General features: G+C 44.9%; 1 protein-coding gene and 1 long non-coding RNA gene across 2 annotated transcripts; one reads left to right on the forward strand and one right to left on the reverse strand.

The window, feature by feature from the left end:
* Positions 1–9,305: 9,305 nt before the first annotated feature.
* LOC125757061 (glutamate receptor-like) lies at positions 9,306–27,377 on the forward strand. The gene is made up of 7 exons (XM_049412147.1): positions 9,306–9,368; positions 9,460–9,621; positions 9,817–9,964; positions 12,559–12,782; positions 15,792–15,926; positions 18,160–18,317; positions 27,119–27,377. The coding sequence occupies exons 1-7, from the start codon at positions 9,306–9,308 to the stop codon at positions 27,375–27,377; spliced, it is 1,149 nt and encodes a 382-aa protein (XP_049268104.1).
* A 25,972-nt stretch (positions 27,378–53,349) lies between these two features.
* LOC119382465 (uncharacterized) lies at positions 53,350–66,228 on the reverse strand. Its single transcript, XR_005181541.2, has 4 exons — positions 65,190–66,228; positions 63,206–63,275; positions 59,329–59,387; positions 53,350–53,965 (listed from the first exon to the last, which is right to left on the reverse strand). It is a non-coding gene; the product is annotated as an uncharacterized LOC119382465 (long non-coding RNA).
* Positions 66,229–72,089: the final 5,861 nt, after the last annotated feature.

A 72,089-nucleotide genomic window follows, 5' to 3' on the forward strand; every position in this document is an offset into this window, starting at 1 on the left:
TGCGTAGATTTCGAAGATGAGCGGATCCACGAAGCCGGCCAGTATTCCTGTGGTCATCGTGGCGTCCACCAGCATGGACACGAAGAACACGAGTAGCATGACGCTGAGAAGCACGCGGCTCACGCGCACTCCCGTTACGTACAGAAACCACAAGCACAGGCGGCGGCTCAGCGGTGACTTCAGCGCAATTAGGCCGACTAGCACGGAGGAGATGGAGCGCAGGATCTCGTCCTGCACAGACCGAGTCAGTTAAGCGCCACGATAACCGCAACAAAGCAGTCGAGCAGCACATCTTTCCCCCCGCGGGCATTTCGGAGACGCCACCGATTGGGAAGAAAATTATAAAGCAACCGATTTAATCAAGCGAAGCGACCATGTACGAACCCTGTCTCGATTTCTCTAGCAACCACAGACTATATCAGATGACTACCATGGCGACAGGAACCCCCAATCTAGTGTGGTCATGTCAGCGGTGCGGTTGAACCAGAGCAGCTTTCTTCCGGTGGCGCGACACAATGATGGTTAACGAAAAATTGGTTTCAATGGAAAAAAAGTTGGGCTTAATAGACTAAGGGTAGGACCTGAACAATTACAGGCCCATAAGCTTACTGTCCGTTGTCTACAAGCTATTTACAAAAGTAATTGCTAACAGAATTAATACGACATTAGAGTTCAATCAACCAAGGGACCAGGCAGGATTTCGTACAGGCTTCTCAACAATAGACCATATCCATACTATCAATCAGGTGATAGAGAAATGCGCGGAATACAACCAATCCCTATACATAGCCTTCATAGATTACGAGAAGGCATTTGACTCGGTGGAGACATCAGCAGTCATGCAGGCACTGCGGAATCAGGGCATCGACGAAGCCTACATAAACATAATGGAAGAAATCTACAGCGGCTCCACGGCCACTATAGTCCTCCATAAAGAAAGCGAGAGAATCCCAATAAAGAAGGGCGTACGGCAGGGAGACACAATCTCTCCAATGTTATTCACCGCGTGTTTACAGGAGCTTTTCAGGGCCCTAGATTGGGAAGAATTAGGGATAAGAGTTAATGGAGAGCATCTCAGTAACCTGCGATTCGCTGATGACATTGCATTGATGAGTAACGCGGGAGACGAATTACAGCTCATGTTTACTGAACTGGATACGGAAAGTAGAAGAGTAGGTCTGAAAATTAATATGCATAAAACTAAAGTAGTGTGGAACAATCTTGGCAGAGAACAGCGCTTTGCGATAGGTGGAGAGACACTGGAAGTTGTAAAGGAGTACGTCTACTTAGGACAGGTAGTAACCGCGGAGCCGAACCATGAGAGTGAAATAACTAGAAGAATAAGGATGGGATGGGGCTCACTCGGCAAGCATTCTCAAATCATGAATGGTAATCTACCACTATCCCTCAAGAGAAAGGTATATAACAGCTGCATCTTACCGGTACTTACCTACGGAGCAGAAACCTGGAGACTTACAAAGAGGGTTCAACTTAAATTGAGGACGACGAAGCGAGCGATGGAAAGGAAAATGATAGGTGTAACCTTAAGAGACAGGAAGAGAGCAGAGTGGGTCAGGGAACAAACGGGGGTTAAGGACATCATAGTTGAAATCAAGAAGAAGAAATGGATATAGGCCGGGCACGTAGCACGTCGGCAGGATAACCGGTGGTCGTTAACGGTAACTGACTGGATTCCAAGAGATGGTAAACGCGTGAGGGGGAGACAGAAGATTAGGTGGGTAGATGAGATTAAGAAGTTTGTAGGTATAACGTGGCAGCAGAAAGCACAGGACCGGGTTGATTGGCGGAACATGGGAGAGGCCTTTGCCCTGCAGTGGGCGTAGACAGGCTGATGATGATGATGATGCCGAGTGATTAGAAGTCGTAATTAGTGCATATGGTGAATGAAATGCTACGATAAGTTAAAGTGAATCAAATGTGAATTAAAGCAATTAGACAACTTAATCAAACGTCAATTAACAGTGAATCATATGTCTAAGTGAATAAAGTGAATGAAATATTTCAATGTTGAAAATAACCACGCGGACGGTATACCTCACGCACATACCCAGGCTTTTGCCTGTTCTCTCCTTAGCCTTAGCTAAGGAGCCTGTGAATTATTCAGTACGAATTCGCCTAACATTAAATTGAATTAACAACCGTACTGTCATACGCGCACACACAAACACTAAGAGACTTCCCTCGAATACCACGAGCGCCCTCCGCGGCTACACTGGCGTGATGAACGCATGAAGCCATCAGCCGTATTAGCTCACCCAGCATTTTCGCGAGCCGCATATTGCCATAGGCCATGCATAACAGTGCACGATTTTTATTGCGCGAGGCTTCCCTCGTGTGAAGAACGTATCCCCCCTCCTCCCCCCCCCCCTCCAAAAAAAAAAAAAATACGATCCTACACGCGCTCTCTTGAACGCGCCCTCCTTTTCTCGCGGTTTCACGCTCTATAACCAGTAATGGCTACGCCGAAAAATTCAGTTAGTTGCGCTGACGCCCACCGAACAAGAAACGCCGCCACAGTTCAGCTGGGCTAGTTCAAGAACGTTTCAAAAAAAGAAAGCCTCATTTATTGTACGCCGGCTGCGCCCTACATTTCTTGCAAATCGTGGCCACACCAATGCACGCATATAGGCAGTGTGTGACATGAAGGCAGGTCATTGACGTTTTTTTTTTTTTTTTTTTCGCCCTGGGCTTCGTGTGCTGCAATTTGCTCAGAAGGCAGGTAGGCCTGCCGATGCATACAAATAACCGCCAGTTGCAATAACTAGTGCTCTCTTTGTGTCAATTTCACTTAAATTGCTTTGTTGAGAGCATGGCCGCGAGACGTGAGCATAACGCTGTCGTTCTGTGTTGGGCGGCTAGTCAATCCAACGTGAATCCATTAAGTCGGTTATTCTCTAATAAGTATTGCGCATAATTTAGGTAGTCAGTACACGCATAAACTACAAGTTCCTTACTGTTCTGAAAAAAAGAGCTGTATGACATAATTACCACTTCGATTAGTTTCTGCATTACCTCAACTGAAGCCTCGGGCAAGAGGCACCATTCGCGACTTACGTTCATGTACACGCCGAAGAGCTTGTGGGCCACGAGCAGGCGAGATATTGGGAAGAGGAAGAGTGGCAGCATGCATGAGCACTGGTACTGGATTGGCTCCAGCACGAACAGCGTTACCATGGTGGCCACCACGAACAGGCACTGCACATGCTGCGCGAACAGCCATCCCACTTCAAGATGGTTTCAACGCAGAACGATAATCCCGTCCCACTTGTCATGAAAGTGGGTGCTTCCCTGCTAACAAATTTAAGCGAAATCTTGATAAAGTTATATACTACAAAGAATACACGAAGGTACTTAACAGTACTTTTACATTTACGGAGTCTTAAACATTACGTGTATGCAAAAATTGTACAAATATCGTTTGCACAGATTTTTTTAATATCAAAAGATCAAGACCGCTCATTCTGCAACTAATAGTCGATCTCCTGTTGCCTGCTTTATAACCGCATGGTATCTATAGAGCAGTAAGGTAGAGAGGTGGGCGAGTTGGAACTGATGCATAGTGTAAAAAAGTCAGCTCAAACAAGACGGAATACAAGAAAGGAAGGACACAGCGCTCGTACTGTGTCCTTCCTTTCTTGCGTTCCGTCTTGTTTGCGCTGACTTTTTTACAATATACAATAGGTATCCATAGAAAAATGAACTGTGACTCTTTCCCGGCAATTGTCTTTAGCGCCATGGGCTCTAATTGACATGGTTGCACACGACCGAGCCATGACTCGTCAAGATAACGCTCATACAGGGGCTTCGTTTTTTTTTTTTGTAAATGTATCGACAAGTACCTACTATCGCTTCTTTTATAAGCAAGTTCATAAGAGAACAGCGATTATGGGAAGGATAACACCCTCCATAAAAGTATTTTCTTACCGCCACTTTAGAGGCCATGGCCATGATCATAAAGAAGCAGGAAAATCCATATCCAAGCACCATGCGGACGGCAGGTAAGGCTTGCGCTGTCTCGTCCAATTTGTAGCCCACTTGCACCACCTTAACCACGCCGGGCTTAACTTTTTCCATGGTGGAAGTCTGCTTGCAGGTCACCGGTATGGCAATGGCCGGAAAGTGCCTGCGCAAGGTGTATGACGTCCACAGCAGAAAAGCCGCACCTACTTCGCGTGAACTCGTGGCTTGCGACGTCCTTGTCTTTCTCTTTAGGAAACTACATTTAAGCGCCCCTCATTTCTCACCTAAAATGACTTAATGTTTCTTTAAGGAGAGTCATATACGTGGCAAGTCAGAACTTAGCGAAAACAGCAACACATACTTTTTTTTTACAGCGAAGCTGCTTAAGCTAGCCGTAATTTGTGCGGCCTATCAGAAAACTGTCTTCATCGTGAGCGGGTATGGGCCACAGAAATTGGGCAAATCCCACTACTACTCACCACTGGTTCACTCAGAGAGAGAGAGAGAGAGAGAAAGGTATAAAAAGAAAGAGATAACTAAAGAAACAATGAAATAAAGAAACCTACAATATAGAGCTAAAAGAAAGAAAGAAAGAAAGAAAGAAAGAAAGAAAGAAAGAAAGAAAGAAAGAAAGAAAGAAAGAAAGAAAGAAAGAAAGAAAGAAAGAAAGAAAGAAAGAAAGAAAGAAAGAAAGAAAGAAAGGAATGATGAGAAATAAGGAAGGTTAATACGGCTGTCGGGAATACGAGCTCAATACCATAATTTTTGAAGTCTTAATTTGATGTATTAGTTATTATTGCCATTTCTTCTCTTCCTTTTTTTGAACCATTTAACATTCTTCGAATAAGATTTTAAGTTTCAACTACGCATTCTTGGCTCATCCCCCAGAGTGGGTACGTGCCATAGAATAGAAGGAAAAACAAACAAACAAACAAACAAGCAAACAGACAAAGGAAGGACACCCAGCTGCGTTCTTTCTTCAGGCTTGGCACCACTAGTGCGAAGCTGCATACTGGGGAACGGGAAAGGCAACGGCGGCTGCGAGAAGGGCCCGAAGCGATGGAAGCCTTACACCAACGACGACGTGCCCGTAGATCTATGAGAGGCGCGAACGCTCGGTTCTGGAGTTTCGGCACCCGTGTCGGGACTGACCTAGCTAAAGCCTAGAAACAGCCTAGAAGCAACCAAATAAGATTTCAGAATCATCCAGTTTCGCTGTTGCAAGCCTTGCGCGACTTAATGCAAGCTTCGCCGATTTTTGACTTAGTCTAGTAGAAAGGCCACATTTTCAAGACATGATCTTTCGATGTAACACTTGGCGTTGTTGCTTGCCTAGTTTGTCAAGAACAAATGCAAACTTGTATTTGTCTATGCTTTGTTGGCATCACGACTACACTATAAGTAGAAACCCGCTGTTACGTTCCTCACTGTTGCGTTTTCCCGGCTGTTACGTCGCCTTCTGCCGGTCCTGGCATAGCTCCCATAGGATCCAATGTATTTGGAACCCCGCTGTTACGTCATAACTGTGGAACCATTCCCGTATGATACGTCCCGAAGTGCACTCCGAGCCAGCCGAGCGACCACAGAAGACAGCGGCCATGTTGACTTTTCACGCAGCTTGGCCTGGTTTGACCGTAAGATTAGCCGCGTGAGAGGCGCAAGCGACAGGTACTTTCGGTTGCCGCAAACATGAGCATAGCATCTGATATCCGCATTGCAAAGACGGCGTCTATGACGTAATTGCTCGCAAAAGTAAGGCCTTGAGTTTGGCATTTGCTTCCGCCGTCGCGTTGGCGTGGACTCATCAACATAGTTATTTGTCGAAGGAGTTGGAGCTGGTTGGATTTCGCGCGGTTCGTGGTCGGACTGGTCGCGCTGGTCGAGTTGCGTATGCTTAGTTCTTTAACGCCTGCAACTGTTCGTGGCCAAAGAATCACGTGCGTTGATTACATTTCTGTGGTTGACGCCTTTACCAATCCGCGTTTCTATCCGTCGACTAGGTCGTGGCTGAGTGCGCCAATGCATGCACCAGTGACCAAGTTTAGGGGTTGGTGGAGCAGGGGACACTTTCTTCGACGACCGCTTTCGGGGGTACTTTCACTTTCGCGAGGCGTTCGACCGTCTACGACGAGCCACGCTGGTCCGACAATATGGCAACAGTGCTACATTATCGCTTGGAGACACCAACGCATCCGGCCACAATCGCGAGAAGGTATCGCCATAAGTGATCGCTTGCCAGGTGTCGGCCGTGGTAGCACTAGATTCAAAAGATATGACACTGCACGTGCTCGAAAAATTTTTCGTGCTGTTCGGGCATGAGTAAGCGAACCAGGCAACGTTGCGGGGTTTTTTCGAGCATAGGCAATGAAATAAAATTCCGTACCACTAAATATTTTTTTCGTTTTTGCTCTTTCTCGGTTCTTGTTTTTCCCAGCTCTTACGTTTATTTTTTACGGTCCCTTCAAAAACGTACCAGCGGGGTTCTACTTTACCTAATTTCATTGAGACCTTAAGGAAATAACCTCATCGCAGTTGTGCCCACGTGAGCAACGGACCGTTCATTCATAGAGTTTCCAGCCCCGAATCCCCATTGTTGCTATATAAGACGCTTCAGAGAGTGGCAGTCCCCACCTGGACTTTGATCATCCCTCTACGCTCCGTGAGGCCTGGGCACGAGCGCTTTTGAATTTTGCACCTAGTAAATTGCGATTACCGAGGTTCTGTCCCGACGACGTTTTGTTTAGCAGTGGAAAGTAATTGCCAACATACTTGGCGATTTGGGAAGCTACACGTATGCATGTCTGTCAGCGTGTGCGCCCTCTACGAAGAGGACAGACTCTTCTTGCAGAGTTCCTCTGGTGCGAGACTTGTTGCGGTCGTATTCGCTTTCTCCTATCTCAAGGGTGTTGAGCAGTCAACATCGCCTCTTAATTCATTTAAAAGGAATCTTGTCAAGTATCAAAGAGAAATTTTATGACGGGTAAGCACAAGATGAAGCCTTATTCCCGGCTCATATTTGTTGACCTCCGTCGCGCACTGATGCTATTAATGACCGTTCATTTATGCCAGCCACGTTCTTGCGTACTTCAGACACGGCTTGCTATGTACTAGCTATAGTACACTTACGCTTGCGCGATTGCAGGCCGCGATCAGAGTTCGATTTTGAACTCCTGGAATCAATAAGTAGTAAAGTTTCAGACAACTGATGATCGAACTGTAGAGTGGAAAGAAAAAAAGTCAGCACGAAAGACAGAAATCCGGCGTCTCGCGGATTCATGCATTCAAGTCTTGTTGCGAGCGCATTGATGTGGCCGCCACGATAGCGAGGAACAAAAACTGCAAACACAATGATTTAGCAGCGTGTTCAATACACCCTAACCACGTGCCGGGAGCTGTTGTCGCGAAGGAAATCTTCAAGGTGCACATCGATTGCCAGACTCCCGTCAAGAAAGTGGTCCAGTGGCGCTTACACAGGACAATTAGGGTGCCGCAATCTGTCTACCAAATCACGCTATGCATTGTAGGTCGCAGGAACACGAATTTAGAGACATGCAAGCTAACGAACTTCTGCGGAGGCCGGCTGATATTAGAATGTCAGCGAAGTGCCCTCATTTATAACGTATGGTAGGCAAGAGCGGCTGGTCACAGCTTCATAGCCAGCAAAATGGTGAGGATTGATGTCTTTTACTCTGAGAACAGATCTTTGCAGAGCATGATATCTTTTTGTTTTTGCATTGAACAGCCTAATAGCTGGCACTTGTACAAGGATATGTATGTTAATAGGACTCTGCGTTTCACGTCTCAGCCGGTGAGTTTTTCTGTGTCTCGCATCTAATGATTCAATTGCATGTTCACCATGGTATGACTAGTGAACAAGCGCTCGAAACTTCACAAACACCGCTTGATGTCTTCACTTTATCGTCGTATTCAAGTAGCATTGCTGAATTATCAACTTTTTCGCATCGTCAACAAAAGCCTCGACTCAGATGAATGACTGAAGATTAGGACAACACGTGTTTAAAGTGAATAGAATGTTAACAACGGACTAAGACATTACCAGTCTAGAACTCGTTTGTTGCGGTTTCGCTATGGCGTATAAAATGTACAGCATGAGCTTGGGCCTCCCGAAATGTAAACAACACCGCATCTATAAACAACGCTTGTGAAGACTAATGTTCCGACAAGTCTATGATTCTGCTATCGCAATGGAGAGATATAATCTTCAAAAAGATGCATGAATTCTACCACACTGTATTAAGCATATTGTTAAGGGACAGCTTATGTGATGCCTGGCGGCAGTATCTAATAACGCCTATGTTTTGTAGGCCCCGTCGCTGGCGGTGTGTACATTTATTCCGTAAGCTTAATATTGTCACGGCATAGGTAGTAAAAACAGCGGAAATATAGTAATGCGCACGTCAGAGTCCTTGTGCATCTAGCGTACTATATTCAAATCTAATGAGCTCAGGATTAAGTCGCAAGATCATGAGAGTACATTCTCATGAAGTCACATACCAACATACTAGTGAAACGTCAAGCATGCACTTTCTGTGGCATGTTATTAAGGTTCCCAGGTGGCATCAAGACTTGAGTAGCTCACAGTGATGGTGGTGCATAAAAGAATTGCTGTATTCGTAATCAGTAACACGGGAAGGGTTGCTCAAATGTTCTACCATGCCCTCTTATGAACTCATATGTTCTTGATTCCTGTCAGGATGTGACGTGATGATAAAGCGAGCAATCTCAAGCCAGCTGATGGAACTCTGAGAGCAACTTAAATGTTGCTCACTTGTCAATGTTCCAGTGGCGCCCGTACTCGGTTCACCTGACGGACAACCGCGACGAAAGTCAGCTGTGGGGATTTTCCGGCTCCATCGTGGACAACATTACGGCCTCCATGGGGCTGCGGTAACACGTTAAGGATGCGGATAGATGTTTCCTTCTTTGGCAGGGATCAAAAGCATGGTACCTAGTGTATGTGCAGGTTGGGGTAAATGTAAATGCGACAAATGAAATACTTTTGTCTTGGGCTTTACATCGTTACATCGACACGGGGAACGAGGAAGCTGATGATGCGACATGGACGTAAGGAAGACGAAAAACGCGTGTTGTTCGTTTTCTTTTCTTTCGTCCGTGTCTGTAGTGTTGCGCTGTAACGAAGTTCAAGATGAAGCCTAAATATATTTACGCAGTTTTGTAGTATCTTCAGTTGCTTAGCTAATTTATGATTAAAAGTGGTGTCTCTGTTGATTCTTATCGGCACTGGTGCTAGGGAGGCATATATACTTTTGTGCAGGTACAAGTATAAGGCCCCGAAGGACAATATGTGGGGCTACAGGGTTCCCAATGGAACATGGACTGGCATGCTCGGGGACCTGCAAAGAAACGTGAGCTATAACAGCGGGCTGGTGAACTAGCTGTCTTGGGTGTGCATGCACCATATTCGAGCACAGTTCACAAGTGTAGCGGTTGGCGCAGGAAAGCGAACTTGCCGTGGGTCCGTTCCTCATCACCACGGTCATTGACGAAGAATTCACGTTCGGTTCTGTATTCCTTGTGGACAACTTGCGATTTCTGGCTGGCCTCAAGCAGCCTTTCTTCAGTGCTGTCTTCACCAGGGTGTCCCCTTTCGATATTGAGGTATGCACTGAGCTACACCGTCTCCGTGAGCAGCCACGCTTGTGCTATGAGTGGCATAGTAAGGTTAATGAAACCTTGAAAAGAACAACGCCGCCTCACTTGACACCTCTGATTCTCGACAATGGAAATATTTCTGTCGTGAAAGTCTGCACAAGCAGCACAGTGAACTCGGCGTCGTATTTCGTTGATCTGTAGCTGTGGGTGCTGGTGGGCTTGACCCTTCTGCTGCTGAGCTACCTGAGCGTCAAGTTGGTGCGGTCACCACGCATCCAGCATGCCAAAGGATTCCTGCGGACGTACGGAGACATCTTCTTCATCTATTTCGCTGCCACCATGCAGAAACGTACGTCAATTCGCTTTTTAACCTTCTTCCATATTCTGAACCATTGGCGCGCGCAAAAGAGGCCACCCACTCCCCCCCCCCCCCCCCTTCAAATACCGAAGGGAGGCTCCAAGTCCGCCCCATACCTTCACTCAGTCTAACCGGCCCCTGCAATGTTTAAGGCGCATGGTTGCGGTCATGCAAGTGTTTGACGATAATGACGGCCGAGGATCAGTGTACTTACAACAAGGTACTAAATTTGGCTTTCTTCCTCCATTTCTCTTGCTGTGGCAAGATGCCACTATGCTGAAGACAAGTGCTACATATCCGGGAGGGTGCACGATTGGCTTTGTCGTTAGAGCACTGCTTTAAATTTCAATAGAGCGCAATAAAAACAAGGTGAACAAAGCGGTCTGTTCTCTGTCTCCTATGTGTTTTATTGCGCTCCCTATCGAAACTGAACTCATGCTGCAAATCACTTTCCTCGCTAGAATACCTGATACAAAGCGCTCTTGATGATCCCCATTGTATTTGCAGAAAAAATGGGTACAGTATACTGCTGGCGAACAAACATTCATTGTACCCAGTATGTCCGCTCAACTGTTTCTATCGTGAGCCCCTTTTTACAAGAAATTACCGTAGGTTAATGAATAAATGTTAGCGAAACAAGGGCCAACAAAGTGTAGATATTTGCCACTTAAAACACCTTGCTGTCGATTCCATGTTTGGGCAACACCACCTAGATTAAATATTAATGAGAACTAGCAGACAATAATGCCAAGGAAAGTATAGGGTATGTTATTTGTAATAATTGGGATATAAATGTGAAGAAAGTAAAGTGGACGAAAACATGACTTGCCGCCGGCAGGGACCAAACCTGCGACCTTCGAATAACGCGTCCGATGCTCTACCACTGAGCTACGGCGGCGGTCATCTCCCCGTCCACTTTATAGGGTATATATATGTGCATTTAAACCTAGGAGTGTTATTCAGCGCCCATCGCAGCCATGGCGCCGAGTGTGGAACCCTCTTTTTTCTGCCTTTTGACGTGACGCCAAAAGGCAGAAAGAGGAGCAGGTGTTGTGCTCATAACCCAGAAAATTTCGACCAGTCATAAGCAGCTAATGACCAATGAGGAAGGAAACAATGGGGTACTTCAACGTTATAATCGCCCACATTTTTTAAAGGAAAATTGCTGCTAACACCGTTAGCATAGGCGTATTTACTTTGAGGCAATGTTGCAAAATTGCCCTCTAGGCAATGTTGCAAATACAAACGCGATGAGTATAAAGATTGTACTACGCCTCTAATGCCACAAATTCATACTTTTTTAGGAAACTTGTGGTTGATAGGTTAAGAACAATGGTGATGTAACAGTAATATAATAATAGTAATAACCAAAACGCACAAGAAACATTGTTTGGACTACGAGCAAACAAGACAAGATATAACATCCACAAACCTGAATACGTGCAAGAAAGTGTAGCACTGATTAATGAAAGAAAAGGTGCACTCATTGCTACCTACTTTACTAAAGCAATTATTAGTAAGCAGCTTTTATACGTTAACGTAATTTCATTGAATGATACAAATCTATACTATTGGGAAGGCCGCCATCGACATATTTGTATTCATGCACAAGGTTGTGTGGTTAATGTGCAAAAAGTGTTGCTCGTAATACTATTACATGCATAACACGCATATGTATGGATGTCGTAGTGTATGCTACGTAGACCTGTCTGTACTTTTAGAATGTTATTAAACACGGCTAAGGAAATTTTTCCTTTGTATAAAAAATCACATGAAACTGAGCTCGCATGAAGGAGTTCTCTCTCTTCCTATATATATATATATATATATATATATGGGGGAAGGCTTGCCCCCCTCCCCCCACTCGCGAAGAAGTTGGTGCGCCACTGTTTCTCATTAATCTTTTTCGTTTACATTTTTCACTTTGTATGCAAATGTCACGAAAAGCGTCGCAAGAAATGTTCTGTACACGCAAATATAGATGCTGTCGAAACATTTTCTTGTGCTAATATTGATATATTATTTGGTGCCCTCTGCATTTGTACTGTGGTGCATGTAGGTGCACTGTTGGGTTAACTGGTGTTCTTAGTTTATTGAGAGGACGGAGTACACTATCAACAGGACGGATGGCAATCAACCTGCCAGCTACACCCGTCCATTACGTCACATTTTAGAATAAAAAGCGATTTACGGCTCTTACCTGCTTAGTGTGATCAAAGAACCCGTACGGGTCCCGAAACGTCTCTGTGTTTTCACCTTGACTTGGTCAGTGACCGCATTTTCATCCTTAACTAATCTTGTTAGTGCTTTAAGCCACTCAATATTCTATATTACCTCATACTGAAGCCGCGTCAGGCTGAATGGCCGTTAGCTTCGCTCGGCTAAATGTTGTTTCTCTCTCACACGTTCTCTTTCTACTTTCTGTACATTTCCGCAAAAATAAATAAAACTGTGTAGAAAACTAGACATGTAATTCAAGAGTGCGAGCAAGTAAACAATTTTTTATAGCAGATATCGCGTTCAAAGTGAGCTTTCTAGGTCCTTGAGCCCACGAAAGTTGAGTCCGCTGGGGGATCTTCGCGCAGACTCACCAACGGAGCACGTGGGCGGCGGTGCGGTGTTCCGTGCCCTGCACTGCCTTTGGCTGGTGGGCAGCTTCTTCGCCATGAACTTCTTCACGGCCAGCATGCGGGCCGATCTGCTCGTCAAAGTCGAGGCACCACGAGTACGCACGACTGACGACGTGCTGCGAAACCCCGACACCCGTATCCTGTTGTTCGGTACAGCTGGCTTCACCGAGCTATTTTTGGTGAGAACATCTCACGCTCCAAAGAGTAGTGTACATCACGAAGAAACGAAACAAGGGCCCTGACGCATGCGTTCCGTACAGCGGGTCCCTCCTATAGCTGTATTCATGTTAACAGACAAGGCGCGCAAATACGGACGCCGTCATGACTTCTCTCTTTTGTCCGGGTTTCCACGCCTTGTATTTTAACATGAATACGCACCAACCAGCTCAGCTCTCTGTTATTCGAAGCTTTGCCTACTGTATGTTGACGAGAACATCGGCGGGCGGTTTTGTCACACATAAACATATAAGTACCAACATGCGGCAATTTCCGCATGGCGTGTTGCTAATTTCAGCCTGTTAGAGAAAAAGAAACAAGAACAAGCGCAGCCCGTGTCCTTCTCTAAAGATACTATTTTGGTCTGTTGGTATGCCAATGCTGCGCACAAGGGACGCGGACATAAGAAGGAAACACACAGGTTATAACGTAGTTGTAGCCATGTCATCAGTGATAGGCAGATACATCTGAGGCTCTTTCCTTTTAACTGCGAAGCTGTTCTTAGTCGAGGCTTTCACGTCCGGGGCCGTGGTAACGCTGATCATAAACATGTACGTGCCGCAGAAATTGGGTAAATCCCACTACTCGACCACTGGTTCACTAAAGATGAAGAAGGCAACAGTTCAGGCTTCTTTGAAAAGCTGTGCATTATCAAGATGCAATAAAACTATACTACCACCTCAAAGCTTAACAAAGAGTGTTTAATAAAGAGCAGTGATACAACATACCTGAAAGACTTGCAAAACATAGAAATGCGCCATAGCCTGACGAAGGGAAGGCCGCCAGCTTCGCTGTTTCATCGGTGTCCGCGAAGTGGAGCTAGTTGAATTTTTTCAATGCATTCGTTGCTCCAACTTGGCACATATTAATAATAATATCTGGGGTTTAACGTCCCAAAACCACGATATGATTATGAGAGACGCCGTAGTGGAGGGCTCCGGAAATTTCGACCACCTGGGGTTCTTTAACGTGCACCTAAATCTAAGTACACGGGCCTCAAACATTTTCGCCTCCATCGAAAATGCAGCCGCCGCGGCCGGGATTCGATCCCGCGACCTTCGGGTCAGCAGTCGAGCGCCATAACCACTAGACCACCGTGGCGGGGCACTTGGCACATATTGGGAGAAAGAGCTGCAGAGGATGACGTCGCCGGCGGCATCGCCGTTAGATTAATGTTGTGTTAAAAGAAAAATCTTTTGATATTGGCCGAGAGCTAATTGGTTAATTCTAACAAATGTGCAAAGTTTCCCACTTCGTAGTTGATGTAACCGAGGCACTCCTTTAACAACCAGGAATCAGCCTTTATTCACTGCTGAGCAGCCAATATATATAAGACTGGTGTGACGTCACCAGCCGCAACAGATACGATGTACAAACAGCAGACAGATAACACAAACAACATGGCAGCCCTATCGCTGTTCTGAGGCTGACGTTTCACGTTACCACAGTAGTATAGTATAAAATTGCACAGGCATAGCATGAAATTGTTAAGCTTCGTGATTAACAGTGGATCTGGACACAATGTAGAGAAAAAGCTACGTTGCAAATCGGTGGTATACTCCGCCCTTTCGAATTTGACTAGACATCAAGATGGCAAAATGGACATGTTAGTTTAGCATGTCCTGGGATCATAGGTGAGAACACGGCAACGTGATGTGTGCCTCTGGTATGTGTGTTGACGTACGCACCTTTCACCTCAGAACATAGCTGGACATGCTCGTCTAGATTGTTTAGAAACTGAACTGGCATTAGTAGGACGTTATTAAGTGTCGCGCAAAGCACTCAATTGAATACTGTCAATGGGATTAAAATTGCGCTATCCTGCTGCTTCCAATCTAGTTGTTTGTTGAAGGAAATGAGAAGAGTGACTCGTATGACTCAGATGCTAAAAACAACGCGAAATTTGAACACAGCACTTTAGCAAATTCAGGTTATGCCTTTTGTATTCAAGAAGTTAGCCCTGAATATACGAAACAGAAGCGTTACAGAAATAAAGAAAGACATTTAGACTAGACTATTTTTCTCGACTGTTCAGACTTTGCCAGCTTAGAACACAAGCTCTGGTGGTGCCCCGCGTTGCGGCGTGACGAAGATGTTACGTCGTCCAAGTGGCATGCTGTCCTGCGCAGCCCGGATTTCGAAGCACAGCTATGGGCAGACCAACGGGCCCGCGACGTGGCAGAGAGGCTAGGCCTATCTGTCCCGACGTGGAAGCGGCCCGCTACGTGCTTGTTCGTGCCCCGAAGGACCTAAATAAAGTTACTCCATTCCACTCCATTTGCAATAACAAACTAGCTCCTGATTAATCGCCATGTTGAGCACCTTTGACTAGCGCCTACCCGACATCACCATCAGTATGCGCTAGCGCCTTGTGTTGCACGTACTGACCTATTGAAGTTTTCCTTTTTTTTTCCCAAGGACCACACATGATTGGAATTGCCTTAGCATGAAACAGCACAACGAGGACCGGGACACCAAAGGAGCGAATAGCACGCCCATTGTAGCAGAAATTTGCATTAGTAATAACTTTATGAGGGCTGGTTGGTTCATCCTTAGGGCAGAAGATGGAACAGCGCGGCTATGCAGTAAGGACACTAGAAGAACGAATGGCACAGGACAAGCGCTGCTCTAAGTATGAACCAACCTCATCAATGTTGTTACTAATGCTTTAGTGAAGCAGGATATATGAGGCTGCGCATTAATGCAGTGGTATTATACATGGCTGCTGTTCCTTCTCTTTTGCTCGTTCAATGCTTTTTTTTTTTTCATATGTTTTTCCCAGCCTGCGTGGACCTTGAGTCCGCATTATGGAATAAATAAATAAATAAATAAATAAATAAATAAGTAAATAAATAAATAAATAAAAATAATAAATAAATAAATAAAGTAAACAAAAAGAACGAATGCATCGCATCGAGGCGTCACTTCTTTGTTTTGCATATACTCCATTCGTTTTTCCTCCTCGAATGCAGTACACGAATGAAGACTCGTACTCGGCTGTGTACGATCAAGTGCGACGCACCGGCGGCGAGCTCCATCCGTCCGAGATATACACGGACAAGAACTTTCGCGATGTTCTCGCGCGAAAGGCCGTCATGCTTCAGGAGGTGAGTCATCTGCGCTGACGCAGTGCGATTTTCTCAGGCAACGCGCGACTGCGTTGCCCGTCGCGCGGTCGCAACGTGTAATGTAGCGACCATGTGATATACAGAGCGAGCTTGGCAGAGCTGTAGGAAGCCTTACTCCAAAGCTGCGTTATGTATAACAACGGACAGCTATAGATATCATTAAGGCGAACGCCTTACATGCCTCACGAGTTAAGTAACTGCGAGGTTCTGCGAGACTTGGCGATACCAGGGCGAAATGTTGCATGGCGTCATCAACAATGTCATGTGACAAAATGATGTCATAAATGATGTCCTCGTGACGTTACAGATCGCTAGAATTTGTGCCGTCATGATTACGTCATGACGTGACGTCATCAACAAGTTTAGACGATCCCACGGGTAGTGCAACAACGGGTGAGGGGCAGAAAGCTTCAGGGCAATGAGGGGGGGGGGGGAGGAGGGACGAGAATGTGATTGGCTGAGAACGTCAGAGTAACATAAAGGGGCCCTGCAACACCTTTCCAAATAATCATCGAATGGCTTCCTTAAAGGAGCTCATGGCCTCACGAATCGACTGCCGCAAAGCTATTTAGAATCCGTCAAGTACGCGCGGAGTTACAGGGATGTGGAGCGCGCTGAAAGATGCGCAGGGGAGCGGGGATGACATGGAGGCAAGAAGCTGCATCCGTTCGATAGTACGCGCCATGGAGTTAAACACATTCTTTTTTTTTTTTTTTCAAACGCGCGGCTTACCTTTCGTGTGATCCATAGCGGAGGTCGTGTGATTGCGAGCGTGCGTGCGGGCACGTATTGCGGCATCTCACGGCGGCCAGGATAACTATGCAGAAAATGCTGCTCGAATTAGTCAATGGCCGTGGACTCTGGGTTTATGGTGCTGTCATTAGGGTTTATGGCATCGTTTTTCGAGAGAAGAGCGAGCGATTTGTATCTGACTTTACGAACTAATTGTAAACTCCAGGCCGCGTGCTGCGCTATGATGTTTGACTCACATGTTCTCAGGAGCCTCTAATACAGATCGGCAGCGTTTTCAGACCATGCTGAAAAAGTGTTGCAGGGCCCCTTAAATGAGTGTCTCGTGCGAGCACACGCCTGTTCTCTCTTTAGCAGAGGCTAAAGGAACTGCTGTCGGAGTTTTTTTTTTTTTTCTTGCGATAGGCCGTGCACATATCAAATATAGTGCGCTGTCAAAAAGTAGACGCTACCGCCAAGTGCTGACAGGTAGTGCTCCTGCATTTGCAGGTTTCTCGACAGATATACACGCTCGCACTACTTAGCCTTATTTGGTCTGATTTACGTGACGGACAGAACGGCGTTTCCCGAGTGCTGATGTCTGTCCGACTATCAGCTAAAGAAACGATGTCACGTACATAAGTTAAGCCTTTATTTCGTACTTTTTTTTTCTTGCACTGTTCTGCTCGGCTCAATTTAGAGGTTGGCTGCAAGTGACGCTATGCATCACTGCTTGTTCCGGATTTCAAAATGCAGGAAGTGACGTGGAGTGGCGGATGTTAGAAGCTCTACTGTGTGCGTTATCCTTATTTATGAGTCACTGTCGGAGAACGAGGTGCATACTGAATAAAAAAAAGTACTAGCAGTGTTTCATTGAGCGGTGCATGCAAAAAAGACATTGCGATTTTGTGGAAAGTTTAAGGAAATAGTCGATATGTGGACGCCCTTCTGTTGGCAGGACGCGTTTTTAGACTGAGGCAGGAGCATTACCAGTATCTTCCGTGAAGTTGGCTATATGACAAATAACTTCAAAGTAGGCCAGCTTCTTCGACAAAAAAAGAAAGAAAAAGCGAGAACTATGCGTTCTCGCGACAACATTTATGATATTTAGCCACTGCCCTTTCCTCACATATCTTTTTTTCTGCCTGGGCTTTAGCGTTTTTCTTTTTATTCCAGTAACTTGTCATTCTTCGCGTTTTTATTCTTGCACTGCAATTTGTTAATCACGTTCGTTCAAATGCATTGGTCAATACAGAACTGCAAGAAGTCGCCTATAAATACCGAGGCAAACGCACTCTTTTGAAAATTCAACTTGACAAGAAATTTAAGGCGGCAATTGAAACGCGCACGATTACTTTTAAGGGCTGCGTCAGGCGAATACACTGTACCGAATTGACGCCTACTTAGCAAGAAGAGGAAGGCAAGGAAAGAAATATACAAACAGAAGAATAATTTGCCACTCGTATGCTGCTGTTCTGTGCAGGAGAAGGGCACGATGGAGGATCAGATTCGGCGCAACTGTCCCGCCTACATGGGACGAGGCTTCTTCTACTTCAGTGAAGAGTCACTGGGATTGCTGGTCATGTCATGGGTGACCCGCAAGGACTTTGACGCCATAATTCATCGCGAGATGAAATACAGGTGGGAACGGAATCGGGCAACCATATCTACCAGTTAGATAAAATATATAGTGTACATTGAGAGAAAACATTTGAAATCTTTCAGGGCCTTGTTTCCCGCTGTTAATGCAAGCCTCAGAAATTGGCCGCTGGTTTAGTTACGTTCGTCAGAGCCATGACGCCCTAACGAAGACAAGTCCCTTTGCCGAAACTATTACTTGTTAATATTAGCAGTGGCACGCGAACCGAGTGACACTCTACCCTGTCAAGCGCGGGTGCGAGTTGTCCGAAAACCACGATAAAAATAAAGAAAAATATAGAAGGTATTGAACGCCTTAAGATAAGGGTTGTATATGGTAAAGTTGACATTAAGGTATGCCGTAATAAAACGCGTGGGGTGACCATAAACGCATATGGCGGGAACACACAGGTGCCACGGGAAGGGGGGGGGGGGGGCGCAGGTCATTCAAAGCACTCAGCCATGTTTTTAGTCCGAAGTTCAAATTTCAAATTTCATTCTTTATTTCAGGTCATTTCCTACGGAGACAGAGGCTAAAGGCTGAAACAGCATGACGAGGCCCCTGTCCCCGTTCAGTTCATACAGCGTTGACAATACATATAAAAAAAGGGCACATTGTATCAGAATTCGGGTTTCGCTCAATATACCGTCCGAAAACAAAAAAAGGGATGATATCTATTACATCCTGTAATAATATCAGATACATTACATATGCACATAATTAACAGAGAACACACATTATACATGCATTTTACGTAAACAAATGGTTTGCACGGATCGCTCACTCACTCATTCACACAGGATTCATGTCCTGGGTAAGCTAAACAGACCTTTGTATCGTGTAACAAATATGTAGAGAGCAGCAATGCGTCAGTACACTGGGCATGCACAAAAAAGAAACAATAGAAAGCAGGAATGTTGGAAGTACAGTAACAGTTAACGTAACAACAGCTTACAAAACACAAGCTGTCGTTACAAGAAACATTTTATACCTCCTTTTGAGCTTATTATGGCTATCTGCCCAGTTTACTGTATATTTCTGTTTATTCAAAAGCACTATACCTTGATAGGATAATAATTTTTTCCCCTAATTTGTCCTGATCTTCGGAAGCCTCCTCACCTGCTGCCTAAAGCCGTACTGAGCTTGAGCTACCGTACCAATTTCTTTGTGTATGCCTGTGGTGTGTATATGCTTCATTAGTTTATAGAGATGAACATGATTGGCCATAAGCATGTCATGTTGCACAAATAAATTATTGGTTCGCAACTCATGGATATCGCCTACATAATTTTCCAAAATACGCAGTACTCGCTTTTGTAGTGCCATTAATCTGTTATAATTTCGCTGAGTGGTGGTACCCAATACTAGTGAACAATAGGCAGTGTAATAAGGAGTTTTTTTTAGACGAAGAGGTATTAATGCGGAAATTTTTTAATGCATCTTATTGATCGAGCTATAGCGATTGCCAAGTGGTTTACACGACATGACCATGCCAAAGATTCCTGGAACCAAACACCTAGGAATTTCTGTTCAGATCTTTGCTGAACACTTTGAGTTCCATACGTGATATGCATGACATGTCAGTCGCGTTTATTTGGGGAAGAAAAAATAATGTACGTGGTTTTAGAGGCATTTCATTGCAGACAATTGTCTTCTAACCATTCAGAAAGGTTTTGTAAATAACAGTTAGTCTTATCTTGAAGTTCACGTTTCGTCCGTGAAGTAAAAAATATGCTTTTGTCGTTTGCAAACATTCCTATATCGAGGGTTTTGTCAATGTTCGTTATACCATTGATGTATAACATAAACAGTGTAGGACCCAACACTGATCCTTGGGGTACTCCATTTATTACATTTTACCATGCGGAGGTGTAATTATCTACATTTGTAAATTGGAAGCGTTTCTCGAGATAGTTTGTTTTTAATTTTAATGACGTGGCAAGTATACCGTAACATTGCAATTTGGAAAGTAGTACACTATGGTTAGCAGAATCAAACGCTTTTGGCAGATCTAGAAAAACCGTAATGTATAATTCTTATTTTCAATACCTTGAATGATTCTCTCTTTTGCATAAAGTAGCGCTTGTTCAGTTGATTTGTGTTTTATAAATCCAAACTGTGAACTAGATATAATATTGTATTTCTCTAATAACTTTGTTATATGATGATTAATTGCCCACTCAGAGACTTTAGATAAAATAGGCAATACCGATATTGGCCGATAATTTGTAAGGGCATTTTTATCTCCACATTTATATGTTAATTGGTACAACCCTTGCTATTTTTAAATGGTCAGGGAGGATACCAGTGTCGAACATTAGGTTAAAAATATGTGCTAGAACGATACTTAATAAGAACGTGTTGTTGGGCGAGTTGGTGAGTACTTAACATCGTGGTTTAGCGCTAAAAAAGACAGACACATGTGAGAGACAGGACAGGCGCTACTAACAACTGGTTTATTGCAAGGGTTGCAATGAAATAAATAGCACACTGGTGCGCAGACGTGACGAGCGCATAGCAAGACCTCACCACTTATCAGGCTACAGGCATGTGGCATCAAAAAGCCTAATCTCGTTTCTATACAAGCAGATAGACGTTTCGCTAACACAGTTAGTACCTTCTTTCTTTATATGATATGCCTCCCAGAGTTCACGGGCTGATTTCGGGCCATCTTTCGTCCCACTGCCGAAAATGCATGTGTGAGCCAATATTTCGAGAGGCCAAGATTCTAGGAAGAAGCTGGAACAAATCAGCCCGTGAACTCTGGGAGGCGTATCATATAAAGAAAAAAGGTACTAACTGTGTTAGCGACACGTCTATCTGCTTGTATAGAAACGAGATTAGGCTTTTTTGATGCCACATGCCTGTAGCCCGATAAGTGGTGACGTCTTGCTACGCGCTCGTCACGTCTGCGCACCAGTGTGCTATTTATTCCATTGCAACCCTTGCAATAAACCAGTTAGTAACGCCTCTCCTGTCTCTCACATGTGTCTGTCTTTTTTAGCGCTAAACCACGATGTTATGTGCTAGAACGTTTGCTAATAAGTTGGACACGTACTTTATTGGTTAAGCTTTGAAATCATCGTAACCAGTGGCGACATCATTTTCTCTTCTACTAAGTATTTGTTCAGTTTCATGCGGGTAGACATGATGCAGAACAAAAGAATTTGGTAGAGAACCAACGTATCTTCTTGGTTGTTATATGCCTATAGTCACGCTATCAGCCTTTCCTAATTGTATGAAATACTCACTGAACGTGTCAGCCAAAGACTGTTATCACATTTCCGTTCATCTCAATCTCTTGCACGCTGGCTGTTGCAGCTTTTCTGTTTGTTAATCTGTTTACTGTTTCCCACATCTTTTTTGCATTAGTTTGATGGCGTACAAACAAGCTTTCATAATAATTTCCTTTTGCTTTCTTGAGGTCTGCAGTTAATTTATTTCGAACATTTTTGAACTCCTTGAATAGGTTGAAATCACGCGTAGTAATGAAAGTGTGATACATCTTATTTTTCTTTCTGTTATGCTGCTGTACAGTTCAGCGTTTATCCACGGTTTTCTTATTGCTTTCTTATTTTTTTTACCACACTGTAAAGAAAACGCCTCATCATAACTTGGTTTTAACTTGTTATAGAAGTTTTAGTAAGCATCATTGGGATCACTGCAGTCATACACTCTAGTTCAGTTTATTGCCTCCACGAATGAAAAAAAGTTTTCGAGTTATATATCATTTATCACTCGATACTTGCGTATTTCCGGTTGTTGTCTAGGCTTAAAGTGAGCAATAACACAAAACACGGGCAAATGATCGCTCAGGTCACCAACTATCACTCCACCCTTAAGTTCTGTTGTGCTAATATTCGTAGCACAAATGTCTATGGTTGTACCTGTTTTAGAATCAATACGTGTGGGCGCAGAAACCAAATTTTCACATCCGTATAACATAATCAAACTTTTGTAGTCCACCGCTCTGCAGATAATTGCTAACTCTATTGATATGTATATCACCAAGAACAAAAAAAAAAGGTAGCTTGTCGGTCTGAAAAAAGTTGCAGCAATTGCTTAAGAAAGTCTAAGAAGTAACGTTTAGAACCAGCTAGTTGCCATATATGGCAGCAAGCTGAAATTGAGGTGTTTCCAACACTAAGCATTCAACATTTGCATTTGTAATTGTGCACTCCTGTATGATGCTATATGCATAGCCATTATTGGCATACACCGCCACACCCACACCCCCTCTTCCATCTTCGCGGTTCAAGCGTATACATGCGTAATTGTTAAGGATGCGTGTATTATCAGAATTGGCCAGCCAAGTCTCCATTAAAATAATGGCTTCAAATCTCAACACGAGAGACTCCAAGAAAATTTGTAAATTATCAAGCTTGATTTTTATGCTTCTGAAGTTTCGGTGTATCAGAGAAAAATCAGATTGATTAGATCTAAATGTGGTGTTAAATACTTCTGATGTGTACACATCGCACATACTCATGTAGAGTGAAGAGTAAAGCCTAAAAATTAACTGCTATCATCTTTAGTTCATTTTAGAAAGGTCTTCCAAACTAGAGATTCGCAGGATACGGCTATCTTCATCTTTCCTTGCTAGTACTTTTCCACCTGCTGTCCACACGAACTTCCATTTGAGTTCTTTCTTCTTTGCAACTGTTGCTCCAAGCAACTGCTTGTGCCGTGTCAAATGTTCATTGACGAAGATTGCGCTGCTAACACCATCCAAGCCAATGTCTTGTGTGCCAATTCTCATTTTCTTAGCCTTGGCGAGTATCAAGTCTCTCTTTGCACGTCTTACAAAACGAACAACAATGTTCTTGGTCGTTGAGTTCACAGTTGGAACTTTATGGCATGTCCCTCTCATCATCTGCATAGTCGAGTAGTTCACAGATTTTGTAGCGTTAGCTACACTTGCCTAGCCGGAGCCGATTTCGCGTGGAAGGTCATGAGCCGTGCTGCGCATGCGCGAGGGTCAGTGATGTCACACAGCTGTGTCACCGGAGCTGGCACCTCACGCGCTCTCTGACACCGCCGGGAGGAGTAGCGTCGCAGGCGTGGCAGACACGCTGGCGCCAGCGCGCGCGCAGACTCCGCCACCGCCACGCGCGACTCGCCGCTGCTGGTCTGCGCATTCGAGAGGAGTGGCGTCGTAGCCATAACAGACAGGCGCCGGCGCGCGCAGCTATTCGCCTTCGCTGTGCAGTCGCCGTCTGACACTGCGCTGGAGCCGCTTGATAGCGCCTCTGACTGGCGTTTGCAGGTGGGTAACGCCATGGAGAAGGAGAGCGCAAATGCTGCTCGACGGCGCAAAAGAGCCGAGAAGCTTATCTCATCGGATCCCGAAGTAGTTGCCTGGCAATTAGCGGTTCAACGTACGAAGAATGAACAGAAAAAGGCTAATAATCCTGTACAATCTGGAAAGCTAAGAATAATCAGCTGAACATTTGCTAACGCTACGTATATCCTGGCATATCCGAGCTAAGCCACTGCAAATTTTTTCGAACGGCCAAGAGAGAATTGCACTCGTCCGGAACACCTTTGATCTCGAGGCTGTTGCTCCTTTGATACTGTTCCAACTCCTGTAATTTCATAATGAACTGTTTGTTTTCAGCTTTTAGTTTTTGATTCTCAGAGACCAAGCTTTTTTAATTAATCTCTTATTGCCTTCAGGTTCCCGTGTCACGTCTTTGACGTCGTCACACGTGTCACTGCAGTGCTGAACTGACTTTCTCATGTCCCTAAGTTCAGCACGTATTTCGCGCTTAAATTCAGCAAATAAGACAGCTAAATAACTTTCCCTCTGCTCCTCTTCCCCTGGCGACATTACGCAATAGCACAGGTATCAATCTAAACACTTTCATACAAAATCATGAGAAGGACTGGAGTGTTCGGCAGCAGCGCAGAATTACAAAAACAATATAAAAGCGAATCGCTGCTGTCTCTCACGTGCAAAAAGATGCAGTCTGTCGTAAGCGTGTGCACTGTTCGATGCGCTGCTGCCGAACTGAACGCCCGGGCTAAGAGGGTAACGAGTTCGAATCCCCGCCCCACTGTTTTTTTTTCCACGAATTTTTGCCTATCAAAGCAAGGAAGGGTTCAAGAGATTGATGACGCCTCCCTTGTCAGTGTCCCTTGGTCGCTGGCGAGGCACCTGACTGGCATTCTACTTGTGCTATCTCATGACTCACTTCCTCACCAGAACAGGAATTGGCCTCCCTGGTGCTGTAACTGGCCAACGCCTCCCAAATGAATCTCTCAACCACACCCTGGCCCTCAGAACCCAGCAGTTGCCGAACCCCCGACGACAGCGGCGGTCGGACATGTAAAGCAGCGGAGGGCACCCATAATCTCTGTACTCGAACAGGCCGCTACTGGAGACTGAACCTAGGAGCGGTTAACACAAGGACCTCATCAAGCGAAGATAGGCTAGTAGAGTTACCTGATGAGTTAGAAAACGCTAACTGGGGTGTTATTGGCCTTAGTGAAGTTAGAAGGGCCGGGGAAGCATATACCGCACTAACGGTCACGTGCTATGCTATAGAGAGGACATCCTGACAAGAAAGAATGTGGGTTTTCTAATTCACAAAGACCTTGCAGGCAACGTTGAAGAGTTCTCTAGTATCAGTGAGCCTCGTGGTCAAACTAAACACGAGGTATAAACTCGTGTTTATATCTCGTGTAGGAGGTAGAAGAAGTAGAACAACTATACGAGGATATCGAACTAGCAATAAGGAAAGGACGTACCAAATGCACCATAACCATGGGAGATTTCAATGCAGAAGTAAGAAGATAAAATGAGGAAGAAGCAGTTCGTAACTACGGTATTGACTCGAGAAATAACAGAGGAGAGGTGTTAGTAGAATTCGCATAATGAACACATTTTTCCGAAAGCGTAGGAATAAGTGGACATGGAAAAGCCCTAGCAGACAAACAACGAACGATATATATATATATATATATATATATATATATATATATATATATATATATATATATATATCAAGAAAATCATGGACGTAGGAAAAGATCGTTCTGTAAAGGACTGACATTCATCATCTTCTTCATCATCTTCTTTCCCATATGTGGGAAAGAAGATGACTTTCAAGTGCTCGTCTTTTCTTTATTAGACGCAGTATTAATGAGCACTAACAGACAATAATGCCAAGGAAAATATAGGGGATGTATTTGTAGCAATTAGAATATAAATGAGAAGAAAATAAAGTGGACGAAAAGATAACTTGCCGCCGCCAGGAACCGAACCTTCGACCTTCGAATAACGCGTCCGATGGTCTGCCACTGAGCTACGGTGGCGGTCATCCTCCCGTCCACTTTTTTGCGGAATCAACGAAAGCAAAGAAAAACTAACTTGTCTAGCGCCAGATTAGGAGAGAAGGTGCGCTTGTTGCGCAGTGTAGCGCCTCTTTCGCCTGTATCGCGCCTTCTTGGTCTCTTCTTCGATTTTATTTATTTGTTTACTTGTTCATTTATTTACTTATTTATTTTTCAATTATCACAACGGCTTGAATTGTTCGCTCATTTATCACCCTCGCTGCACTGAGATTGCACTTATACTGTCATGCCTTGTCATTACACCTCTGCGTATGTACATCTTCTAATGCATAGTCACGGTACCACGTCACAATTATCGAAGAGATTTGATCTGTATTTCTTACTATCTGTATTCGCATTCCTGTTCTTGAAACACGTGATATGTGTCATGCTCATTGCAGTTCTAATCAGTGCAGATGGCTCTGACTTGTTCTTCAAAAGTGTTTTTAAAGCTATGTATCAAATGTTCTTGCATTACTCTGACGAAGGCTGGTCCACCAGCTGAAAACGTTAAGTAAATCTGCTTTCAAGAAAGCGTGCTTAGAAGAAGCATAAATACATTAACTGAGAAGAAAAAGTAGATGGTTCACAGTTAATAACAAGTTTACCGAGTGCGAATGTCACTCCCAGACCCCCAAGTCTTGTATTAAGGTGGCTTTTTGTTTCTACATTATTATTCTACCCCTTGAATGCTCTGTTCTAAATAATTCATTAATGAAACTGCCTAACAACACCAGCTTTTCAATGCCGGCCACCTGCATCTCGTCAGTAAATGTCTGTATATTCATGATCCATAATATTTCGCGTCCATGTTGTCCTAAACTTACGGAACACGGTGGGCCTTTCTTTCTTTAATGGCCAGCATTTCTCACTCAACGCACCAAGAGAAAATAGGCTTGTGCGGGCAATTTCTGTGCACGTTACTAGAAGCAGTCGTTGAAATCCATGTGTCAACGAGAAGCCTTCAGATAAGCATCTGATTTCAAGGAAATGTTTTGTTGATTATTGCCCCGCGTTCGGCCGCGCTCTGCTGATATCGTAGGGTGTATCCTTAAATCCCACGATCCTCTCCAGCATTTATGTAACGGTCATAACTAATTAAAGAATATAGACTCGTTGGACTTAAGTGTGAGACCCTCGACGATCACCCCTTTCCGGGAGGGTGTGCTTCTCGACGTGACCCCATGAGCACTGCTGATTCTCATGACCGAAACGCCTCCCGTTTATAGACATTTTTCCATGTTACTACTTATTCCTGTCCTGGTCTGCGTCATCTGTGTATTTTCCTACGTTCTTTCCTCCTATTTTCATTTCATCTATCTGTTCTCTCCCCCCGAAACAGCAGGGACCTCCTAGGGGGCAGTTGTCCCTCCCTATTTCCTATTTGTCCTTGTATATTAGGTGAGAATAATAATAATAATAAATGACAGGCCTCGCCTGTTTGAGCTAACTCAATGTCACGCCGCAGGGTCCGCTGGCTGGTGGACACCGGAATGGTGCAGCTGTTCATGCGTGACGTGTCCCCAGGTCCCACAGCCTGCTGGTTGCAGGAGCGTCACAAGAGCGACATGGACGGCCGCATGCTAGAATTCGAAGACCTCGAGTCTGTGTTCGTCCTTTACGCGCTGCTGCTGCAGTTGGCACTGGCTGCTTTCATTCTCGAGTGCCTGGGCCCTGCCTTATCCAGATGCAACAGTCGGTTCTGCCCCAAACGCAGACATTTTTAACTAATAGACCACTTGCCGCTGTCAGAGTTTGTAAAGACTACGCTGATACCTGAGATGCAAAGTTTCATCTGCTGTGGCAGCACTTTACGCACGAAATAAAAATCTATCAGCAGATAAATAATACAGTGTTTGTTTACGTTTATCTGCTATTTGCTAGAATGCGTAAGAGACATTCAGCAAGTCAGGTTAACAACTTTCGCCCATAACTTCTGGTCGCTATGCAAAAACTCACAGGGTCTCTTATGCATTCGCCTAAGAAGACTCGAAGGCGAATGCCATCTTCTATTTCCTCTCAGCCCATTGTATATCCCCCTACCCTTGCTCCCGAAACCTTACTGCACCTAACGTGGTTTTGCAGAGCCTCCGTGACCGGAGTCATTGCAAGCTTTTTGCACCTGCGTGGTTTTGCATTGCGATGCCTGCAAGATCGGCCCACCTTAGACCAAGCGAGGAAGTCATGTGTTCACGTCATCATTGGACGTCACGTTATGCGACATCATAGTTACGTCGTGCTATCATGACGTGATGATGACTTCTTGCATCGTTCGTGTTGGTGCCGACGCCGGACGCCGATGGTGACTCTTCGCGTTTGATAAAGCTTCTAAGGCTTTCGCCTGAATAATGAGGCTTCACAGGCAAGAACAGTCTCGTCCAGGCGTTCGTGAAGCCTGATTTATGTCCGCAATTATGACACTAATGTACCGTCGTTACCACTCCTCACGCAGTGTAGGCTCAGGCGGGGTGAATCGCGCAAGCATTTTAACGCTATAGCGTTAAAGAGCTCGTTCTTGTGAGCTTGTGAGCGGAAAATCAACGTTGTCTGTGAGCGGAAATTCGAAAGGGATGCAAATTAATAGATAATAAAAAAGTTCCGTTCGAGTTGGAATCGAGCCCAGGACTTATGTGTGACAAGCAGGTGTTCTACCACAGAGACAGGCCGCTGTTTGAAGCTGTTACCGAAAAAAAAAGCCCTATACGAATGACATGTAGTGAAGGAGTCTTCTATAACCACAGGTCGGCAAACTTACTCATGAGTCGACCCACTCAGACTTGCTCAGACTCAGATCAGGCTGTGAGTCTGAGCCTGAGTGAGTCCGGGTTATTAATACTTTGGTGAGTTTGAGTCTGAGAGAGTCCGGGTGAGTAATATTTTGGTGAGTTTGACCTTTTATTGCCGACCTATGGCCCTGCCTACTCATCTTTAGCGTTGCTATCCGCTTTATACCGGCTTACGTTTATACTCAAGTCTATTCACACATATCTCAAGGCACTAGCGTTCATGCGCCACCTCAATATTTATTGATCAGAGACATGAGTCGGGGGGGGGGGGATCCTATGACCTCCCCCCGCAAACTCTTTCATGGGAAGTTTTGGTAAAAATATCTTGTGTGAGTCGGGTATGTCATAAAAATGTCCTTACTGGATTTAAACCACTGGTAACTCATATTTTAAGGTACAAGATCAAAAGGCATATCGTAGAGCACCGATTATGAGAGATATTGGCGTTAAGAAGCATCAACAACATGATCGAAAGAGCTAATTTTACGCTAACAGACTCATGTGCGGGCTCCCACAGTTTCACTCAGACTCAGGTCAAGCCTTGAGTCTGAGTCTGAGTGAGTCCGGCTGAGTAATACGTCGGTGAGTTTGAGTCCGAGTGAGTCCGGTTGAGAAAAAGTTTAGGGAGTCTGAGTCCGAGTGAGTCCGATTGGGGAAAAATTTGGTGAGCCGGAGTCCGGGTGAGCCCTCAGAGCATAATGTATTTCTTGAGTGAGCCTAGTCACCTAAGAACAGGGGGGCGCAAAGTCTGCCCCATACATTGATTTAATAGGGAGGGGGGCGCCGCGATGAACCTTCGCCCCCCCCCCCTGAAGGTTAACCCTGCGCACGCCTATGCTTGAACCTATATATGTTGTTTGACAACCGAAGTACCCCAAAAGTTATATATATGGGTGCACTCACACACACACACACGCTTGCCAAAACGCTGGCTCTAGCGCCACAAACCCCAGCGTTGTCGCTTTTCTCCCCGTCGGTGATGGCGCAAGCCTGCAGATGCGGCATAGAAGAGTCGCGATAACCAAAACAGATGAGGCGAAAACTCAGGGCAAATGTCGGAAGATGGTAATCGCACCAGAAACGAAGGCAACGCCACCGCAAAGCGCACGTGCCTGTTGAGTAAAAGATAGTGGTTTGAGGTTAGAAAAGGCGCTTATTTCTGGAGCTTGTAAAAGGGAGACTGTATGAACGAAGTGGAAAGAAGAGATCACCTTGTCGAGGTATGAGTACACATAATGCTGAGCGCTTGCCTCCTCGTTAAAAAAAAGTGAGGAGCCCTTCCCCAATCGGGGAAATGGGCGTGCCTGACGTACTACTTTTCTTTCTTTCTTTCTTTCTTTCTTTCTTTCTTTCTTTCTTTCTTTCTTTCTTCTTTTCTTTCTTTCTTTTTCTTTCTTTCTTTCTTTCCTCTTCTTTCTTCTTCTTATTCCTTCTTTCTTCTCCTTTCTTTCTTTCTTTCTTTCTTCCTTTCTTCTCTCTCTCTCTCTCTCTCTCTCTCTCCTCTCTATATATATATATATATATATATATATATATCTATATATATATATATATATATATATATATATATATATATAGACGTGTGTGTGTGGAGAACGAGAGAAAATCCGACTTTCAAACTAAACAACTTAATATAACTTTAGTCTCGTAGGTGACGGCACCGTGATATCATTACGAAGATATCTGGTGGGAGACTCAAGATTTATTTTTAATTTACACAAAGACGTTGATCCACGTCGTAACGCTTGGCTCAAAGTGAAGAATACCGCATAGGCTACTCACGGATTGCTTGTACCTCTCGTTGGTCTGAAAATTTCGTGGCGTCAGCACAAAACTCCTATAGCGCGTATGTGCCACAGGAATTGGGCAATACCCATCACTCACCACAGACGCTCGCGTGCTCCTCTGCTAGCAGATGCGCGCGCTCCTTGCATTTTCACCTCGGACGCTGAGGAAGGGCATTCGGAGAGGTGGACAGACGAGCCCACGAACGCAGGCGTAACGAAGAAAAGAGCGAAATGAGGAAAACGCGTGTAATTCTACTAGCGTTCGCTGTAGACTCGTGCACAACTGCAACGCCACAACTGAATTTTGACGTCTGGGGCAAACGGCACATCTTTCTTTGCAATCAGGCATACCGCATAGAGCTCAGTATTAGTTTCAATAAGGGAAACCACAAAACAAGCATCAAAACTGCATGGTGGATGAGAAGGCGTCCGTGAAGAATGGGAACACCCTCCCACGCGTTCCCGGTAAAGGTTAGGTCGCAGCTGCTTTGCACTTCACACGAGGGCCTCGAATGATGTCAAAAGGCTCGTCCTTCTACCCGCACGTGTTTTCCGCTTTCATATATAAAAAAGAGATCCATCTAGCAACTCATTCAGTTCATTCTATAGAGACTGCCATATGCAGACCACAGAAATTAAAGACTCCAGAAGAACAGCGTGAATACAATGCTCGACTAAAGGAACAAATTTGTCTTGCTGACCACAAAGCGACTATCACTACCATTACGCTAACAGCGACCACAAAGCGACTATCACTACCATTACGCTAAAGTAATAATAATACATACCCTCTTATCAGCATGTGTGGTGTTTGACACAGCTACGTTGGACATTCACGTTCGCAGGGCGGGATGCCGGCCAATTTTTTATTGCATGCTTTGCTTACTTTGTTAAATCATGCACCAGACAAGAAAGAGGGAGCTAATGCTGGCACTGGAAGCTTTAATTATACCAGTGAATTCAATTTAGGTGGCCGAAATAATTATCAGATGGTAGCCAATACCATTCGCGACCACTACACCTTGTGCGAAGCTGCGGCTGGGAATTTTTCGCCAAAGGCTGTTTTCTGGACGAGTAATTGAGTTGCACTTCATTGACCAAACTGGTAGTAAAACCCTTTACAGGTAAGTAAAAAATGCGTACCATCTTTCTTCGGCACTTTTATAGGCAGGCATGTCGAAGGGTACCCATTTGAGACAACCAAGAAATTACTTTTTTATTGACGAGCAAGTCTGTGCGAAAGCATTCACTGACTGACTGCGTCGGAGATGCTTTGTATTCTGAGAAGCATTTTTGTTTTCTGAAAACTAGTCGCTACGCGGTCACAGGCTTCTTCTCATAGCTTAAGCAGTCGCTTCGGGTCTTCGTCAACACATCATATTCTGCATACGCAAATCCGTTTGAGAGGCATTTTCTACTGAATGTCTGACTTGTTACTGGCACATGATCCAAATTTTGAAAGCCTAAAAAGAAATATAAGCGGGCATAAACAGCCCCCTGTGAAATAGCTGCCAGACAGGACGGCCAACAGTCCGTTGTCAATGGACGGGGCCCTAAGCCAAGCTCTTAAAATATATCGCAAGGATGGGCTCTGCCCCCCACGAAGCCGCCCGGGAGCGGGGTGGAAGGGGGAGCGAGCCCCCCCCCCCCCCCTGTCCCCCGCAGTCTCCGCCTATGTTACGCAGAACAGACGTCTTCATCGAAGCAGCCTACGTGCATCGAATTTCGAGTTTCGAACAGCTCCATTTGTAAAACTCCGCTTTGGAAGCAATTATGAAGATCTCCAGCGTCATTGATTTTTGTGATGGACGAGAGGTATATCGAAAACCCTTCTTTTCCTCGCGACAGTTTTATACGTACATCCGATGACGTATCGCAGACGAGTACGAACGTTCGAAGCGACGAGGAAATAACATTGAAAGCTCAAAATTGCGCACGTGTGAACTGAAATGACGCAGTAAGATTCGGCAAATGATGGTCACGCGCTGAGCACTGACACTTATGACAGAACAACAGTTTTCTTTTTCTTCCTAGCCTAGGTACTTTTCTTCGGCACTTGGTTTAGGCATGTTATAGAAAGCGAGCTACCTCGACTGGCATTTGTATCCTCAGCATCGAAGCAAAATGGTGAGCGTTTCTTTTTCTGCTCCGCAACGAATTACTAGCGTACAGTACGCCAAAAGTGAGGTAGAATGAACGGCCATCTACGCAGCTGGCTCACTGCCATACAAGTGAAATTGCCGCTCTCACTTGACATTTGAAAGAGTACGCTCATGAGTTCAAGAAATAAATAGCGGACGCTGACCCGACGGTCGCAGGATCGAATCACGGCCGCGGAGGCCACATTACTATGGAGACAATATGCTGGAGGCCCGTGTACTTAGATTTGGGCGCACGTTAACACCGTGTTTACTCCATGCGCTGGACATAGCGTCGAATGCTCGGCACTATTATTTTGTTACGTCTTTTAACAAAGCAGTGAATGCAGCTTTTTGCAGCAATAATGGCTATATTTAGAGACAATTAAAGAACACCAGATGGTCCCAATTTCCGGAACCCTCCACTATGGCGTCCCTCATTATCATATCGGGGTTTGGGGGCGTAAAACCCTAACGGCTATAATTATTATGAAATAGCGGAAAATTACTTTTTCGATGAAAAAACGATGGAAATTTTCATACTTCTCAATCGGACTTTCCCGCATTTCACTGCAACGTGAATACTCTCCTGTCTTGCATTTTTACAAGGTATGGCACGTAGCTCTTAGCATTCTAGGCAGCTCACCACCATTCCCGTCGCATCAACCACACATAAGGCTGCGCGTCCTCTCTCGCCCATTCCACTGCGCACTCATTCTTTGTCCAGACTTGGAAGTACTGCAGTGCTTTCCTCGTCGAGGCATTGCACCACTGCGACAGCATTGCATATTTATAACAGAGAAGTTGACTGTTGCTCCATCGGGGCGTTGACTCCACTGAACATGTAAACCTCTGTAAAAAATGACGCACTTCAGGCATCGAACACGAATAAACAGGCAAGTAGAAACCAGGGGTGTGCGAATAGTGAAATTTTATCTCGAATCGAATTCGAATCGCATATCGAATACAAAAGATGTTATTGAAAACTCGAAGAAAGAACAAAGAAATGAAATCTGCTCATGTCCTCCAGCACATAACACGGTAAGTGACTACTACCGAATAACTACTAATTGTCACACAGAAACACAAACTGCTCCACATGACCTGGCTTCAGGCTCTCTCGCCGTGATGTTACGGTGTTTACGGCTCATCTTATAACAGTAATGTGCTTCATCGTCATGGGTGCTCTCGGCCCAAAAATCTTCTGGCGCCCGTTCACAGCAGCGTTTTAACTGCGCGCCGGAACGATGGGAATTTCTGAATGAATGGTGCGGTGCGGCAGTGGCGAATGCACATGGGGAACAAGTTTTCAAAAGTGAAGCCAATCACCGAGTGTTTCGCGCCCGAAAGTCGGACGTTTTACGGCACTTGCGGCATACGAGACCGAACTACGCAAGTCCGAGCCTTTGTTTCAGAAACGAACTTGTGAAGGGCTCGACGGTTTTCTCATATGTCTTTTTTTACGTGAGGAAATGACATAATCTTCTTTAAAATAAACATGCGCTCGCCTGTGAACCAGGATATCAGTGAAAGTTTTAACGAAAGGCCTACTGTAACGATGTTAGCCATAACTTTAGCCACCCCACCCTAATCAAGTTGCATCATTGGCCTTTGTCACGTTTTAGATATTCGCCCCGTCGAATTATTCGAAACCTCGAATACTAGCTATCGGAAGGTCGAATCGAATTATTCGATTAGGTATTATTTGATTCGAATTCGAAACTCGAATAGTCACACACCCTTAGTAGAAACACATTAACATTGCGATTGGAAACTATTAGTTTGTCGCAATATCCGGCTTAATCATTTTCAATAACACAAATGTCAATAAAAATGTTACGATAATACACACACTTTACCTAACGCCATAGTAATTTTTCAGGCGTCTATACCAACACAAACGAAAATGTTCCATGCATGATAGGACCGGGAAAAGGAGGCATTGGCCTATTACTGAATTTTTCTCGTTAGGTAGTCACACTCGTTAACCAAAAAAAGAAAATGGCGAAGCTTGAACTAAGCCGCACAAGTCTCGAAAACGCTAGACTGGACGATTCGGAAGACTAATATGGTTGCTTCTAGGTTGTTTCTAGGCCTTAGCTAGGTGATGCAGGTTGTTTCTAGGCTGCTTCTAGGTCGTTTCTAGGCTTTAGCCAGGCGATGCTAGGTTGTTTCTACGTTGATTCTCAGCGCAGAGAGGTTCGAGTTAAACCACAGACAGTCACAGACACGACGCGGATGTCCAAACTCCAGGGACAGAACCTCGCGCTGAAACCAAACGTTCGCACCTTTGATAGATGTACGGGCACGTCGTCGTTGGGGTAGGCCTTCCATCGCATCGGGGCCGCCGTCGCTTCGCAGCCATTTGTTGCCTTCTTCATTTTTTAGTGGACCAGTGGTGAGTAGTGGGATTTACCTAGTTCCAGAGGCACATACCCGTTTATGATAATAGTTTTTTGGTTCGCCGGACAAGGAACGATTTCCTAAACAGCATCGCTGTTAGTTCGCTGTTAAAAACATACGGTGACTTAAGCAATTCCAAAAGAATTGCTTAAGTCTGGTGTCGCCACTGTGCTGCAGTGTCAACGGAAATGTGGGACGGCTGGAATCGTCGTGGTTTGCGGAGTGTCTCTTATTTGGCGTCTATGGGGAAAGCAGAACCGAGGAGGAAAATATTAGATAACTCGTCATGAACATGGCTGCCTTGACGTTGCCCTCATATCATCAAGCCCTTCCATAAGCTTTTAAGTTGGTTGGTTCGCTTCCAACCCTGTTTTACAAGAATGATTCTTATTAGCTGATTTTTCACAACTGTATCGACCATACGAGTCAAATGTTCCACGCACTTCTGCCAGTCTCTAGGGAAATGACGCGTCTACATTTAATACCGATGTCACGTTTATATTCGAAGTGCGCGATTTCTTCTTTTTTTCAATGGACATGGCAGCCAAGCACGTGGGCTCTCTACAAGCAGCGCTACGCCAACTACACGCTGCGTTTCACGTCGACACCGGTAAGTTGCATTCGCAGTCTTTCTTCTTTGTCTGATCTAGGGACCCGCATTCTGCAGCGAAGCTGTAGATGGTAAGGGTTTCGTGTACTTTTCGTCAACAACAACGTGTGTGCCGCGCTAATTGGGCAGACCCCACCGGTCCACTAAAGATGAAGAAGCGAACACACGGGAGGCAATCGCCAATTAAGATCGTGCACAAAACGCCAAGCGCATGCGGAAGACAACACAAGACGAAGCATGTCGCGAAACAGAGAAAGTACTCAAAAGGAAAAATCCGAAAAAGCGCGTGCCTAATTCAAAAGGAACTTTCTGGACAGACATTTTGGATTTAGTTGCACGGTGTGTGGTATGTTTCTGTGTCACTTCCATGTCAGTTTCTACATAGCTTCGCTGGTCATCCCCATTCGCAGAGTGGAGTGGCTCAATTCTTAAAATGAGGTCGCGTAATCTTGTCAATACCTCGAGGGGAAAATTAAGAGTAACGCGTCTTCGTGAAGTCTCAACAATCAGCACAGGGCTGCTCGCCTATGCGCAGTAGATATAGACACCCGGAAAATTGCAAAACATTACGAATCAGACCACGGGAAGGTTTCAAAACCACATATTGTTTAGCTGTTCTTTATTATCATCATCATCGTCATCATCAGCCTGTCTACGACCACTGCAGTGCAAAGGCCTCCCCCATGTTCCGCCAATCAACCCGGTCCTGCGCTTTCTGCCGCCACGTTATACCTACAAACTTCTTAATCTCTACTACCCACCTAATTTTCTGTCTCCCCCTCACGCGTTCGCCATCTCTTGGAATCCAGTCAGTTACCCTTAATGACCACCGGTTATCCTGCCGCCGTGCTACGTGCCAGGCCCATATCAATTTCTTCTTCTTGATTTCAACTATGATATCCTTAAGCCCCGTTTGTTCCCTGACCCACTCCGCTCTCTTCCTGTCTCTTAAGGTTACACCTGTCATTTTCCTTTCCATCGCTCGCTGCGTCGTCCTCAATTTAAGTTGAACCCTCTTTGTAAGTCTCCAGGTTTCTGCTCCGTAGTTAAGTACCGGTAAAATGCAGCTGTTATATACCTTCCTCTTGAGGGATAGTGGTAGACTACCATTCATGATTTGATAATGCTTGCCGAATGAGCCCCCATCCCGTCCTTATTCTTCTAGTTATTTCACTCTCATGGTTCGGCTCCGCGGCTACTACCTGTCCTAAGTAGACGTACTCCTTTACAACTTCCAGTGTCTCGCCACCTATCGCAAAGCGCTGTTCTCTGCCAAGATTGTTCCAGATTACTTTAGTTTTACGCATATTAATTTTTCAGACCTACTCTTCTACTTTCCATATCCAGTTCAGTAATCATGAGCTGTAATTCGTCTCCCTCGTTACTCATCAATGCAATGTCATCAGCGAATCGCAGGTTATTGAGATACTCTCCAATAACTCTTATCCCTAATTCTTCCCAATCTAGGGCCCTGAAAACCTCCTGTAAACACTCGGTGAATAGCATTGGAGAGATCGTGTCTCCCTGCCGTACGCCCTTCTTTATTGGGATTTTGTCGCTTTCTTTATGGAGGACTATAGTGGCTGCGGATCCGCTGTAGATTTCTTCTATTATGTTTGTATAGGCTTGGTCGATGCCCTGATTCCGCAGTGCCTGCATGACTGTTGATGTCTCCACCGAATCAAATGCCTTCTCGTAATCCATAGGATGTCTCTGAGCACATCGCAATGTTTACCATGCATGCAGTTGTCAGTGAAATGGCGCTGAACTCAGTGTGAAGGCATATCATCCAAGAGCACAGCGGTCTCTGCAGGCCAGCTTATCTAGATGCTTTACTTGCACTAAAGTCCCTAGATTTTTTCCCTTTTTAACTTGTAGTAAAACCACACTGAACTCACGCGCAGAGCACTCATACGATGAACGATATTCCCATTTCTTCATTTTTCATTGCAACCACGTTTTTTCGCAAAGCACGAGGCGACAAGCTACTGAGTGTTCACCAAAACGCCCTTGCCGCGTTTCGGTGAATTCAGTGAATTTTTTCAACAAGAACTCATAGGGTCTCTTAGGACGATAATATAATAATAATACTTGGTGGGGTTTTACATCCTAAAACCAAAATATAATTATGAGGGACTCCTTAGAGGAGGGTTTCGAAAACTTTGACCATCTGATGATCTTTAACGTGCGCCTAAATCTAAGTACACGGGCATCTAGCATATCGCCTCCATCGAAAGGCGGTTGCCGCGGCCGGGATTCGATCCCGCGACCTTCGGGTCAGCAGTCGAGCACCAAAATCACTATAGACCACAGCGGCGGGCTCCTTTAAGACGACTCTAAAATGAAAGTCATGGAGGCGAAAATGTTGGAGGCCCATGTACTCAGATTTAGGTGCACGTTAAAGCCCCCCAGGTGGTCGAAATTTCCGAAGCCCTCCACTACAGCGTCTCTCATAATCATATCGTGGTTTTGGGACGTTAAACCCCAGATATTAATATTATTATTATTCCGATGAAAGTCTTTTGGTGTGGCTATATTACCGTGCACCTTATATCGACGTTCACACCTCACTAATTTACTTTCGGTAGTGAATGTCCCAATTAATGAGGTACTGACTTAATTATCTTTGATTATCATCATAGCTTTCGCTCCCCCAGAGGTCACGTGATCTTTTTTGCTTCTTCGCTCTCACGCCGTTTTTTCACTCAATGCCACGTTCGCATGAGACATACAAGGATCTCACCATAATAAAGTGGAATATATTTCGTCGTTAACATTGCAGTGGCCTCCTTACGTGATATACGTCAAGGATGAGCATGGCCGAGACCGGGTGTGGGGAATCTCTGGAGCGCTCATGGGAAATATGACCGAGTCCATGGGTCTCCGGTGAGTTTCTCAATATCTCGCGCTGCATGAGCCATTCATTCCTCTGCCTCGTACCGTCAAACCTACTGTCAAATCTATTGCCCTTAAGATGTCTGAAGGTACCTTGCACACCCCCGCGACTTTCACGAGGAAACACGTTCCACGTACATGTGAACATCTCTGAAAAACAGTCACAGTTTCGCAGCAAGTGGTGCGAAGGCTGTGGAAACAGCGGAGCTGGTGGCCTCCTCCTCACCCTCTCTTCTCCTTCCCACCACTTGGTATACTATACTATACATGGCTACGCTATGCTTTACCCTCTCCCCTCCTCGTTTCTCTCTTTCTCACCCGCGCATCACTTCACTTTACCCTCCCTTTCCTTTCTTACCCTTTTGCTATACTGTGCTATACAAGGTTGTGCTCTGCTTTATCTTCTCCCTTTCTATTTTCCCTCCTCCTCACCCTCACTTCCCTTTCCCACCCCATTGGTATACTGTGCTATGCATGGCCATGCTATGCAAGGAGCTACTTGGCACATACTTCTCTTTCCCACTCCTTACTATGATATACTGTACATGGTTATGCTATGGTTTACTCTCTGTACTCAGTGTGAAGGCATATATCCAAGAGCACAGCGGTCTCTGCAGGCCAGCTTATCTAGACGGTTTACTTGCACTAAAGTCAAACAACTATCCATCTCCGCACCCTATCATCAGTCCTCCTCACCCTCACTTCCCTTTCCCATCCCCTTGCTAAACTATACTATACAAGGCTACGCAATGTCTTGCCCTCTCCCCTCGTCATTTCCTTCCTCCTCACTCTCACTTGCCTTTCCCACCCCCTTGCTATACTGCACTATGCATGGCTATGCTATGCTAGGAGCTGCTTGGCACATACCCACTTTCTGTGGCGCATACCCGCGCAGTTTTGGACGGAGAGAGAGAGAGAGAATAAGCGTTTATTGTGGGCAAGCGTACTGTGAGCCTAAGGTGGGCAGCCTCCTTATTCCAGGTAGCCGTGGGCCTTCGCCATCTCTCGTGCACGCCGACCGAAGCTGCGCTGGTTCTTCAGGTGTGGGTCCGTTACTTGACCTTTTACTGCTCTTCGATTAGTGTAGCGGTGCTAGGGTTTTGTAAGCATCCCCATATTTTATGGCATAGAGCAGTGGCCCTCAAATGGGGGTACGAGAACCCCAGGAGGCCCGCGAAGCCATCCCAGGAAAAAAAAGAACAAAGAAAGCGTCTTTTGAGGCACACTATGTTTCGGGACAGCAGCTCCTTCTATTTTTGGTAGTCTTCACCACATAACAATGTTGCATTGTGGTGGATATGTTTCCTCTTCTCCATGAGATGGATGGATGGATGAAATAACTTTATTAAAGTTCAATAGGTCGCGCTAGTTTCCTAGCTCGAAGCGGGCCGCTCTCACATTGGGACCGAAAGACCATGAGATGGCTGTAAAGCTTTTGTTGCAGCTTTCTACGACATATGCACATGAGCATACTTTTTCTAGGCTTGCATATTTGAAGAACAAACAGCGAGAAACAGGTTGAGTGTGGCCGCAGGCTGCACTACTTTACTGACAAGCTGTTGGTATCGAATTGGCATGGCACTTTAGTTTGACCATTCTTTGCCGGGGAAAAATAAAAGGCGCCTATTTCGCGCTGCATGTTCCGTTAAATTATAACCCCCTCCCTTTTTTCTCTCACTGCAAGGGGTCCCTCATCACTTCTGCTGCTCCACAAGGGGTCCCTGAAATATCCCTGGCTGAGAACCACCGGCATAGAGTGTCCGGGCCATCACAGTGCTTGCAAGATGTACGATTGCTCAGTCAGTGAAATGCGGGGAAGTAGTATACCATGAACATAAATTTTTGTTTGCAATTTCCTGAAGGTGACTGCCTCTTCCCTAGTTAGGCTAGGGTGAGTTGGCCGATAAGTTCTTCTGCGTCTGTAGTTTTGGAAGATGGAGCTCTGCCTTTTGGGTACATCTTCCTTCCTTCTTAGTGCGTCTTGTGAAAAGGCCCGGTGAACAACATGAGCTCGGGCGGAACCACGAGCTGCCTCATTTTCTACCAGGGACTCGATGTATGATGTACAGAAAAGATGCATGTTTCTAGTAGGTCCTTTGCTGTAGCTGTGAGAACTTCTAAGGCTTCCCTGGAAATTCTTCCTTTCTGAAAATTTCGACAAGCTGCTTGGTTAGTGATATTGGTTCCTCCGCACAGATTGAGATAGCCAGGGCTATGGCTGTTTCCTCTGCCGTATCGATTTCTGTAGTTAAGATGCTAGCTGCCGTTCTCTCTTTTCCGACTACGCTGGCAGCATGGGCTGGGATTCCTGAATATTTCGCTGCATCGGTGTATCTTGTGCCGGATTTCAGCCGCAGACTTGACGGAGTTTCTCTATTCTCGGTTTTCTTCTTCCCGGATGGTGGGTAAGAGGAATATTTCGTGGGACGTGGGCTACCGACATGTACTCTCGAATTGTTGCTGGGATAATCCTTTTGTCGTCACATTGTTGCATGGCTTCAGTAGAGAAAAATCTTCGAAGTGGTGCCGGTCCTCTTTCAGTAAGTCTAAGACATTCAAGTTGGTTTACTTTGTGTGCTTCCACGATCTCCTCCCGTGTGTTATGGAGGCCTAAGCGTAGTAGTCTCTGAGCGGAAGCACGTTCAGAGATCCCTATGGCAGTCTTGATGGCCTTTCGAATGAGGGTATTCAGTTTTTCTTTTCACTTTCTGCATTCTTGAGGTTTAAGTAAGGTCCCATAAGTAATTCTGCTGATGATGAGCGCTTGGATTATTACAGCACAGCTGTTATGGTCGAGGTTTGCCATGTGTCGAAGATAGAAAAGTATCATCATCGTGAACACTCTCGCGCTCAATCACCGCCCAAGCATTCCGTACAGATAGTTAACAAGAGAAGCTGAAACGTGCCCAGCAGCTCTTCTCTGACCCAGCCTTGCGTGACTTGGTGCACGCTGCGCTAATTTTTTTTTAATTGTGTCCTGTTCTTTCAAGCCGTGCCTTTCGTTTGATACCCGTCGTACCACGGACAATCCCGGTGTTTTGCAAAGCTTGAACAGCTCTGCGGTTAAAATGTTATAGTCGTGTGCGCAGCGCGGACTTCGCAAGCAGAGCGTGGCTCCTTCAAAACTCTCTTAATTTCTAACCGGAGTTGGGGCGGCTGTTCCCTGACGACTCGGGCAAATAGACCTCTCATAGGCCGATATAGCTTTTTTATGTTTTATGCCGGCGTCCACCAAGACCTTAGTGAGGTATTTCCGTCACGGATATGACGTTGGTAAAACAGACGCTAACGGATGAGAAAGAAAAAGTTCCCCCGCCGGGTATCGAAGCTACGACTTCTTGGCCATGACGATAAGCGCCCGGCGCTCTGCCAACAAAGCCTCCCAGGCAGATGCACGCCACTCCCCAAACGCGCCTTATACCGCTCACACATTCTCTCTCGCACGATGCTCTCTGTTGGCAGGGTTAGTCGGGGCGCGGTGGTGCTGCTGTCTGTGAGCGGGGAAGTGAAGTAATGCGACATGACACTTAGGTACTAGCGCCGATAGAAAACGATTCGGCGACGACGCAGTTAAAGTATGGCCTCGGAGATGACCGCGCTAGCATCGGGGAGGCGCCCTACATGCAGTTACGTTCTTTGCCTTTCGCTTCGTCTTGGCGTGTGACGGCTCGTTGTCGGAGTAGTGCAGCTTCCACATGCACCAACGGCGTTTCGCCGCCGACTGCTTCGAGTGCGATAGCGCCGGCTAATAAAACTGCTGCAGTAAGCGCTGCAGAAAGGCAGCGATGTCGACGGGCTAATGTCCTGCCTTGGTTAGAGTGTACTCTACCTTGGTGGAGCGAGACAGAGGCCATCGGGACGTGGAACGCCTGCGTGCGTTCGCAGCTCAAGCTACGAACCTCTGCCTCCTGTGTTGCGGAAGCGCAGTGTGGAAGTGTATGAATGAGCACAGGCGTATGTTATCCTATTACTCGATCGGGAGCGCACACTGTGCCATTTCTCTCGTTAATTGACGACGCTTTGAAGAAGTGCATATCGAGTACCAGTGTTTATTATGCGCTTGTTGATATCATATTTGCGCGGGATTCACGATACGCTGTGTCCAGGTATATGTTAAAAACTTCAGCTACCACAACGGTTAAATTATGATCATGGGCGTTAGTCGTCACGACGAAGATATGCCACTAGGCGTCAACGTGGGTGCATCCACGTCAAACGGTGCTGCCCTCATATATCACTACGCCATAAGCACTACTTCTGTGAAGACACGCTTCACTTTCGTGTTATACTGATTCCTATGACGGAGGAATCAGTCATGTCTTTTTTTTTTGTCAATGAAGATTTTTATGAAAAGGCTATGCCAGTAAGACTCGTCTACGCGGATGAGCTTTACGTAGAGGTAGAAATATACATTGCCACTGCTAAACTTACTTTGACAAAAATTACTTCCAGAAATTTGTTCCAAGAATGTTTTAGGTCGTAAACATGAGTGCAGTTGTTTATATGGAAAATCGGTGGAGCGTGACCATTTATGGCATCACCGATTTCTTTAGAAATATAAGAACCTGCGCGTAATTTGAGACATTCATCATTGCATTTCACAGCTTCACCCGAAGGAACATCGAAATCGAGTGCGCCACGAGAGCAGAATAGGCGACTGCCCTGTTATTACGTTGGACGAAAATTGCCCGTGACAGAGAAACGAGATAATTTGCATGGCGCATCTTACGTGACCTGACGGTAACTGAGCCATCCAAGCATATGTATGCCGAACAAGCGCCTTCCGGTCACATCACCTTTGTAATGTTTTCAATCTGGTGGCGCATAACTCTCTAAGTAATCTGTTAATGATACAAGGACTAAGTTCATGATTTTCCATTCCAATCACAAGCTTCTCTAACATTTCTAGAGGTTAAAATTTGAAAACTGACGAGTAGAGGGAGAGCGAGAGATAATAAATTAGAGGGAGGTCAACCAGAATTGTAGCATGCGGTGTGCTACTTGATGAGTAGCGGGCGAAGGTAGCTCTGTACCTCACAATAATGTTTTATTCAGAATAATCTGATGATGATTGATTCAATTAAGGTACGCTGTGAAGGCACCCGCTGACAACCAGTGGGGGTACCGGATGCCCAACGGATCGTGGACAGGCATGCTGGGAGACTTGCACAGAAATGTAAGTTATATGCCGAAATCGTCGTTCACTTCTTGCGAATCCAGCCAAGCCCAAATGATTCTTCTTATAACGTCCCACGTTTTTTAGCGGCAGCGTGTTGATTATCCCGGACGAAAGCGTGCGAAAGCAAAAAAGGTACAGAGAAAAAGTAGTGACGTAAGACTTCTTGCTTTTAAAATGGTCCTATGACTGATGCTTTCATACACCTGTATTGTCTGGAGTCCTCTTCAGAAAGTATTGGTAAATAAACTGTAAAGAATACAACGGCTTGCCTCATATGCTCGAAATATAAAAAGGATGACTCAGTTACATCAATATCACAATTCTCTGATTTCTAGACGCTGCACAAAGACAGACTTAAAAGTACATTAAAGTTTTTTTTTTTTTTCAGTTATTGCAAGGTGATTTCAATATTAACAGAAACTACTACTTACCTTGGAAACGAAGCGAGCGGAAAGATCAGCTTAGTGCTCCAGCCTTACTTTGCTCAATGTTCCTTTTTTACTTATGCAATTGAAGCATGGAGTAGGTTGTCAAGTGGTGTAGTAAATACAAATTTTGCTAATAAATTTATGAGTTTACTTACATTGATGTGATTTATTGTTATGACTAAACCAAAAATTAGGTATTGTTATAGAGGTTGAAATGTGTCTTGTTTGGTTGTAACACAGTTTTTATATACTTAGTGCGCACGTGTCTAAGTTATGGATGCAAGATGTTGCATATGGGTCCGCCTAATCGGTACAAAGTGCTGTCTCCTTGTAACGACCCTCAAGAGAGGGTTAACAGTGCTCCGAAATAAACTCCCGATACCATAGTCACAGGCTGTTCCATCTGTTCAAACTCATTCAGACTCAGAGCGAACCGTGAGTCTCAGTCTGAGTGAGTCCGGCTGAACAATATGTTGGTGAGATTGAGTCCGAGTGAGTCCGGTTGAGGAAAACTAGAGTGAGTCTGAGTCCGAGTGAGTCCGGTTGAGGTAAATATGTGTGAGCCTGAGTCCGAGTGAGCCCTAAGCGCAAAATATATTTATTGAGTGAGTCTGAATGAGCTCCACCTTTTATTGCCGACCAATGGCCCTATCTACTCACCCATCCGCATTACTACTAGCCTTATATCGGCTTACGTTTATACTCAAATATATTCACACACGCCTCAACGCACTAGCATTCATGCTCCACCACAATGTTTATTGATAAGAGGCGTGAGTTCGGGGGAGGGGTACCACTCCCCCCCGCAATATCTTTGACGGGACGTTCTTGATAGAAATATCTCGTGTGAGTCACACATTTCATAAAAATGCCTTACTGTATTGCAACCACTGATAACTTGTATTGAAGGTACAAGATCAAAAGGCGTATCGTAGAGCACCGATCATGCGAGCTATTGGCGTTAAAGAGCATTTACACCATGATCGGAAAAGCTAATTTTACGCCAGCGCACTCATGAGTCCACTCACTCAGGCTCACTCAGGCTCAGGTCAAGCCGTGAGTCGGAGTCCGAGTGAGTCCGGTTGAGAAAAAGTATAGTGAGTCTGAGTTCGAGTTAGTCCGGTTGAGTAAAAGTTCGGTGAGTCTGAGTCCGAGTGGGCACTCAGAGCAAAATAGATCTGAGTGAGCTCCAATATTTTTGACGACCTATGATTTTGGGTCAGCAAGCGTTGTGCAATATTCTTGCTTTTTTTATGCAGATGTGCAAGTATTCACCCGTCAAGCTTCGAGGCTCGCAATGTAATGATCGTAATACTTATTTCGTCGTTTGTTACTGGAGACACGGTTCTTGCGAATTTGCTCTCGTTGACTCCTGACGAACGCACGAGAATAATGTTTGCTACACTTATAACGTATTAGCATGTGTACATGTATGCGTTGGTATATGTTACTATATTACTCACCTCGAAATGAAGAAGCTAAGAACTCCCACTTGCCATGTGTCTGTGCCAATGTTGGACGCGCCAAATGTCCTTTTTCGTTGTGCTGCTTATCCAATACGAAGGTGCGTAGATTTCTTGAAACAATTCGTAGTGCTCATTAGCGGCGCAAATGGGTCCCAATAACACGACCAAAGCGCCCGGGCTGCCTTTAGGAGGGCACGGACAACCGAGATTGCGCCGAGGATGCTTTGACGCATTTACATTAAAATTTTCCCGTCTGGTGCTCTAGAGTAATGTAGAAAGTAAGCTCCCAAGGTCCACTCGCACGTGAGAAAGTCTACTTGCACGTCAACAGCTCTCTGGGTCACGTGACCTGAGAAGAAACGTCACGTATTACGTCATTAGTAGAGCTGCACGTCGCTGTGCTCTGGCAGTGGTGACACTGGCAAAGTAATGAGAAGCGGCACGGCATAGGTTACTATCCCCCCCACTGACACATGCAGAATAGCGATACTTATATGCAACGCCATGTAGAGCCTTTCATTCAAATTATACGGTGGTGTTATGACGTCATGCATGACGTTTCTGTACAGGCCACGTGACCCCAAGCTGTTGAGCTGCGAATAGCCTGGCTCGTGTGCATCCCTTTGTTAGAGTCACGCTGTTAAGCACATGATCATGATTACAAGAAAATAATAGAACCGGTACAGATCATTTCTCGCGCTAAAACGGCGTCGTTTTACGTAGATGTATTTGTCTATTGGCCCACACCCGCTCCGGGCAACGCATCGTAACTACGAAGCACAACTCGAAATTTTCGGATTTATCAGATAAGACTAATCATATATACGTGGCACTCTGTTTCGGTCTGAACACAAGTGCTACAATAACAGAAAATACCGAATTTTATTTAACTTTCTCGGCAGGAAAGCGAGCTTGCCGTAGGACCGTTCGTAATTACTGCTGGAACTGCCTCACATTTCCCAAACGGCTACATCTACATGATGGACACGTTCAATTTTATGTGTGGCATCGAGCACCCCTTCACGACTGAAATATTCACCAGGATCTCAGCATTTGACATTCAGGTCTGTGCATGAATTGCCTAAAGCACCTACTCTGTATAATGTTCAAGAAAAACCTGTGACACAATTTAATAAATGATTGCCTGTGTGATAAAAAGTTTGTTTAGTATTGGAGCACAAACTCATTTGCGCAGTGGCTTCCTACATTCTGTACTCACCAAGACACGTGAATGCAGGGCAGAGTTCATGAAAACAGGGTGAAAATCAGGGACGGCTTTCAATGACTTTAGGAGTCCTGCAAGTCGTCTGTGAGAATCGTTAGCAATACTTTCTAAGGTCGAAGACTCAGCCAAACGGAACTTATCGCAAATTTTTCAGTTCGCTCAAGCATGCGAATGGACACAATAGTAACGTAATAAAAAAATTTTGCAACTTGCACTGAGTCGCGCAAGGCTGGGCAGAGCGGAGGTCGGCACTCGGCTGGTCCTGGCTTGACTAGGCACGCGTGCATTCACACACCGATGCACGAAGTGTTCGCGTGAACACATTGTAAATCATGAGTATTGGCTAGGTATCGATCGGGTTCGATTGGTAATCGCTTGGCAATCACAGCACCAATTACGTTAATTACCTTATTTATCTTATTAGGCTATTTAGCTTAATTGGTTTAATTAACATATTCAAGGCTCGGTCTCGATTATCTTGCATCCCAAGTCAACCAAGGCTTAGCTAATTAGCCTAATTAGCACAAACTAGGCTCAGTCTTAATTAGTATTAGCTGGGCTCATGCTGAGCTCGACACGACTGGTCACACCAGAATCTCAATTCGGCTTAATTAGGACCAATTAGACTTTGACTTTATAAGCTTAATTATGCTTAGCTAATAAATCATCATGCTCAACTAGGCTAAATTAGGCTTGACTATGATTAACTTGGCTTAACTAGGCACTGCTACGCTTAACTTGGCTTGACGTGACCGCGCCGGCATGATGATGATAATTTATGGTCTTGTTTATATACAGGGAAATCTTTAACGTCACGCTGAGCTGATATACTGACGTTTATACTATACTGCTGACGTTTATACTATAGTGCTACTTGCAATCAACGACATAGTGAGAGCGCAGTCAATCCGAGGATTCACGCCATACATGGGAGACGCCGTGTTCGACAAGCCTACCTCTTGGTGTAATTAAACACTGCGTAAGTGAAATTCGCCATATAACGTACGTTAACATATACATATATATATATATATATATATATAGTGTACATAATCCGCAGAAACCACATAACGTACGAACATGCGCACTGCGGACAACGTTTTCTTTACGTACTTAATGCCTTTGCGTTTTATTGCATGCTAACGGTATACTTAAACTGCCTATTTTTTTGTATTTGTGCTTCAGCGATTCGCTCTTCTTTCCCAGCGCTCGAGGAGCTCTGCTTTCAGGGTAAATAATTATCCCACGCAAAAATTCTTGCTTACCCAAGAAGTAGTCTACATGGCTAACGAATGCCCTCCTCCCTCCCCATGTTTTGTCTTCTTGTTTCACTATAAACTAAGCACGAAGCCTTCTTTCTCTTCTTCATTTTTGAGGCAGCCAGCCAGCTGTTATTTACGTCCATCGTGCGAACTGTGTTTTGCTCTTCAGGTAAAGTAACTTTATCTCATTAAACAACAGTCATGTCAGTGCGAAGTTTTTCTCTGCAACGGGAACGCTTTTCACGCAGCGAGAAGCGGCACGAGAGCCACCGTGCGTCATCCTCTCTGTGCAGATGTGGCTCCCGATGTTCGTCTACATGATCCTGCTCGCATTCGTCAGTGTTCGTCTGTTGTCGGCGAACAAGCAGCGACGCTCCACAGCCGACTTTTCTGAACGATTCGAAAAGTGGAATGACATGCTCTTCCTGTACTTCTCCGGTTTCATGCAGAGAGGTATTTGGTGACCCTACCGCGCCATAAGTTAAGGAGGAAAAACGCATTTGCTAAAAAAAGTTTGAGAACGTTCGGCGCGCCCTGTTGGAATCTAAATGCAGCGCATGTGCGTAGTGAAGGGCAACAGCGCAGAGTAAACCGGGCATGCCAGGGCGACCTGTGCGCATGTTCGAAATAAACGTTTTGTTGATAGTCAACGCTGCATTTGCCTACTTTGCCTGCCTGTCTTCCTACCCGTCGATATGTGTGCTATTGCCCTTCGCTATGGTGAGCCAACAAGCCCAATTTTACACTCGGCTCAGAATCCACGTACTTGGTCTCTCACCTCACCCCCCCCCTCCCCTTCCGAAAAGAGTTCCTGGCTACGGGCCTGGTACGATAAGACGTCTGTTCGAGTCACGGGTTTATTTTAGCTCCGTAATCTGTCAGCGTCGAGAATGCTGGAAGCCAAGCTATTACGAGCTTCATTTCTAGACCGTAGCAGCGTTCACTGCCGGTGCTTGTTAACGCTTGTGATGCACTAATACGCAGCGCCGCATCTGTATAGCACCGCCATCAAACTTACCGAAAAATAACTTTGTTGAAATCTTCGAACTTATGACATAACGGTTCCCGTCCTTGGAGACAATTTCTTTTTAGCGTAAACCCCCAATTAAGCAATATCTTACAACTTTGACAGGCCAGGTGCCTCGGCTGCAAAACGCAGTGCCCTATGGGAGCGATGGCTTACGCTAATTTACCGGAGTAGTGAAAGATAGAGAGGGAGGCCGGGCAAGAGCAAGAGGGACATAGCATATGCGAAGTGTCAAATAGGTCACGATGGAAAAATTGTAGTTCAAAATCCTGCGCTAAATGCAGCTCCACTACTGTGAAACCTGAGGAAGTGCGTAGCACGGGCACCCAGCGACTCCCGCTCGTAGAGTTCCCACTGTTCCGTTTACCAAACCATCGACGGCGTCAATGTTTGAGGCAAGCCTGCAGGGTTTCGCTGACACGAGTAGAATCTTGTTAGTGAGATTCGCAAACTCGGTGTTCGACATGCGCGCTACTTTTTGAGGCGCTTTATCGACTTCCTGCTTGTTACAGCAGTTGAGATACGTGTTGTCTGCAGCGTGTTCGGTCAGGTTGTTTCCCCCCTCAAGTGTACCAACGAAGCGCTGGAGAAGCGCCGGTGGGAGGAGCAATCGCGCGCTTTGCGAGGCGGTGGCTCTCTCGCGTGGCGTGGGTGTCAGCCGAATGTTTCCGAAGCATTTTTATCGATGACTTCTTGGTTATTTCTGTTAATTATATTATTCAAAAGAGCTGTTCATTTATTTTAACCCGGTTTTGAGCATTGCTAGCTTTGTTTACGGGCTGTATTGACCACTTGATTTTGAGCGTGGTCACGCCACATGAGATCTGCGGACGTACGACAAGCCGCGCCCCTAAAGGGCAATGCACTTAAAAGAAAGGTTGTTATTTCGGGGCCCTATCCAGGAATCGAACTTTGTTCACGAACACAGCAGCCTGTTTCTCTAACCATTAGGCAACCACATTTCTTTTTCATGCATGGTATTTCTTTCGAGCAGAAATTGCAGTTGCAAGAAACCTAAATTCACACTCAGAGCTGATAAGTGTCTTGCATTTTTGCGGTGAAATAGGCACGTGCGCAAAGCTCAATAAAGCGCAAAGACGTCCTTGAAGCGTGGGCATGAGGCAACATATTCACGATAACGACTAAAATAATCCTGAATACGTTATATCAATCTGGTGGAGTGTCGGTTTGGTGAGATATATATATATATATATATATATATATATATATATATATATATATATATATATATATATATATATATATATATATATATATATATATATATATATATATATATATATAAGGTGTTTGTGTGTATGCGCTAATTATTCGAGCAAAGCGACCGCCCCGGAAAGGCGTCCCGGGTTCCGGGTCCCGGGTCCCGGGTTCCGGGTCCCGGGTCCCGGGTTGGTGCCGGGTTCGATCCTCGGACCAGGACGAATTTTTCTCTAAGTAGAAGTTTTCCTTTCTTAGAAACCCACATGGAATTTCTTGTGAAGCGGGTGGTTGTCAATTATAACTTTCCTTGTGTGTGTATTGTTACGTGGTTTAACCGTGTGAAGCGTTGCGCAGCTACTACACATCGCGAAACCGGCAACAAGAGCGCCCCGTTTCGAGGACTGCTGTGGCTGTGGCTGGTGTGCTGCTTCTTCGTGATGAACTTCTTCACGGCCAACATGAGCGCGAGCCTGATGGTCAAGACCGAGGCACCGCGCATACGCACCGTGGCCGACGTGCTGCGGACGCCCGACAAGCGCATTATACTCTTCGCAGACAGCGGGTTCACCGACCTTCTTATGGTACACGCATGTGGTCCAATCAGCAAGCGGGCCAGTCTGTTATCTGTAATAACAGCACGGGAGTGATATTTACGCCATGTAGCCGGTACTGTTTCTCGCATTGTCATTCGAGTAGCTTAGCACCGCCTCACCTTTCGCCAGGGAAAATTAAGCGTTTATTGTTCGCACACCTAATTCAGGGCATTTAGAGCAGTTTTCTTCACCACCGTAAGCTTTCAGTGCGAGAGAGAACCAAGGAAAGGCAGTGAGGTTAGCCGGACGCACGTCCGTTTTGCTACCCGGCACTCGGGGTAAAGGGGCAAAGAGAGATGGACAGGATCATGCGCACACTTGGGTGAGCACATCAAGTCTACTGGCTTTCGCACAGAGCTGTCGGCTTTAAGTATTTCAGCAACGCCTTCGTTGCCTCCTGCGCCACCGAGGCACATGACCATGGTCCTAGAATCTTGGTTGATGAAAATGGTATTGTGTTCAGTTGGTTCAGGAACATCCGGGACGGTTGTCGTTGCGCGTCATAGCCAGCGCAGCTGCACAGGACGTGTTATATTGTCTCTTCGGCCCAGCAGGAGTCGCCTGTAGAGGTGCCCGTCATTAAAATGAGAATCTAGTACGCATTTGTGAATGCAACACCCTTATTAAAAAGGCGTCACAATAACGTAGCATAGGGGCGGGAAATTTGCAATGGTAGTTGTAGCTTCAAAGAAATATCCATTTCATGTAAATTACACTTTTGGAAACTAGGAGACGACCATAAAATGTGTGTGGGATTACGAGCAAGCAAATAATGGTATCTTCCCATATCAGTCCTTTGCAGAGCGATCGAAACCACTAGAGTTCCTTCGTGGGCCAGTCGGGCTGCGTCGTCGGCTGACTGATTAGAGTCAAACTCGCACATATTGAACTCGCACGGGCACGGGAATTATTTCGACGTATCGCATCACTGGCGTACCCAGGAGGGGAGGAGGGGGGAGGTTTAGACCCCCGGCCCCCAGAATTTTTCAATTTTGCATGTGTATATATACATGCACACATACAAACGCACGCGCGGATAAAGTATGATTGATCCTTCCCCCACCTCCTTCCGGACAAAGATTTCTGGCTAGGCCCCTGTATCGCCTAATTTGATATTACACTTTTGCAGAATTTACCGGTTTTTTTTTTCGGGGAGAGAGGGGGCGGGGGGAGGAATTGTGCAAGTTGGCTTTACGGCACTGATTCAAGAGAATGCAAGAAAGGCGACTTCCCGGCAATACGTCACGGCAACATTATGGTCAGCGTAATCGACTAGTCAATTTCACATATAAGAGGCTGAGGTCATCATTTTAAACCAGTGCGCTGAGCAGTTTAGGAAGAGAGTGGAGCTAGTTGGTGTTGATGCCTCAGCTGTGACGTGGTCACTATAGCAAAAAAAAAAAAAAAATAGAAGACTAAAGGTTACGTGACCTGCGTTTGTTGCACAGGGTTGCTTGATCCCTTTGTACGTTCCGCCGTTACAGGTTGGGTCAGGATCAGACGCTCCAGCGCTCTGTGCTGTACAAACCATTTTTTCCGTTAAGTTTTTACCGCTCTGGTAACTATTCCAAAACAAACCAGTAGGCGCTTCGAGCACCGCATGATGTTCAGCGAATCAGTACGATCAATTATAGAGACGTGTATGAAGAACAACTGAACAAAACTGGCGCGTTGCAAGTAATGCCTTTTTATACAAATCAGTTAATACGAGTGTCTTAAAAAGGCGTCACGCTATGTCCTTTGGCACCTAAGACAGCTTTCCGGCGCTTCGAAAGTACCGTATTGTTTGGAGAGCCTCGCCACAAATTTTGAAGTGAGCTCATGGTAGTCTACGTTAAAGGGACACTAAAGTGAAAAACGATTTTTGTCATATTAGTAAATTACTCTTTCACAATTTCAAAACCACTGAGCATACTGCGAGGAGACGCTTGGTAAGTGAGAAAGCGTGCAAAAGAAATGCGGGTGACGACGCCACCTCAAAATTTCCGCAACAAGCATCATGGCGTCACAGATTTTGATGGCATCTAGTGAGTCCTACGTAGTTCCTAATCATGAAAAATTAAGTACAGTCTCAACGGAGGAAGATTAGCACAAATGACCGCAGGCCGGAACCGCAAAATTGCGACACGCGGCGCTGTTGCTCACGAGCACGCCGATAGCGAGATTGCCAAGTATATTTCCTTTTCCAAAGCAGGGGTGGCCGGCGGTCCGGCGGAAAGCAGCCCAATCTTGCTGTTGGCCCATCCGAAAGCCCCTATCTTAAAGAAGCGCTTGTTCATTGCTTATCGGCAGATGTGGCGACGCACATGATTTCTCTTTTTTTTTTTTCGCTGGAGTTGCGAGCAACCGTATCTTTATCGCTGTTGCCCAGAAAAAAGCTGTTTGTTGGAGTGCTTTCCGCCGGCCACCCCTGCTTTGGAAAATGGAATGTGCTTGGCACTCTCGATATCGGCGTGCTCGGGAAAAACAGAGCCGCGTGTCGCAATCTTGCCGCTCCGGCAACCGGTCACGTGTGCAAATCTTTTTCCATTGAGACTGTACATTGTCCCCTGAGGGGGCCATCGACCTAACATACCAAGTTCCAGGAAATTTCGTTGAGCGAATGTCATGTCGCCGAAATACGAAAAATGCTTGCTAATGTACTTTTATTAAAGTTTACCCTATTGAAAATTTGCACAATGGTGGGCATGATGGGACCCACTACCCATCATCTTGGTGGATTATGGTACTGGGTAATGATGGACGCATGGTGGACAGATGGTGGGTGATGGACGGATGGTGGACAGATGGTGGATGATGGACGGATGGTGGACAGATGGTGGATGATGGACGGATGGTGGACAGATGGTGGATGATGGACGGCTGGTGGGTGGACGGTGGGTGATGGACATACTGGGTGTATGCTGGGTGATGGGCAGATAATGGGTAGATAACGATGGGTGTTGGATGCCTGAGTCAAAGTCGAGCTATGCAATTATTTACAAAAATAAGACATCGTGCTTCTTAACGTGATTATAGATAACCTTTTACCATTGAGGTTAACGAGTTTACTTGCTGTGTCTACACGTGGCCAAGCATGCAGCCACATGTTGATGCAGCACAAAATCAATGAATGCATCTTGCACCAAATACTCATGTTTATTTGTTCTCCATGCTGCCATGCCTAACACGTACGCCCTGCTGGCTTGCTTCATATAGTAACTTCTTAGGAACTTGCAGATAGGAGAAAGGCAGTTTCCTTGAGGTAGTGCAGTCAGCCAGATGGGGTGTGCTTTGATGTACTTTTCCAGGCATGCTACAACAGAATTGAATAAAAACAAATAAACTGCTTTCACTAAATTTGGAGCAATAACATCAATGAAACCAGTTGCAATCGCTTTGACCAAAAGCTTAAACCATATCAAGTCAAATAAAAGGCAGCACGTAATCAGTCCACATGTCCGTAACGTTCTAGTACGTAGTTCATTGCCAAGGCTGGTGTGCAAACCCCATTAGCTACAAAGTACGTCAACGGATGTCCTTGCTGTGCGCTTTGAGACTCCATATTGCTATTTCTTATGCCAGCCATCTTTGACAAAAATATGCAAGCAACAACTTCAACTCTTTCCCTACCGAGTTTTTTGTTAAAAACTATAAAAATACAATTTTTTTATTTGCCCATTTGATTTCACGTATCCCGAAACAGCTAAAAAACTATTTAAAGGCACTTTATTCGCAAGATAAAAGAAAAATATTTTTTGAAAGTATCCGGAAGATTGGCTTCACTGCCCTGCAACACAGAAGGTGCCCTAATTTTTATTCAGTCTTTGGTGCAGAAAATGTCTGGAATGAAAAAAATAATAAGCCCGTAAAAAAGCCGTGAACGTGTCGTGACGTTGGGGGTTTCTTTACAACTATTGCCATGCACTGTCGATACGTTGAGATTCGGTGCTCATCCGAATCTCAACGGTGCTCATCCGAACGAGGCGACGCTGCACAGACGTTCCCACACCAGCTCTCCGTGATATCAGATTTTGCCAGCACCTCTACGGGCAATATTCTTTACATTGTGTTCCTACAGACCTAAATCTTAACATAAGTTTCACAAAATTTTAGTGAACCAATGTGGCCAAAATACAATAAAAGACGTGATATTTGCAACGTCATGTTGACATGTATGTGCTGAGTTTTAGCATGAAATTCAACAAGTTAAACACTGACCTTAATTTCCTCTTCTACTAATTTACCTATGAAGGTAAAATTAATGACATTACATATCTTAAAGAATAATTTATTTGTCTAAACTGATCTAAGGTTTCACTTTAGTGTCCTTTAAGGGGAGACACTCCTCGAAATAACTTCTTTTTCATATCTTGTAATAGACTTAAAAATACACATACACAAATACACATACACATATGCTGGCATCAGATGCAATTCACTACAGATTGTTTGTGCCAATACAAGTGCACTCGTTCGCAAATCTAAATGAAACAGCACAGAAAAAGATGGTACAATGTATGCTAACGCCCTTCATGTCCAAGATGGTGTGAGCATGTTGCGTTAGTGTGCCGTGAATGTGCTGCGTGCAGAACTTTCCTTTTTTGGCACGATGGGAAGGCATGAAAGTTTAAGAAAACTTTGTGGAGGACAGGCACAGCTAACCACGTCATCCTAGTAAGGTGAATGGTCCTAATTGTTTATATTTTTTGTTCATATTCCTATGCTCAAACACAATGCGATTACTACAGAGCACTTATACTTAAGTAAATAGATTACTCTGGCAGGCCATATCTTACAAATTTCATTAATCATAAGTGTCCTGTTTAACTGTATGGCTGTGAATGCTGCAGCATAAGAATGAAATTAAATGGACATAAAGCGCAATTAAAAAAGGTTTAAATTGTTTTTCCCATGCTTTCTTTGAATCCATTACTAGTTTTTTCATATGGTAGTGTTAAACGAAAACTGGGCTCGCCTATTGCTTTTCATCCTCTTCGTCCAAACAATAGCAGCATTACTCGCTGAGTGCGATAAAAATAATGGCAACTAGGGAAAAATGTGACAAAATCAGTCTGAGAAATGGCAGATATGCAAAATGGACACAGCATATTTGTTCAATATTCAACAGATGTCTTAGGGAACAAACATTGATGCCATTTGTCACCAGCACTGAATGGGTCAAACTGAAGTAAAAAATTGGCCTAACAGACTGCTTATGTCCAGCATGTGTAGCAGCCACTGACCTATATGCTAGGGTACCCAATTTGAATGCATTCATTGCTCAGAACAGCAGACGTGACATTCAAACTAGCATGACTTTTTTCGTAGAAAGTGAGCGCATTTGCCGCAGCCTCGAACCATCAGCACTCAATAAAGAAAAGGTAATAATCTACTGACCTAAAGATTCTAATCAGGGCACCATCAGAACTGACAGTTGGGCAAGGTGGTAGTGATTCATCATTGAAATTTTGCTGGTGTTGCTTTGGTCTCTTCCTCGTTCTTGTCTAGTGTATTAAATGATCAACGAGAACATATACTTTGTCGACCATTCTTAAACATCACCAAGTTTACACAACATCAGAACCCATACATATGACATACTTTTGTGTGACAATGCAATCCTGCCACCCTTTCATTTAATATCAGTGATATGTATACAGACAACATTTCTTACAAAAAGCCTCGGCATTACTGTGTTTTTCAGAACACCTTTCAGATATTTACGGGTGCATTTGTTGAATTGTTGCCTCTTTACTGTGTATCTACAGCGACGTGATGGCTGGATGATGTCTTCACACAAATGTCACAGAAATGTATAAGTTCCGAGGTCATGTCAACCATGCAATTCATTTCAAATAGATTGACTGTGAACTATAAACGAACTCCGAGATCTGGATTATTTTGCAATTAGAAGGTATATAGGTAGATTTGTCCTGTGCTCTTTTTGATGAGGGCTGATGTGCTGGCTAGAACGTATGAATATAAGTGCCATGCAATGATGACACAGAAATCTCGGGCTTTCACATGCCGTTCAAAGGCTACCACACGTGCTCAGCTTCATTTCTGCAGTTCGTACGGCAATACTGGACTCATGTTAACCTATTCAAAGCTGGTGAAGAATATTTAGAATGACAGAAAGCTGAAAAAATTGGTAATGATTCATCTTGAAATGAAGGTAGGCATGCAAACGCAGACACAAGAAAGAAGTGGGGTCAACACAAACACCAACAAACAAATGAAGAGGCATACAGTGGTGCAAAAGAAAGTGGACACAAATACCTTTACACGCATCTGCAGGGATAGGGAGACACTTATCAATCCGGCACACTTGGAGCTTTACGTGAGAGATAACACTTCAGGAATCTGATTTGTTCGTCATGCAAGTCAGCTGACAGCTGGCTCACACATGCATTTCCACTACTATCGATATGCCAGGCTTCTACCATTACAGGGTTTTACATTTCCACTCTTGTATGAAACAACGCATTCATCGAATTTTGGCGTGCATTTACACTCTCGACAATGCAAGGTTATATAAGATGGTAAACCTCCAGTTTATGACTCCTGATGTTTCGTTAATCTCTAGTAAACATAGCGGCCCATTTGCTCTTTGGAGAAGCAGCAACAGCGAAGAGAAACATTATACCACACCTGTACGGCAATCGGTAAATTTGCTGGTGTGTTCTACGAAACAAATGTTAGTGCACTTGTTGTCTATTATCTGTTTATTCTTTCTCTGCAAGGTGGCACAAATCTTACGTAGCCGTAAAGACAGCATTGACACTGCATGCACTTCCCACTTTCTTTAGCCTGTGAGATAAGCAATGAGTGTAAAGAATACCTACGGCACGCTTGTTACTGTTAATTTTTGCATCCATGTTTGCACGTGACACAGTCGGCTTCTTGAAACGTTCAGTGACAGTGGCTACTGCAAAACGAGGATAACCTGCATCTAATGGACGCGTAACCTGTGCGTTAAAGCTGGCCTTCATTTTGTGTACAGACTGGTGAGAGATGAGTTTAAGCATGACATGAAAATAGCGTTTTTTCTAAGCTTAGAATGCTTGGAGTTGAAGTTTGACAACAGTATTGAATATCCAGAAGAATACTGCTAGCAAACTTGGTTTTCCTGAAATGTTAAGGAAATGCCTAAAGTTTGTATACTATCATTCTGAAGCAATGCTTCAGTAAACTTCGGCCATCCTCCATTTAACTCAAATTGTTCAATCATTGAGGTAACCATGGATTCAAATTGGTAACCGTAACATGCGCAGCGTAACATGCGCAGAATTGAACTTGCATTGGTTTAAAGATGCCCCAATTCTCAGTGATTTATACCTTAGCACAGTTGACAATCGCTTAGAGGAGGCCTTAGAGAAATATATTATTGAGGTTTTTCATTACGTGGACAATTACATGATTGATTTTTTGTAGCGGTGATAAACTTGAAACCGCGGTTACCTCAGTGAATAGACAATTTGATGTAATTGAACGAGGGCTGAACGTTACTAAATAATTGGCTCAGAATGACAGAATAGTACAATTTCAGGACATTACCTTAGTGTTTCTGTGGAACCACGTATGATGGCAGGTTGCTCCTAGATCTTCCAAACTACTGTTTTCAACTTCTCATCCAAGCATTCTAAGTTTCTAAGGAATAGTACTGGCATTGCTGTGTCATGCCATAAGTATTTTCTCACCAAGTCCTGTGTGAACACAATGAGCACCAGCTTTAATGAACTGGTTAGGCATCTATTAGATGTAGGTCATTCTTGCGTTGTAGTAGCCTCGGTAGCTCAATGTTTAAAGAAGCACATTTTGCTACGTCTGAACGTGGTTGCAGAAAGCAATAGCAACAAGCGTGTCTTAGGTGTTCCTTACATTCAGTGATTATCTCATAGGCTAAAGAAAGTGGGAAGTAGATAAGGCATTAATGTTGCCCTTATGGCTGCCAATGGGCCAGGTAAGATTTGCGCCACTGTACTGAGAAATAATGAGCAGGGAATAGACAAAAGGCAGACTCAAATATTTTTTTGCAAGACACACCCACTAGTTTACTGATTGCTGTGTAGCTCTGGTTTATAAAGTTCTTTGTAGCTGTGGCTGTTTCTACATAGGACAGATGGGCTGCTGTGTTATTCAGAGATTAACGGAACGTAAGAGGTGGTAAACCAGTGGCTACCACACTAATTTATCTTTGCATTGTCGAGGGTGTATATGCACACCAAAATTCGATGAATGCAAGCTACTATTCGCAAGTATCGATATGCCTGGCACATTATTACCAGTGGAAGTGCATGCTTGAGGCAGCCGTCGAATAACTTGTATAAAGAATGAATCAAATGCCTACACATTTCTCTCACGTAAAGCCCCACATCTGCCACAGTGCCACAGTGTCACACCATGCCCGTGTGCAGGTAAGTGTCTGTGTCTACCTTCTTTTCAGCCGCTCTGCATTTCTTCAGCTGTTAGTCAGCAATTCTGTTGTCCCGATTTCTCTCTTGTGCCCGTGTTTGCATGCCTACCTTAATTTAGGATGGTGAAAAGTGGCACGACCATTTGCTGCTCAACCGCAGTCTTGAAGAAAATGTCCCCACATTGCCAATTCATGAAAATATGACAGTTTTGCAAGTGAACCATGAACACAGCTGCAGGAAGGTGAAACATAATACTTACCTGACTCTCGCTGCATGACTTGAGTAAGCATGGTGCCTCAGGACAGCTCCTTTGCAGATCTAGAGCAAAAACGCAATACAAAATATTAGACAAAACAATACAAATAATGTTTTTACTATAAAAATGCATATAGGTTAAAAAGCACGAGCTCGTATAAGCTGCTAGTCAGATATTTTAAAAAGTTTCCAAGAAATAATTCTTGAAGCATGCACAAGCTACAAACATAAGTAAATTTGACAAGATGCATCGTCAGTGTGTGAGAATGCATTTTGGCTGTTGCCTACTAGGTTATCTGCGTGCAACTTTTATAACAATACCTGGGCAAAAAACTTTATAAATGCACTTCATCTGGAACTGTGAGACGATTAATATTTACAAACGTCGATGACATAGAAAGGTTATGCGGCTTTGAATGATGATCAACAGTACATACATGACTTCCCCAATCAGCTGTGAAAATGGCTCAAGCTATCGCTCTCTCCCAGCTAAATACCAGAGACAAAGTTGACGAGCATGGTGAACAGTTTTATTAAACCCCATTGCCAAGATAGCTGCTTACGACAGTGCAATGACATAGTCAACAAAGAAGTGCAAAATAAAATGATACGTCGGCCACGCCACCAGTTTTCTTTGCGTTGGCTTATATGTATTAGTAGAGAGGAGGTTGCTATTGCATATACTTCATTTTAGGCCAAAGACCTAGAAAAGTGTTCACATTGGCTCTGACTGCCTTGTTTCCTAGTGGCGTGTGTGTCATCTTCACATCTTGTCTAATGCTGTTTTATTGCCTTTTATATTGCACCAACCAGTGCAGTCCCAATCAAGCACACTACTGATTGAGTTGTGCATTGCAAGCATGCAAATGTGGTTAACAAATATGAGCAAAATAAAATGCAAGGCACAATTATCTAGACAAACATAACTTTTTTTGAACGAGAAAACTGTCTTTCATTATTACGCTTCCTCCACACAGATTCCGCAGAAGTGAGTCGCAAAAGACATGTTGTTTTGATGGGCAAAATGAAGTATATGTGATGCACCTATTGACGGCCTTTTCTGTAGAATATACATCTTTGTTTTTTTTAATATATTTTGAAGAAACCGGACACTAATAAGCACACAAGCTAATGTGCATTCATCATGTCTGGCTGAGTAGCTATTCAAATAATGCAACATTTCAATAACAGAGCGAGTTTCATAAAAAGAGTGTAAAAGAAGGTTATAGCTGTTGCTCATCGTAACAAGTTTGCTTGCCCTCTCCTTTTAGCAGATTTCTAAAAAATACAACACAAGAAGGAAAATTGTAGTGATGCACCATATGGCACAAGGCAATGTGTGTGAGTGACTCATCGCTTAGCCTATAAAAAATGACACCATATCTTAAAAGAATGGTCATTCCTGCAGTGCCTGAATGTGCATTCTCATAAAGCTGAAATTGTTGGATTGTTTTGACACTACTTAAGAATTGATAGTTATTGACTCCAAATTGTTCCACAAAGAGTCCTATTCACCTTCTAGAGGGCGGCAGCAGCCCACTTTCGCATACGCTAGGCACCAATAAAATCTGAGAACATATTTTTCTTGACGAACAGCCACCAGAGCATGGTTTTGCTGCATCAGAATAATTAAAACTGAGATTTACGCACAATGCAAGCTGATAAACATCAGTCGCACTAAAGTGACCACACACAGCAAGGGTCATTTTGGACCGTTATATCTCGTGAACAAAGCAAATGAGGTCATATGATATTAAAACCGTGTGTTCATTGACAGAAGCGCTCTTCAATAAAAAATTGCCGTCAAAATTCAGACCGGATTTTTTATATTTTGAAAAAACTCGCTTCTTTAACTATTTTTTTCTTTTTTTGCATTGCCCGTAGGAAAATGATCTTCCGTATAAATGTTGCAAAGGTTCTTTTCTATATTTACACTGTTTTGAAATTTCTGTTTGAAATAGGAAAGGCGCCAAGGTGCCTCAAGCTTAGCACACTTTTTTTTATTTCGACCATGTTTGCCATTTTTTCACATTTTCTTCCTTTTGAGAACGGCATAAAAAATGCATGGATATAATTCACAGTATTGCATTTTAAAACCAGGAAAAAAAATTTTCAACACGTCATTCATAGTTCGCGTTAAATTCTGCCGTGAAATCCGAAAACATTGCCGTGAGCAAAAACAAGAGGCCCGCACCGCCACCTTCAAGTATTTTTTTGCCACGCTGGGAGCGTTTCTTGGAAATAAAATTTTCGGTTCACTGCACTTTGAGTGTGCCCACATAACACAAAAAACCCAGGCAAAACAAAAATATCGACCGGACAGGCATGTTTGATCTCTCGTGGAATCACCCTGCTGTGCATTGCTGCTGTGTATTTGTGGAATGTGTTTTCTCACCAATGCTTGGTTCGAGGCCACCGAAAATACCATTTTATAAGAACAAATGTGCTACTGTTAATTTCTGGGATGTCAAACTCAACAAATCCGCATCCCTTGCACGTGTCCCTCAATGCATTAAAAAAAGTTTAGCCTGGCTGGTATAGATTCTAACAGGGTATCTCCATCCTTGATCGAATTTCGACGCTAAAGAAGTTCATAGTATGGTAACATTCACCATGGTGCCACTCACTGGTACCAGGGAGATCACAATAGGAGGAATCTCTTTGTCGTGTTCCACGTGGCATTTGTGACCAAAATCATATGGCTTTGAAGATGTGTGTACAAAGTATGGATAGGCACTGTACGCCTCAGGAAGCATTGCTTTTGTGTGCCTATCTGCAACAAATGCATTTATGCCACGGGTATCTCTCGCTGGCATGAGGTGTCGCCAAAGTACCACGAAAATTCAACTCTAGGAGAGAATGTTCAGAGCCATGTGTAACGTTCAATGCAACAACAAAAGCAAGGATTGATTGCAGGCCTACTTGGTTCACAATGAGAAGGAAAATGTTACAAGGGTCAATAGTGTGTGTAATTGTGCTTCTTGTATTGCCCAAAAGTGCTGTAGCATTATAAAAAAGAGAGCGCCATGAGAACACCATCTAACTTTGAATATGTAGGAAAGCTTCAAAATGGTGCTCCAGGAACATTCACACATGTTGAAATGAAAACAGCAAAAAAGAACGAAATATTGCACAAAACATCACAAGTCATGGCGTGATTGTCATAACTGGAGGAGGGATTTCAAGCTCCCTCAAAATTTTGAAATGCTGCATGTTCATATAAACGCACACACACATACGAACACATGCACAAAAAACATGAAGTATAGCAAGGCCGCTACTATTAACAAATTTTCTGGCTAGCCCCTGCATGGTGTGTATTTGTGTGTGGTATTCTGTGCTATCTTCATTATGACCCTCTAGCAATAACACACAAATCTCTTTGCTGTACAAGGTTGTATACATGAAAGCCAAATTTCCTGAATGTGGCCCTATTTCCTTGAATCAGTGCAGGAATTACGGGCGGTGCCATTACTGAACATGCAAATGGAAACAGGAATAATCCTTGATACACAGGAATACACGGAACAGCAACACAACAATGTAACCGGTTTCTAGACTTGACAAATTTGGCTGTTTTGGTGCCTGATATAGGTTGTTGTTGTTATAGATTAAACTAGACCTAGAAATGAAACGACACACTTTAGTATTGAGCTGCTTCAGATCTAAATGCATTTTAAATTTGATGTTGATGTGTGGCACATATGTCCTATGTATTATAGAAGATTCCTACTCCACATTAGCACTCCTACATGCTCCTATGTTCGCGCGTAGCAGATGAAACTTATTGAACCTCACCACATGTGAGTAGTCACACATAAATCGCAAGTTTGATCTGTGACAATAATGTCAAAATTGTTTACAGCAGAGCTGTGACCTACCTGCATTTGTTAATCCCTCGGGTTCACATCAGCATTGGCTGCATATGGTCATCACCAGCAGGGGAGGTGGCTGCAACAATTTCTTTGTTAAAGCATTGCCAAGAATTTGGTCTGGTTTGTTGCCAAAGAAATCTGGTAGGACAGGCTTTGAGAGAAAGTTGTGTAATAAGGCTGTTACCAGTCAACTCAGAGGTTATGCCAAGCAGGCATGGTCTCACGCAAACCATACACTGAATAATAAGTGGGACTGACAAATACAGGGATATTTTTAACTTCGTTCATCATGGAACTAACACATTATGCACTGATTAGCTTATGTGTTAGACAGAAAATAACATGAGGGAGGTCAATATATTTCACTAATAACACACATCCTTGTCAGCCACATGCTATAATGGGCATTCCACAATTACCCATCTAAGAAAATGTGAATAAATGTTACCTGAAATTTTTAAAGCCTCATCGTACATGTGATTATTGCTCAATACACTTTCCCATGAATTCTACTGAATGAATGTCAACAGCATGTGCTTTGCTGCCTTCAACATAATTTATGAGAAATACACTTTGTGCTTGATGAAAATTGCCGAGTTTTTGCAGAATTTCTGTGGTCTACATGTCTTTTTACATCCAACAAAGCTCCGCATGCCAGTGTTTCACTGTGCCATGTCAGTGGATTAACACAGGAAGTTGGGCGAGTTGCTACGTTATCATATTCAGCTGAATGTGTAGCGCGGCATAGGTGAGGGAAGAATTGGATGACACGGCGCTTCATTCCTGGTCTATGCCACGTTGCACGTTCAACGAAACAAGCCATGTGAGTGCCATATTATCTACCTTAGATGCAGGGTGGCTTGTTTGTGCCCTTAGCAACATACACAATGTGCAACCACATTTATAGCATACTTTACGCAATTTAGCATACTTTAGCAAATAAGATTTATGGTGCCGTAACAGAGCCTGAGCTCTAGTTCGTGGGTACGATTACAGCACTGTTTAAGTGGTGCTTTATGATACTTACCAGCGTCATGGAAAACTGCAGTCCACCTATCGCTCCACCAGTAGAGCGCGAATAGCGTATGAATGGTTTTACATAAACGCACTAGCACATAAACACAGTGATGAGTGCTTACCACAAGCTATACAGCTGCAGAAGTTAGGAAACAAGTAATACCAATCCAATAAAGGCAGAAGTTGAGGGTAAGATGGGAGCTGGAAGAGATGAAAAATGCATGAACACGGGGTGCCAGCAACACCCCGTGCTCACGAATTTTGCACGTAATACCACTGTCACAGGTAACTGCAATGCACGAACGCACATACAGTGCCGAAAGCAATAGCAAATTCAGATGAGAGTACGCCTTACCAAATTAGGTCAACACGCATAAAAATGGGTCAAACTGACTAAACTAAATACAGTGTCATGCTGCAAAATTGCTTTACCAAATCCACCTTAGCTATTGCTTAAAAGACGACAAACAATGTCCAAGAGTGCTAACCTAAACGCTTTTGACGGTCACGTTACTTAAGGACGCACAAAATGCACGCCTAAAGAAAATATCCCTACATACACTTTCTTTCTCCCACTGTACTGATACACGGCTCATGGCTCAACACGGTGGCTGGAGATCATTCCTTTAGAGTTCGTTCAAAAGAAAGAAATAAATCAAGCTTCGATTTCTTTGCTTTACCCCAAGTAAGTTGACAAGTGTAAACTGCACGCATAAAACACATGACGATGGTGTGTCTGAGAAAAATGTCTCCTTTCAGCAAATTTTAACATGGCGCAGTGCGTGCGCACGAGCTAATTACCAAAACTTTATATAACTACTGACTACGCTCTTGGACAAACGTCGTGCGCAAGCACCATGCACACAACAACGATATGTGGTACCAACAAGTTATGCGATTTCCTTCAGCGACAACGCATACTACAATAAGAACGACTGACAACGTACGAAGCGTAACATTCAAAATCACTCACCTCTGGCAAGAAAGCACGCTGGCAGCGTGCACTGCAGGATGACCGCCGGTTTTCAAGCGATGCGCAGAGCAAGGAACGGCCAAGCTACCCGCATCCGGCTGTCCGCCGGTATAGCTCCCGAAGTGCTCGAACGTCAAGGCATTTTCTAGGCCCACGGAGCGTGCCGTCGAGTAAAGATTGCGGTGCTGCTACTCACTGATGTGTGGAAACGTTTGAAGAGGGCACGGTGTAAAGAGGGTCTCCAAAGCTAAGAATCACGTCCCTCGATCACACCGAACAAAGGAGTCGCAGAGAACGGAGTCGCACGGCCGGCATCTGGTGACTATTTGCACGGTGCCGCGGATCATACTCAGTGAAGAACTTGCGCTTACGTCAGTAACCGCAACACACAACACACAATGCGAGGTAACGCAGTAAAGGTCGACCGCATGAACAAAACTCGACACTACGACGCACACACGAAATGCAGGACGCCGCCATGTTTGGAAAGAAAAAAAAAAAGCGACAGGGCGATGTTGGCGACACAAGCGCCACCACGCCACCACCACCTCAGTTTCAGTTTCGGTATCGACATATGAACAGAAAAATCGTGTGTACGTTGCTACAAATAGCTCAAACGCGAGTGCTAACGCTGCAAGAAGGAAATGCGCGATCTTATATATTTGTCTCATCAATCTGTCATTGAAATTTACAGCAATTTATGCAGATCTAGCGGAATAGTTAGTGAAGTTGTTCAGGGGAGGTCAGTCTTTGACTGCGATGTGAAAATGCACATCATGCATTCACGAACATTTTGTCATGTATTTACATCCGCAGCTTAATGAATGTTTACCTTCAGCCTTAACTTCATTTATTAATACAAAAGCGAGTCTGCTCTGAACCATTTGGTTCATTGCTTCTCGCTTGGTACAGCTCAATGCGTTTTGCTTCATCGCGGGGCTATAGCGGGGCGTTGACACAGCATATCCATCACGCGGAAACACAATACAAAAGATAACTAACCGTGATTGCATTTTTCGCGTGTTGTATACGTGGTTCAAAATACACGGAAACGTTTTCATCTCCGTGCCCACGGGTGCACGTAGTACGCAGTGCAAATGTGCTGTGCGATGTATTTTTGTGCCGTTTCTTAATGCACGAAATCACATCGTTCGTGCAACATGCATTAGGAAATTGTGGCACAGCTGCCAGAAGTAAGTTATGAAGAATTGTGTCCGCTGTAAATGCATGGGTAAAACAGCATATGTCTGCCGCTTCGCGTTGCGCCTTGGGCGCTCTCACTGTTTCACCAGTGCCGTCACGTGCCCGTCGCGCGAAGGGCACACGTTACTCCAACATAACTTTTTGATGACATATGCGCCGTGGGAAATCTTAATATTGGAATAATGTGAACGCACGACTGCGCGAAATTGTTGCCTTATTTCGAACTGTTGCTTAGACTTCATAGTCGTCAATCGCGAGCTGCTAGTGGTTATACTTGCAGCTCCCACTCGTAATCACAAACATTTCTTTCCTTACGCCTAAAGGCGGCCTTTCGTAAGGAGAACTTCAGGTAAAGTGAAAGAAAAGGTAAAGCGACCTTTCAAAGACCCACCTTAGGACATTTTAAGGGCACCTAACGAAAGACGCCCTTATCCGTATTAGTGACTGTTATGGGAGCGAAGCTATGCACGTTTTTAAGATTGAAATCATCCATTCATGCGCGTATAACTTAATCCTACAACAAAAGGTTAAATCAAGTGTGCATTTAAGCTACTGAAAGCAAATACCGCTAGTGTCAGACGGGCATTTTGCGCGTTGCTAGCGTTGCCGACTCGCTGACTTTTGTTGGCTAAACTTTCTTTTCGGCTAAACACTAGCCGTCACAATAACGTGTTTGCTAAATTTCCCGTCGTTTCATTTGTGTACGTTCAATGCACGTGTTTGTGCTGGTGGTTGCACGGTACTTACGTTTGCATTCGTAAGCTATAACAAAGTGAAGGGCGTTGTGTGCGGTCCCCTCGTTGAGCCCGGGCTCCCGCCTGTTTCCCTCCATTCGGCTTGCATCCTCACGGGAAAGGGGGACGTCTCAAGGCTGAATTCACGTAATGTCCCCGTGTTGTTGTTGTTTGTGGTTATGTGGAGGAAGAGACGTGTTGTGTGGCCGTGGTCTGGCCGTTCTCGCGGCCGACAGTGACAGCGGTAGAGAAACGGACGGTCTGTGCGAACCGAAGTGAATGCGCGTGAACGATGTGCCTGTGTGGTGAATATTACCTCCTTCTGAATGTGTCCTAATTCAGCTTTATTCTAATAAATGGGTAAGGTTTTCTCATTTCCTTACTTGTGTTTATTTACTTCGGTCGGTGTTAGCACTTTTGCCGTTAGATTTACGCACCGAGGACTACCAGCGGACTAGTTGGGATTATTCCAAAGAAATCGAAAGGCTGACCACACGGAAGAAGCGTTTACGACAGGTGAGCTCCGTTTTCGCATCTTGCTACTTTCGAGGAGCGAAGACAGCAGCATTTTGCCGATACTGAGGCTCCTGATGTTTGTTCAAATTGTGGCTATCGTGCCAGCTTCATCGCCTTTCCACGCGTGATAGATAACCTCGATGAAATACGACACGTGTGATTGCTCGCACATTGCTTCGAAGCTTTCTTTTTTCTTTTTATTGTTGCGGATGTCGTGCATTGTACGCAAATACACACATATCGCCATGCTGGATAGCGTAAGCCTTAGGTACTTCGAAAGCTACCTTACGGAGGCTTCCTTTTCGTAAAGTTGTCTAAAGGGGGCTGCTGAGGATAAAGTGTGTTCTTGAAACACGGTAAGGAGCCGAGCAAGTAATAAATATGTACTCGTGTAAGTGCACCGCCGAGCTAACAATACGAACCAATACGCTAGCGGTCGATCGAGTTGCTTGTAACCGTCGCGTACAACAATCTTTGACAACGGACATCGTGTCTATGCGAAATTAGGCCAAGCATGTAGGCGACGCAAAATGTAATTTTAGAAGTGTTGCACTTCGTCGCTTATGCTTTCTCCAATTAGTTAGGGCTTTCGTCAGTTAAATGTCATGTGCAGCGCTTGCCTCTCGCTCGTTGGTTCAGAAGTGAACTCTTCTCACTTCCAGTTTCAATGCAAGGAAACAGGGGCGTAGCCAGAAATTTTTTTCGAGGGGGGGGGAGGGGGTTCAACCATACTTTATATATGTTCGTGCGTGCGTTTGTATATACACATGCAATATTGAAAAATTTCGGGGGGAGGGGGGTTTAACCCCCACCCCCCCTGGCTACGCCCCTGGAAGGAAACACCTATAGATGCGCGTTGACAGTTGATGCACAATGCCCTAGAGTTCAAAGTTGTATCATAACAATTCGGTAGTTTTCTCGGATGAGTACTTCTATGCATCATAAATGCAGCTGATCACGAAGCATCCATAATCAGCAACATACGTGTCCATTGACACAGGCTCCTCATGTTTCTATTATCACATCTATTGCACCCAGTATCCACCCGGCACATCTCCACGTATGCCACCACCCACCCACTTTGCCCACCGGGTCTCCCACCAAACACGAAGCATCCCTGCATCCACCCAGCACACCCACCAATTGTTCCACCACCCACCAACTTTGTGTCTCCACCACCCACCCATTATGCCCACCGAGTGTCCACCAAACCACCAACTTTCCCAGCACGCCCACCAAGGGTCCCACGATGTCCACCATTACTCCCACCATGTACACCACGTTGTCCATCATACCCACCAGAATTTCCACCATTTCCATCATAAATTTTATGGTGGGCAATGCTGGGATTTTCAATAGGGTTGAAAATGGATTGCGACGAAAATGGATTAATTCTTTGCGACGTCATCGCAAAGGATTAAACGCTTGAAATGGATTCAAGCGGCCCGCGAATACATAAAAAATATAGTTAGTAGAACTTTCTGTCACTTTTCTTGCGTGGGTGCACTTCTGCACTCAGTGGAACGACAAACAAATAAAAGAAGGTGCCTGTTGTTTGAAGACACCACCCAACCTTGTCGACCGCCCTTGACGTGACGCCGCGTTCCATCGTAACCAATGGAACGGAGCGCGCGCTGAGGGGTGGATTTCACCTTCTCCTACTGTTAGCTCGTTCAAAAGAGGGTCTCGCCAGAGCTCGGAAAGATCCCGAGTTTCGCCAAACTCGGGCCATCCTGCATAGAACCCCTGCTACTTCCAATATGAGTTGGCCCAAAGACTTCTTTAATTGTCGGTTTTCAAACTTCTGATACTCGGGGTTAGATGCTACAGGGGTCTCCCCTCGTGCCGCCCTGCTTCTGGCACCCGGATGCTCCCGGCGCCCTCTATTTGGTGATTGAGGACGCGACTTTGTAGTTGTGGATATTTCTTCCCTTTGTCCTCGTTCGTGCCTTTTCTTTTCGGGTATGTCCGCCTGGTTAATCAGCTGGGGCCATTCTTCATCGTCGGTGTCCTCCGATCAATACCACCTCGGTTTTGGCGGCGATGAAAAAGCTGTTCTAGCTGCCTTTTTGTCTGTCTTCCGGTCCTGTAGCTTCGGGTGCTGCTGGCTTACTGGCAGCTTGAAGCGCTGTTTGCATTCTTTTGTTCCCGTCAAGTGGCCCTCTCCACACGTGGAACATACAGGGTTGCAAGTGTGGTCCGGTTGAGGCTCGTTCATTTCACATCTGTGACACACGGCGATGTGGGGCGTCGGGAAACATCTGTTCTGTGTCTCGTTTGCTTGCAGGCATAGTATAACGGTATCGTATTTTTGAATGGAAAACAGGGTATCTCGCCGCCCATATAGTACACAAATCTCGGTGTTATGGGACCAAAAAAATATCTGTCCAAGCATTCTCGGTTTGAGGGGGTCGATTCCTTGTGTTCGTATGCGTAAGTTTGCTAGGAGATTGTCCGGGCTTGTGCTGGGAGTGACACCACATATACTCCTTTTCGCATGCGGTCCCCTACAGCTGCATAGGCATTGACAGTATGCAGTCATCCGTTGAGAGTTAGGCCCGTGATTTTTCTGGTGATATCTGCCACCTCCTGTTCGGGAGTGGAGATGGTGAAAATGGTGGATCCTGGCTTCAGCCAGAGCAGGAATTAGCTGCACGTTATTTTGCCTTGAAACGCGTTCACTACTGCTTCTGCAATTTGTGGTGCCGTTAGTTCCCTTACAGGTAGTCTATGACATGGGCTTACGATGAGTTTGAAGTCTTCCTTGGGGAGTGGTGGCCGCTTCCTCTTCTGCGGTGTTCTTTGCGACGTAGGTTGTGAAAGTGAGTTTGATGGCGGACTCGAAAAGTCAGTCTCCCTCAGTTATCGTTAGTTTCTTTCCCACCTTCGCAAGAGCTCTCTTTTGACGAACGGTAAGGACCATCTGCCAGCCTCCATCATCGTCGCGTACCTTGCCTCCGGATGTTCCGTCGTTCCCGTCGTTGTCTTGGTGGGTGATGCTATCCCCCGCTTCGCAATCTTGGCATTCGATTTAAGCCTGGTCCAAGTCCGAGGTATCAGGTTTTGCCTTCTGGTCTGTCTTTGGAAGTGTAGTCTTTTTAAATGGTGTTTTCAGCGCTTTTGGCCGCGCATGGGACGCCGCAGACGCTCTCGTTGGAGCCGCCGCAGTTTTCGCCATATAGAGCTGCCGCGCCGTCGCCGCTCCCTGCGTCTCAGGCGTAGGCGTCTCGCCACCGCTGCGTTTTTCACATGGCCATAGCGGTCATGTCCTCGTCCAAAAAAAGATGCAAAAAGGCTGCTCACCGGGAAAAATTGGTTATCCTAGGGTGCCATTGATGTTCCTTGAGCTCAGTGTACCACCACAGTGTACCACCACAGTGTACCTGCACAGCACAGCACACTGTACCTGCAAGCTCGTGATTGTCGCAGTGGGCTGAATCTTGGGTTAATAAACCCGTGTTACTTGACAACCTGCCGCGAATGCCTTTTCTGCGCCGTGTCAGAGAGTCAACTCGGCCGTAGCGTCTTTATTCGCTGCGGCAGTGGAGAACGTCGCGTCCCTTCCCGGTCGCCTCGTAGGGTGACCTTCTCGCAAACCTATCTCCACACGGTACAAACGTACAACTAGTGCACCGCGGGGACTTCTCCATCCTATCCCGCCTGCGTGTTTCACTTTTGAGGTCGTCGGTATTGACTTGATGAGGCCTTTTCCGCGATCGATCACTGAGAACTGCTGGATTATAATCTGTGCTGACCATCTTGCTCGTTATGCTAAAACCGCAGCGATCTCTTCCGCAAGGCCGATCACGTTTCGGACTTGACACTACGCGACATCATTCTCCGGCATGGGTCGCCTCGCGCCATTATCAGCTATCGCGGCTGTCAGTTTCTAGGCGACGTCGTATAGGAACTGCTCCGCCGGTCTGCTTCCAAGCTTCATCACGCCACTTCGTACCATCCACTGACCAACGTACTGACTCAGCGCGTCAACTGGACGCTCGTTAACACGCTAGCTATGTACGTACGTTGATTCCAAGCACAAAAACGTGGATGCAATCTTACGTTTGATGACTTACGCCTACAATACTGCGCTGCATGCGACCATTGGTTTTAGTCTGCTTTATCTTCTCTACATCCGTCCAACATGCCGCGCCCTTGACACCATTCTCCCGTTTTCTGGGCAGGAAAAGCCACCTCTTGATGAGACACTGTTGCGCAGACGAGGCGCGTTCAAAGGTTGGCTACAATAAGCGACACCGACGCGTCCCGTACAGCGAAGGGGATCTGGTGTGGCTGTGGACTCCATACCGCAAGCGTGGCTTGTGCCAAAAGTTTCTGGCCCACCACACAGGTCCCTCCGTCGTTTTGTCGCGTCGTAGCGACGTTACGCACTCCATGTCACGTCACACATCTACTAGTCGGCGCTCCACGAAACTGACGTCCTGCA

The sequence above is a fragment of the Rhipicephalus sanguineus genome, chromosome 2, assembly GCF_013339695.2.
Source record: "Rhipicephalus sanguineus isolate Rsan-2018 chromosome 2, BIME_Rsan_1.4, whole genome shotgun sequence".
Classification (NCBI taxonomy): Eukaryota; Metazoa; Arthropoda; class Arachnida; order Ixodida; family Ixodidae; genus Rhipicephalus; species Rhipicephalus sanguineus.

Excerpts from the sequence above, each read along its gene's own strand:
- LOC125757061 (XM_049412147.1), top strand. The coding sequence starts at position 9,306 with ATGTGGGGCTACAGGGTTCCCAATGGAACATGGACTGGCATGCTCGGG. Across the intron at positions 9,622-9,816 it reads TGTCCCCTTTCGATATTGAG|CTGTGGGTGCTGGTGGGCTT; the intron begins GTATGCACTGAG and ends GTTGATCTGTAG. Across the intron at positions 15,927-18,159 it reads AGGCCGTCATGCTTCAGGAG|GAGAAGGGCACGATGGAGGA; the intron begins GTGAGTCATCTG and ends TGTTCTGTGCAG.